The 70,852-nt window shown below is 32.7% G+C and overlaps 9 protein-coding genes and 1 non-coding gene across 15 annotated transcripts; 9 read left to right on the top strand and 1 right to left on the bottom strand.

Moving 5' to 3' along the window:
* LOC109326025 (uncharacterized mitochondrial protein AtMg00810-like) lies at nt 679–1,059 on the bottom strand. The gene has a single exon (XM_019558662.1). It carries the CDS (start codon nt 1,057–1,059, stop codon nt 679–681), a length of 381 nt encoding a protein of 126 aa, XP_019414207.1.
* LOC109333382 (leucine-rich repeat extensin-like protein 5) lies at nt 12,118–14,095 on the top strand. The gene has a single exon (XM_019568855.1). It carries the CDS (start codon nt 12,197–12,199, stop codon nt 13,613–13,615), a length of 1,419 nt encoding a protein of 472 aa, XP_019424400.1. The 5' UTR covers nt 12,118–12,196; the 3' UTR covers nt 13,616–14,095.
* Nucleotides 16,140–23,376, top strand: LOC109333366 (U-box domain-containing protein 43-like). 3 transcript variants are annotated; one of them, XR_002106006.1, is made up of 6 exons: nt 16,140–16,329; nt 17,048–18,432; nt 19,402–19,705; nt 20,252–20,739; nt 21,940–22,986; nt 23,241–23,376. XR_002106006.1 is itself a non-coding variant. In XM_019568842.1 (6 exons), the coding sequence occupies exons 3-6, from the start codon at nt 17,197–17,199 to the stop codon at nt 22,927–22,929; spliced, it is 3,018 nt and encodes a 1,005-aa protein (XP_019424387.1). In that variant the 5' UTR covers nt 16,140–16,329; nt 16,791–16,941; nt 17,048–17,196; the 3' UTR covers nt 22,930–23,222. The 3 variants fall into 3 exon arrangements, 2 of the variants coding, with proteins under 2 accessions (XP_019424387.1, XP_019424376.1); XM_019568842.1 differs by lacking the exon at nt 23,241–23,376 and adding an exon at nt 16,791–16,941 and having other exon boundaries at nt 21,940–23,222; XM_019568831.1 differs by lacking the exon at nt 23,241–23,376 and having other exon boundaries at nt 21,940–23,222.
* On the top strand, nt 24,302–27,103 carry LOC109333354 (serine/arginine-rich splicing factor RS31-like). 2 transcript variants are annotated; one of them, XM_019568820.1, is made up of 6 exons: nt 24,302–24,401; nt 24,497–24,619; nt 25,838–25,950; nt 26,081–26,304; nt 26,405–26,707; nt 26,797–27,103. In XM_019568820.1, exons 2-6 carry the CDS (start codon nt 24,514–24,516, stop codon nt 26,825–26,827), a joined length of 777 nt encoding a protein of 258 aa, XP_019424365.1. In that variant the 5' UTR covers nt 24,302–24,401; nt 24,497–24,513; the 3' UTR covers nt 26,828–27,103. The 2 variants fall into 2 exon arrangements, with proteins under 2 accessions (XP_019424365.1, XP_019424357.1); XM_019568812.1 differs by lacking the exon at nt 24,302–24,401 and adding an exon at nt 25,311–25,707 and having other exon boundaries at nt 24,510–24,619.
* Nucleotides 29,704–32,272, top strand: LOC109333349 (DNA-directed RNA polymerase III subunit RPC10). The gene is made up of 4 exons (XM_019568798.1): nt 29,704–29,856; nt 30,924–31,053; nt 31,152–31,242; nt 32,017–32,272. Exons 2-4 carry the CDS (start codon nt 30,940–30,942, stop codon nt 32,145–32,147), a joined length of 336 nt encoding a protein of 111 aa, XP_019424343.1. The 5' UTR covers nt 29,704–29,856; nt 30,924–30,939; the 3' UTR covers nt 32,148–32,272.
* TRNAV-AAC lies at nt 34,663–34,736 on the top strand. The gene has a single exon. It is a non-coding gene; the product is annotated as a tRNA-Val (tRNA).
* On the top strand, nt 34,921–42,125 carry LOC109333340 (bifunctional fucokinase/fucose pyrophosphorylase). The gene is made up of 7 exons (XM_019568787.1): nt 34,921–35,289; nt 36,137–36,401; nt 36,726–37,090; nt 37,966–38,092; nt 38,188–39,201; nt 39,832–40,565; nt 41,477–42,125. The coding sequence occupies exons 1-7, from the start codon at nt 34,960–34,962 to the stop codon at nt 41,867–41,869; spliced, it is 3,228 nt and encodes a 1,075-aa protein (XP_019424332.1). The 5' UTR covers nt 34,921–34,959; the 3' UTR covers nt 41,870–42,125.
* Nucleotides 49,436–52,806, top strand: LOC109333323. 3 transcript variants are annotated; one of them, XM_019568766.1, is made up of 3 exons: nt 49,436–49,550; nt 49,600–49,727; nt 51,655–52,806. In XM_019568766.1, exons 2-3 carry the CDS (start codon nt 49,634–49,636, stop codon nt 52,338–52,340), a joined length of 780 nt encoding a protein of 259 aa, XP_019424311.1. In that variant the 5' UTR covers nt 49,436–49,550; nt 49,600–49,633; the 3' UTR covers nt 52,341–52,806. The 3 variants fall into 3 exon arrangements, with proteins under 3 accessions (XP_019424311.1, XP_019424303.1, XP_019424319.1); XM_019568758.1 differs by having other exon boundaries at nt 49,446–49,557; XM_019568774.1 differs by having other exon boundaries at nt 49,452–49,574; nt 49,611–49,727.
* LOC109333318 (exocyst complex component EXO70A1-like) lies at nt 55,480–57,628 on the top strand. Its single transcript, XM_019568745.1, has one exon. It carries the CDS (start codon nt 55,657–55,659, stop codon nt 57,532–57,534), a length of 1,878 nt encoding a protein of 625 aa, XP_019424290.1. The 5' UTR covers nt 55,480–55,656; the 3' UTR covers nt 57,535–57,628.
* On the top strand, nt 65,048–67,759 carry LOC109333312 (myb-related protein 308-like). The gene is made up of 2 exons (XM_019568730.1): nt 65,048–65,250; nt 67,065–67,759. Exons 1-2 carry the CDS (start codon nt 65,118–65,120, stop codon nt 67,700–67,702), a joined length of 771 nt encoding a protein of 256 aa, XP_019424275.1. The 5' UTR covers nt 65,048–65,117; the 3' UTR covers nt 67,703–67,759.

Below are 70,852 nucleotides of genomic sequence, written 5' to 3'. Positions count from 1 at the left end.
ACATGGTTTTCATGGCTTGAAGATGAATGAAAATCTTGGCTTTGCTTAGCATCAAGATCAAAAAGCGAAAAAGCAAGAAACAAACTTGGTTTCTTGAATGATAGAAAACAAAAAGAGATGATTACTTTATTCAGAGAAGATGATGATTACAATGATTCAATGGCTTTATTTATATGAAAAACCAAAAGAAGAAGAATGAAAAACTAAAACCTATAAAAACGGAAACATACTATAAATGGAAACTAACCTACTACTGGTAAAAACAGAAATATGAAAAAATGCCAAAAAGGAAAGTTTTAGTTGTGAGTGATAGAAGCTTCCAAATCACTTGGGCTTTGATATGGGCTTTTAGAATCAGTTATATTTTCTACACATCCCCTCAAACTTGGCATGCGAATGTCCATGGTGCCGAGTTTGGACAAAATGCTTCGAAAAAGGGAAAGAGATAGATATTTTGTAAAATTGTCAGCAAGTTGAAGGGAAGTATGGATAGGTAGAAGATGAATGGTGTGATTTTCCGGTCTTTCACGAACTATATGACTATCTATGCCTATGTGTTTGGTTCTTTCGTGAAAGACTAGGTTTTCTGCTATGTGAATGGCCAAATTGTTGTCACAGAAAATGTTGTATGGTTTGTGATGATTAATACCCAAACCTCTGAATAAAAAAGAGGAGCCATTAAGCCTCAGAAGCAGCCATAACAAGAGCTCTGTATTCAACTTCTGAGGTTGATCTTGAAACAGTGTTTTGTTTTTTGCTTTTCCAGGAAACAATAGCAGATCCACTAAAGAAGCACCATCTAGTTATGGACTTTCTGGTGTCCAAGCAGGTGGCCCAGTCTGAGTCAGAGTATCCCTGTATGATGGTGTTGTTGCTGGGAAAGAAGATGCCTTGGCTAGGTGAGGATTTCAAGTATTTGAGGATGTGAGTGGCTGCTTTATAGTGTTTATTAGTAGGAGTGTGAGTGAGATAGAGCAATTTTCCCATGAGCCTTCTACAGGAGATGATGTCTGTTAAAGGGGAACCAGATTGATAGTGAAGTGTGGTATTGTAGGCCATTGGTGTAGGATTTGGCTTAGCTCCAAGGTATCATGTCACCTAAAGTAGTTCCAAGGTGTACTTTCTCTGGTAAAAGGTTATCCCTTTGCCGGATCTAGCAACTTCCATTCCTAAGAAAAATTTCAAGTCTCCAAGGTCTTTGATGCTAAATTTATTGTGAAGAACAGTCTTGGTGTGCTTGATTTGATCAATATTGTTTCTGGTCAAAATTAAATCATCCACATATACTAAGATAGTTGTGAAACCTGAGGCATTATTATGAATGAAAATAGAATAGTTAGAGAAGGATGTGACATAACCAAGTTGTAGAAGAGTGGTGGTGAGTTTGTCATGCCATTATCTAATGGCTTGTCTGAGCCCATAGATGGACTTTTGTAGCTTGTAGACAAGAGATGAATCAACAACAATGAGACCTAGTGAGATTTTCATGTAGACAACTTCTTTGAGATCTCCATGGGGGAAAGTTACGTTGATGTCTAGTTGTTGAAGGTGCCAGTTGTGAAGGATAACAAAACATAGAAGAATCCTGATAGTGGTCATCTTGACCACTAGACTAAATGGCTGCATATAATCAACATCCTATGTTTGAGTGAACCCTTTAGCCACTAATATTGATTTCTATCTTTCAACAAATCTATCAGCATTGTGTTTGATTTTAAAGATCCATTTGCAGCCTATGGCTCTCTTATCTAATGAAAGTTTAGTTAAAATCCAGGTGTTGTTCTTAGCTAGAGCAGACAATTATGTGTTTATGGATTGTTTCCAATGGTCATATTGGATGGCTTATAAATAGTTTGTAGGGGTTTGGTTGACAGAGATGATATGGAGAATTGTTTGTGTTTGTCCGATAGGTAATTATAGGTTAGGGTGTTGCTGATTGGATAGGGAATATGTGATTCGGGTGGGTTGGTTTTGTGAAGGAGGAACAAATGATAGTCTTTTAAGTAGGTTTGTGGATTTCTAATTCTTCAGGGATGCCTAGTTGGATTAGGGTTGGTTGAGGTTGATGGTGTAGTAATAGGTTGGTTATTGGTGGGAGGAGTGGTGATGTTAGTCTCCATGGTTCCGGTATGGTGTATGGGGTAATCAAAGATGTTCATGTGGTTGATAGGGATGATGGGTTGGATCTGATTAAGAGTGTTTATATTGATGGATGCATTGACAGAAAAGGGAAATGTATGCTAAAAGAATGTAGTATTTCTAGATACAAAAACCTCATTCGTGTTGTAGTCCAAGAGAATGAAGCCTTTAGTGCCATGAGTTGATGAGGGTAACCAAGAAATATGATTTTCCTTGATCTAGGATCAAGTTTTCTCATGTTAGAAACTAAAGCATATGCATAACAAAGACAACCAAAGACTTTTAAAGCATTAATATCAAGCAAACTATAGTATAATTCATTAAAAGGTGATTTATTGGATAGAAAAACAGTAGGTTGCCTATTAATTAAGTGAACAAAATGAGATACAACATAATTTCAAAAACAAACAGATGTATTAGACTGAAATATGAGAGCTCTAGCTACACCAATTATATGTTGGTGTTTTCTTTCAACAATGTCATTTTGTTGAGGTGTCTCAACACATGATGTTTGGTGTTTTATGCCTTTTTTCATATAGAATTCTCTCATGACAAACTCTTGTCCATTGTCACTTCTGATGGTTTTAATTTTCTTATCAAGCTGATTTTGGGTATAGATCACAAAGGCCTTTACTAGAGGACTTGCCTATGCCTTTAGTTTCATGAAGTATGTCCATGTGAATCTAGTCTTGTTATCAATAATTGTCAAGAAATATTTCTAACCAAAGGTTGATGGGTAGATATGGGTCCCTATATATCTATATGTATTAAATCAAAAGCAACATTAGATTTTGAAGTGCTAGCAGCATAAGGTAATCTTTTGTGCTTGGCCAAATGGCAAATCTCACAAGGTTATAAGGTGTTATCGAATTTAATTGAAGGAAAAACAGATTGCATAATTGTTTTTTTCTTATGAGATAGGTGGCCTAGCCTAGAGTGCCAAATGTTAGAATTATCATAACTAGTATACAAATTTAAGAGTGTTTCTATTGATGGATGCATTGACAGAAAAGGGAAGTGTATGCTAAAAAAATGTAGTATTTCTAGATACAAAAATCTTATTCGTGTTATAGTCCAAGAGAATGGTGTGGTTCACAATAATTCTTGCTGGATTGATTTAGCATATATAGTCATCCCCTTAGCTCAGTTGCACCAATCATCTTCAAGAAGTGTGGGTCCTGAATTTTACAGTGATTGATTGAGAAGGTTAAAGTGCAAGCTAAGGAGATTGTGAGTTTTGATATTGAAATGAGGTTGAAATTAAATGTAGGCACATATAGAACATTTGTGAGATATAAATCATTAGAAAATATAATAGTTCCTGAATGATGGGCAGTTGCCTAAATGCCATGAGGTAATGCAATCAATAGAGGCTTGACCCTCTTAAAGTTTTGGTAAAAGGAAATGTAGTGGCAGACATGGTTTGTGGCTTCTATGTCTAGGACCCAACTATTGGATTTAACTTTATGTGATAATGAGGTTAGAGATTTACCTAAGTTAGTTGAATCATAAGTATGCATAGATGTAGAAAAATAACTGATTTGGTTGGTTGTGTGAGAGGTCTTCTTCATGGATTCTTGTATCATAGTCTTTAGTGCATTGTGTTGAGCTGGATGAAAAGACATATTGGATCAAACTTTTCTTCTTTAGTTCCATTTTCCTCAATTTTATTGAACTCATTAGCTTGTTGTTCTATTCCTGATTAGCAGTTCACATTGGTAGAGTTTGTGAAGTATCCTGGTGGAAACACAGGTTTTTTGTAGCAGGTTTTATTTATGTGACTAGTTCTTTAACAGTAAGTGCATAGTTTCTACCTTCTCCATCTTGAAAAAGATCTTGTTTTGCTCTGGATGTTGGATCTACCTATTGAAGTTCCTATGAAGCCTATTCCTTTGCCTCTTGATTTGTCGTCATAATTGTTGCTGGAAATATTAGCTGAAAACTAGTTTCTTCAAAGAACATTTGTCTTTCCTGTTGAACTAGTATTGAGAAGACTTTGCTGATGAGAGGCATGGGGTCCATGAGCATAATTTACGATCTAACAGTAGAAAATTGATCATTCAATCCTCTAAGAAAAAAAATTATGTACTCATTTTCTGTATACTTCTTTATGGTAGGTATTAGTGCACAATGACACTTTATCTCACAATAACAGGGTGGGATTGGGTTATAGTTGTCTAGCTGTTGCTATAAGCCCTTCATTTGTGTACAAAATTTTTCTGTTGATGCATTACCTTGCCTAATAGAGTGCATCTCTCCATTTTATTATGAGATCCTGAACATGTCAGCTTGATGGTATCTCTCCTTTAAGTCATCCTAAATCTCTTGATAACTTGCCATCCACAACACAATTTGGACTATGAATGGTTCAATTGAGTGACTTATCCAAGACACAACCAGATTGTTGCATATTTTCCAGGCAGCATACGAAGGATCAAGCAGAATGGGTCTGGTCAAGGATCTATCAACGAACTCCAACTTGTTCTTCGTTTCTAGAGCCATGGTCATTGCTCTCGACCACGCGTGATAGTTTTGTCCATTCAATAAGGTTGAAACCAAAGTGGTTCCTGGGTTTTTATTGGGATACATATGGTAGTGATTAGTGGGATCAAGAATGGGATTTATAATTTGGTGTGCCATATTGCAGAGTAGAACAAAGTTGTAGAATAAGATCTCTTTAATGTAGCTGAAGTAAAAGTAAGGAAGGAAGAAAAAGATATTGCGCAACAAAGTCACCCTCACAAGGGTACTCTGATACAATGTGAAGACATGATTCTCATGGCTTGAAGATGAATGAAAATCTTGGCTTTGCTTAACATCAAGATCAAAAACGAAAAAGCAAGAAACAAACTTGGTTTCTTGAATGATAGAAAACGAAAAGAGATGATTATTTTATTCAAAGAAGATGATGATTACAATGACTCAATGGCTTTATTTATATGAAAAGCCAAGAGAAGAATAATGAAAAACTAAAAACTATAAAAACAGAAAATACTATAAATGGAAAATAACCTACCAACAATAAAAAAACAGGAATATGGAAAAAAAAAATGCCAAAAAAGGAAAGTTTTAATTGTGAGTGATAGAAGCTTCCAAATCACTTTTGACCCATAACTAAAGGACATCTTTTGGCACATGACAACCGGAAAGAAGTTGGGCTCTGACTCTAATAACATATTAAGGTTTCATCTCAAAACCAATCGACAATGAGAGGAGTAACCCATCAAGTATTTAAACCATTCCCGAGATAATGAGCTAGGTGATGTGAGACTTACTTCCCAATACTATATATATAGGGTGAGAAAGAGATTGGTGAGAGAGATGAGGATTGGTTGAGAAGAGAGGGTGATAGGTGCTATAAGATGAGTAATAAAATGGAGAAAATTAATAATTTCTAATTAAGGTGGACATCATATATTTAATACAATTATATCGACTATTTATTTTGGGTTATAAAACAAGTGATCTAATTAGTAAAAACCTATAAGACTTTTGAAACTGGTGAGAATATGAGCTTAATGAGTGGATACCCGAATGGTTGGCCTATACGGGATAATGGGAACCCTATAAGTTAACGCATAAGGAATGATTATGGTCCCCAATACACCAAATTACAAATAGTTTTTACCTCTCTTCATCAGAGAGAAAATGGAGGTCCCAAAATGAATTAATGATTTTGTTGAGGAAATCCATCATTTCAAAACTCTCTCAAAATGTATATCAAAGGAGTATATCAGAGAACATGGATTCAGGTATGACCTTGTATCCTTGTTTCATATTATATGTGAGAATCATGATATTCAAGATCTTGTGATTGGCATTTCACCAATCATCAGAAAATATCTAACAAGTATTTCACTTATCAGAGGTATGAGAATTTAGATAGTAGACAATCCAGCTCTGGATATGTGTTTATATTGGTTGGAGGTGCTATCTTTTGGAAGTTTGCAATACAGACGTTTATAGCTCTATCAACCATGGTTGCGGAGTTCATGGCTTGTTTTGAGACATCAGACCATGGCATATGGCTGCAGAATTTTGTCACTCATTTATGTGTGGTCGATGTATTGAAAGGCCATTGAGAATTTGTTGTGACAAGAAGTCCACAGTTCTTTACTCCAACAACAATAAGAGTTCTACAAAGTCAAATTTATTGACATCAAGTTTTTGGTTATTAAAGAAAGTGTTCAAATAAGCAAATTTTCATAGAACATATAAAGACAAATTTTATGTTAGTTGATCCACTGACTAAGCGTTTGGTACCTAAAGTCTTTCACGAGCATATTGCTCAAATGAGTATTGCTCCTTAGGATATCTTAGTTCAGTGGGAGTCTATATATTTTATGATTTACTTTGTACGTCATATATAATTTTATGCATAATAAAGTTGATGGTTTATTGTTCTATTTTGAACTTGTGTATTGTAGATATTGTGTTGAAATTAAGGACTTTGGATTGATCTCACTAAAGAATAAAGAGTGACTAGTTGGAAATAGACGTATTTAAGATCACATTGCATGAAATTTTCATGTCACTCATCCATATTTGATCTATGTCATTTAGTATATTGGTATGGTGATAATCGTTGTCGAGTCATGTTTGAATGTGATGAAGGTTGCGGTGGTTCCATTGTCGATATATGAAATGAACCAGATTGTATTAAGGAAAAGTCTAAATATAAATAGCATACGGATGCGAGCCTAAAAAATATGGGATATAATTGTTCGAGGAAAATATGAAGCTCAAGTGGGAAATTGTTAGAAATTGATAATTTCTAATTAAGGTAGACATCATATATTTAATACAATTATATCAGCTATTTATTTTGGGTTACAAAACAAATGATCTAATTAGTAAACGTTTGTTTTAGTGAGCGGAAATCTTTTCAAATTCAAAAACAAAACATCACACAATAATACATATCACTCAATTTATTATTTCTCTTACCTTTCTTCTTCTTCTCCTTAAGTTACATTTTTTTTCTCTTTTGTTTTTAGTTTCTCTTTTCAAGCAAGTTATTGATTTTTGGTTGTTCTCTTCTACAAATATAAGGTAAATCGTTATCTTATTTTAACTCATTTATTTTTCTCTTCACTAATAGTGTGATCTTTATTTGTTGTGAAGTTATGCAGGTATTGTGAAGTTATCGATTTTTGGTTTATCTCTTCAAGCATAAGGTAAATCGTTATCTTATTTTAGCTCATTTATTTCTTTCTTCACTAATAGTGTAATATTTATTTGTTGTGAAGTTATGTAACTATGATGTTCTAGGTTTTTTGTTATGTGAGCATTGGAGAAGAAAGAATGAAAAATTTGTGTAAGATCTCATTACGCATATGTTATTTTATAATATTGAAATCTGTTAAGCTTGAATGTAGTTGAAGTCGTTGGTGATTTAACAAATCTATTGTAATGTGGTGGAGTTGGACATGCTTGTCATGTATTTGATAGAATGTATGAGAGATATATTGTCTTATTTAGAAAGTAGACATTTAATAGCATTTGCTTCAGTGATCGATGTTAAATGTCTACTTTTTACGGCGCCACAAAAAACGATGTTCAATATAACCTTATGTACTACTGCGCTCACATACAAAACGTTACAAAAGCGTTGTTAAATAACAATTTTAAGCGTTGTTATTTTGCTATTATAGCGAAGTATTATCCTACATAATAATAATAATATATCATATCCGACTAAAATAGAATTGTCCTTGCTCAGTTAAAAACATATATGGTTTAGAGAAAAAGAAACACATATTTCTATCTTAATTGCTAATATATGCATGGTTAATGTTGGTGAATTCAGTGGGATTGGGATCCAGCATTGGATTTAAGTGATGAGGGTGATGTCAAGTCTTAGTACAAGCATTGACTGTGTAGCAATGAGCACACCATGATTTTGTGTGCATGGGCATATGATGGTGCAGCCCTAGTCAGCATTCATGTTTAAGAGAGAGAGAGAGGCATTGTCATTGTTTGGAGAAAAGACAATGGCACAGATTCAGAAGAAAAACAGCAAGTAAGATAGACATAATGATGTTTAAATAATTGAGATGGAAAAGGTATCAAAAGTTAAACTGGGCTAACAGAGTCAGTGGACTGGTTGAGTTATTGAGCTGCCCCATAATTGAAACCCTCTTTAATGATTTTACTTTATAAAAAATAAAAGATGTTCGTGATATTGGATAGTATTTTAGGTATCTCTTAGTATATGGGATAATTTATCTTATCTCGTCCATTAAAAGTATAATATGTATATTGTTTTGTTTAGTTTTATAAATATTTTTGTAAAAAATAATTAAACAGAACATATATCATGATTTGAGTGACTAGAAGATATAATAATTTATCTCGTTATATCAGGAGATATTTTAAACCATGCTTTTATACCGCAAATATCTATTCAAGATTTAGATATTAATATTTTATTACTGAATATAAATTTATAATGAGTATTATGAAGTTGACGATTCATATAGTCAATCTTAACTAATAAAATTATAGTTTGATGATTAATATAGTGTTATTATACATGCATCATTCATTAACCGGCCGCTTGAGCATGATAAGAATACCATCACAAAGTTTTTCTATGAAATATATAATTTATTAATATTCAAAACTCTTGAGACAACTAATAAAATATAATTATCCATCAATTAATTTACACACTTGTAGTTAATATTCAGTATGATTTGTTATTCTGGTATGTTTTTTTTCCTTTTAGTAGCCTCTTTTATGGTGTTGGTTTTTGGAGAGGAATTAAAAGAACAAGTGTCAAGTTAGTGATACATCTAATTGAATGGAACACTAGAACAAATGCCCAATTAATCGTCTCCCGTTTATGCCTCCAACAATGTAAGAACATCAACGAATCCTTTCTTCAAAACCACACATTGGTTGCATTGCATTGAAGCATCATGCATCTATTTGACATTAAGAAACACTAAAAATTAGATCATAAAATTCAAGACTAAGAAAGGAGATATGGAAAGGACCATTAGGAAACTAATGCTGACTAACATTTGAATAAAAATCAAAAGTTGAAAAATAATCTTAGGTCCAAATACATAAGATGAGAAAATAATAGCTTACTTTTAGCCTTGGGATAAACTTGGTCTTTCTTGGAAGGAAGGATCCTTTGACTAGACCTTATTTTCTTGGAAACCATACATTTTACAATATGCTGCTTTCTTAGGAAACTATCCTTGACCCAAAATCTACTTCATGGCCCAATCTACATGCCTCTCATCACTTATGGATACATATTTAGGTACTAATCTATCTTAGGAAAATGAATAAAATTTGTATGTCAAAATTAAATATAAATGAGAATTTAACATAAATCTTGAGGGCAAAAAATGAGTGTCGATCATATATAAAAAAATTAATGATGTAAACTATTTTACACCAATGTTTCAACATAACAATCTCATGAAAATTGTGAGGACATTACATATATTTTTTTGCTCATTTATCATTGTTACTTGTCAAAATTTAAGTAGAACGTATTTTGTTTTTATTTTTTTGGTCATAGTCTTAATTGATCTCGAGTGATTTTATGTTTGGTTCATACAAACGGATACTAATTTAATTCTACATCAACTATAATTATATAATACAATAATCATAAAATATTGAACAAATTAATAAGTGGAGTGTAATTATTAACAAATCCATAAATAAACATGTCATGTACGAATGAAACTTGGAAGTCATAATCCTTGCAAAAGCTTGTTAGACTTGGTAAGTTTTGTAATCCCAAATGCTCCAATTTAATAAAGGCAACATCACCTCTATCATTATCATCATTGTTAGCCACAATTTCCTCTACCATTTCACAATTATATATGAATAATAACTCTCTTAGTCTAGGGAAACTTGTAGCTATTGATAATGTCATAATAGAGAATTTCTCTAACTCATCATGAAGGCATTGCAAGCTAATAGCTTTTATAGCAAACATATTCGCTTAATAACAAAGATTTCTTAGCTGAAGATTTCAATATTAAATTTTGAATGTCAAAGATTTCAATTAATATCCTAAATATATTGAAGTGAAATATTACATTCTCATGTTATGGTTAACAAAAACAGAAGATGAGAAAATTGTTGTAAATTATGTGTACCTTTGATGAAGATAAAGAGGTTGATCATGTAATGGGAACTTATTGGAAAATTTGGAGATTTTGACTTGAACATTTTCATTTTCTTACAATGATACATGTCTACTTGTTTAAAACTTGGAGATAGTACAAGGTGTGTTTTCTTCCCAAAATGTCAAATTGTCAATGATGTTAGTTGTGGGAAAGTAAGCCTCGGATCTTCCTCTAACAATTCACCTTGCAACAATGCTCTCTACCCCACATTTTTATTGTTATCTAAACTTGTAATTGCCAAAGTTCTATGGCCACATGTAAACAAAACTACAAAGGATCTAAATATATTCTAGCAATTAACTAACTTTCTAACGAGGGTGAGTGTAATCATTCTTTATTTATTTTTGTTGGATATATTTAAATATAAAATCTCACACTACATATGAGAAGACAAGTAGTAGAACATTAACTTAAAATTTTAATTTAAGATATGATATTTCAAAATAGTCATTCACTTATACCATTGCCCAATAATAATGAGAACTCTCTTGTCGAGGACAAGTACAACAATTTTTACTGGTCAATGTGAACAATGATTAATTATCGTCACATTCAAGTTTGAGTAGAATAAATGAAAAACCGCGTTTTTTATCATTGAGCATGAAGATGGGACTTCACAAAAGTCTAAAATTGAAGACTTGAATTATTCTCAACGAAGGTTAATTAAAGAAAGAGAAGCCATGACCCATTCATGAATATATATCATTGAACATTCTATTGTAGTCATCAATAAGGAAAATAAAGGACCCACTTCTTGTTTATGTATAGGTTCTTTTCTTCTCTATCGTTGAAATATGATACCTTAAATGCTTTACCCCATTTGGCATTTTTAGTATTAAGTACATTAAAGGAAGGCCCATGAAGCATCTTGTAAAGAACGAAAAGGGGGTAAAGGGAAGGTAGAAGAGAGGATCGGTGCCTCACTACCTTATCAAGCAAAAGGAGGAAGCAAGACAAATAAAGACACTAAATGAAGATAAGGTGTCTATGTATCTAAGTCTGACAATGAAGTGAATCAACTTGATATTCATTAAACCTAATTTTATTATTTAGCTGAATAAATTAAATTCACTAATCAAATGAGTTGAACTTAAACTATTAAACTAAAAATTAAGTTTATTAAATAAAAATAATATAAATTAATAATAGATTAAGTATTAATCGTTTCAACAAATTTACACTCATGATATTAAATTCTATAAGATTGAGACTATTTACTAATGACCATATCCATATGTTGTCCCTTAAAAAATATGTAAATTTTCCCATTGCCCGAGCTTACATTTTGTTGACAAGAGAGCAAGTAAAAATTAATGTGACAAGTAAAACTAAGGCACCGGGCCATTAATATTGAGTTTAAGGTGAACTACCTTAGTTTGATTCACAACAAGCACAAAATTTTCAAGCAAATGCAGTAACAGGAAATCATAGACTGCTGGCTCCAAGAGTAAATTCTAAATATAGAGTCAATAATTTTATATGGCGAACTGAACTCAAACACTTATATTTATATTATATTTCTAGTAACTATGTTCCAAATTACTCCAAATAATAACAGGCAATGAAGCACATACCTGTATTTGTACTGCATTAACTATGTTCTAAACTACTCCAATAGTCCAATAGATACCAACCTTATTTTGTGAGCTTATGTTAGTTAGAGGTTCCAATTGAATCAGATTCTTTCACCATTTTTTGATCTCTCTATGTTCTTTGCTGCTGTGCATGGTCAAATCACATTTGCTTTTTGTTTCAACATGGAACTAGTTGCATTTCTCATTCTCCATTTTCCTTTGTCTATAAATAAACATTGTTTCTTTCAAATAATATTGTGCTCATTCCTTATTTTACAAACAATTCTCTTCAACAAGTTTGATCAACATTTCCTTAACACCATGGCTAACCCAACACCAATTCGTCCATGGTTTCGTTTGGGCGCTGTTCGCACCGCCCCTGCCCATGCACCTGCCCATGCTCCAGAGGCTCGTCCTATTTTTTCTATACCTACATTTAGGTCTACTTATTCAGCACCATCATCACCTCAAACTCATCCAACTAAACCACACGAACCGACTCCTCCACAACCACAACCACGCGTTGTAGCCGCGTATAGAGGCTCAGCTCCTTCATCTCCAGATAAAAAAGTAGTACCTCAAACTCAACCAACTAAACCACACGAACCGACTCCTCCTCCATCACAACCACAACTGCACATTGTACCCACGTATAGAGGCTCGGCTCCTTCGTCTCCAGATAAGAAAGTAGCATCTCAAACTCAACCAACTAAACCACATGAACCAACTCCTCCTCCACCACAACCACACATTGTAGCCGCGTATAGAGGCTCGGCTCCTTCGTCTCCAGATAAGAAAGTAGCACCTCAAACTCAACCAACTAAACCACATGAACCAACTCCTCCTCCACCACAACCACACATTGTAGCCACGTATAGAGGCTCGGCTCCTTCGTCTCCAGATAAGAAAGTAGCACCTGCACCTTCATCATCATTGCCAAATTCTCCTATTCAAAAGACATCACTCCCAAACACAAACACAAACCATTATTCAATTTCATCATCAACATCTTCTCCATCTCACAAAATACCAAATACTTCTTCTTCTGCGAAAACAATACAAGCTGAATCTGTTTATAATAGCCCAATTCACTCACCAAGGCTCAAACCTACTGCTCCACCTCCTTCTCCTCTCATTCTCCCACCTTCTCAGTTCAACTCTGAGACTAAGATACCAAAAGAGGCAGAGCAAAAGACAGTGCTAGTTCAAAAAACCGTCGAAAAACCAAAGCAATGGCTCAATGGAAATGGCACTGAATTGCATAGAGAATCATGGAATCATGGAAAAGGAAAAGATATTGAAACCAATGAAATAGGTTATCACAAAAAGGTTTCAGCTTTAGATTCAGAGGGCTCTGGAATGAAGGTTATAACAATTGCAGGGGAAAACAGGGGAGCTTATATGGAATTAGTCCATTCACATAAGCAACATGAACCAAAATATCTTCATAAGAAGGGTAATGACAGTTCAAAGATCAATGGTGATGGTGTGGAATCGGAGGGTTTGAGTAGCGGAGGCGAAGAGAGTTCGGGCCGAAAGGATAAGAATCACAAAGGAAAAACAACATCTTCATTCCCAATGGCTGCATATATGAACAGCAACGTACAATGTGTCAACAACTCCCTCTTGTACCATGCTTCTTGCTCCCACCATGATCCCGGAGTGCGCCTTACTCTCTCAAAGAAACCACATGGTGAAGGATACCATCTCAAGAAAGATGTCGATGACTACAACTCTTGATTAAGCAAAGTCGTTTGAAACATCTGTTGTACCACAAAGTGTGTTTATATTTCTCATGGACTCTCTTAGTCTAAAAATACCATATCTCGTAATTCTCTTATTTAATCTAGTATCACATACCGGTCCGGCCACGTTCGTATCCGTATCCGTTGGTATGGGGAGAAAATGATAACTTTGAGTGACCAAGTAGCCATCAAAGGTAGAAAAGAATTGTAATTCTTGTGCTTCACTTTTTGTGTGGAGCAAAGTTGAAGATTCTCAATAGCCTTTGTTGGAAAATAAATGTATTGGTAATTACACATCACAGTGTTAGTTTTCTATGAAGGAGGATCTAAACAAGTATATTAAGAGGGGGGATTATGTAACATTTATAATTCATTGTTATTTGTTCATTGAGACAGTGTTCATTCATTTGCATCAAATTTGTACCACAAACAATGTTAAATATTTGTTCTTATTCTATCTCCATATGGTTGGTGATAATGATTAAAAGTTCAGACAATTTAAATAATGATATGAATTGAAAGGAACAATTTAAAACTAAGGCCGAATCAAATATTTAAGTATCACAAGGCCTGAAAACACATTACTTTTAAGACTTTCTATAAATTTGATAGATATAAATTTGATAAATCTTTTGTATTGGTCTGATATTTGGGTCTATACGCAATACAACTTCTGGCTGCTTTAATTAACAAAATATGATAATTTTTCACAAACTTATACTAATATTATATCTATACGGAACACCCAAAATAACCACTCACAATTGTGTAATTTGTGGTTCTCCCTATTTTACCCTTACTATTTTCAAATGTTTACAAAAAATCATATATAACATAATGTTCATCTCCACCTAATATATACTCAAGTCTTTAATGTAGAACATTATACCAATCAAATAAATTCAACGATAGATTATAAATATTTAACACAAAATATTATGTTTGATATTTATGACATACAAACTATACATTATAAATGATAAAAAAACGGATTCACAGACACGATAGTGGCGCAAGCTTCCAAGAAAGTACATAGTCCATAAAAGGAAAACATGATAGAACTATTATAGTGTAATTTTACATTTCTATTTTGCTCTTAAACTTTTTAATTTCTACAAAAAAACATATAATCATATGTAACTACTATCAACGTATTAATCACCTCTCTAACATTATAATATGACAAAAAGTTATAATATAAAATATCTTTAATAAAAATACAATATAAAGTATAATTAATACAAAAAATATTCTAATTCTCAATAATAAATTTTAAGTAATTAACATTGTAAAAGTATGAATACGTGATTCACGCTAGTAATAATAATAATGAAATGGCCTAATTTATTGAAAAATATTGCAATGTGCTGGTTGGAAGAAAAAATCTATATTAATTTAAAAATATTGACATTCACAAGTTCTGTAAACATTTACTATACAAATATGTTGTGAGATTATTTTCAATATAGCAGTTATATAAGTATAAAAGTAAAAAAAAATATGAATAAACTATGAGATATTTGTAATTATATGGCTAATTTTGAAAAAATTATCACAGATAATGATTTTGAATTTTTATAACATTAAAAATTCCTATCAAGTAACAAAAGATATAGCAACATAATAATAAATAATTAGGCCAACTTTGGTAGTACAAACATAAATGTATTTATCAATTATTAAGAAATTCATGTTTGCAAATAAACATAAAATAAAATAATCGTAACTAATATATAAAATGATTACCTTGAATCAATGTACTATTTAAAAAAAAAATGTGCACTAAGATGTAGATGTCAAAATGAAGTAGATATTAGCAAATGGAAAACTCTTCTCCAAATGTCAAGGTCAAAATCACTACTTGTAAAGACAAATGTTTCTATGACATGTATAATTGTAGAGACAATCCTCTAGTAACAATTTTGGCAATGACAACAAGAATTATTGTTATGAAATATATTATATATCTAATAATATTATAACGACAATTTTAGGACAAGTCATAATGAAAAATATTATTACAAAAAATCTTCCTAATGAGTCTAATATTACTCGTGATGTTTAATACTTGTTTGAAATTAGTAATAATTGCCATAAGTGAAAGTTTACAAATTGATGTGTTTGAAGTTGAGTACATGTGAGGGTCCTTTCAATCATGCCCCTGTGCATCATATTATAAATATTTTTTATATGCAATATATTTAGAAATATTATTTATATTGTAGTATATTAATTAAACTATCCCTATCTCACAGTTTGTATCACTATGATCTTGGTCAAAGAACTAGAATTAAATTACAATAACTGGTTAAGAATTGATGAATTTTATTTAAATATTGACACAGTAAAATTTATGTATGAAAGTAACAGAATCACTAAAATTTACGTAGGAGAGTAACAGAACTCAAGAAAAAATGTTGGAACAGTAATCATTCCAACATTAAATGTTGGAAGCAAAGAGCAACAGGTCAAAGCCAAAGACTAAGATGAAAAAAATGACTTAGACTAAGATAATGAAGGAGTCTTCTTGGACAGTCACATATAATAAAATATATATTATTTAATAGTCATAACCTCATTCATTTCCATATTCTAAACTATACTTTGTTCTAAAGTGATTTTATACCACTTACTTGTTCTTTGGTCTCACTTTACTGTAGCAGGTTCTCAATTTCATTCCATGGCTCAACAGATTCACTATTTCCTATGGTATTTGTTGACCCTGTCTCTTGTTTTGTTATTTGCTCAAAATATGTCAATTGGGTCTCTCAAATTGTTACAAAGAAAGAAGCTTTTTCATTTTTTTTAGTTATTTCACATGTGGGTTGATTGACTTGAGCTTCTCATATAATACATAGTTTAGTTTTGTAGGTTGTAACTATATATTTTGTTTTCTTCTTTTATTGTGAATTATGTTGTTGCCTTATAAAAAGGGTTGGGAGAGTATACCAAATAATTTATGAAAAATGAATGAGTTTGGTTAGGAGATGAGAAAATGTTAATGGAAAACAAAGATAATAGATAAAGGTGTTGCATTATTTGGAATTTGAGAAGTTCTTGGAAAGAAAGGGGGTCACATAGTCAAGTCAACTAAAAAAGTTGGGTTGGAATTTTCAAAGTTCATACTAAGTACTAACCTAAGCATTTTTTTTCCTGGTCTATGTTGATAGTGTTGATTGGAGAAGATTACAATTTATGTAATCAAAGCAAATATCTTAATCTGATGCTCTATTTGTGCAAATCTATGTTGTTGATTCATATTTGCAAATGATACTTAATTAACTGTTTTCCTTCCTTTCAACAATGATTCTGGGAAAGATGGTAGACATAAAGCTCATTTTTGAACAAACATTTATGATCTGAATTTATCATTAGTAACCTCTAGAAAAACCATTTTGATAAGTTCTTTTATCGATATCTGATGTAGGCGTTTGAAGTTGAATTGAAAAGGGTATGGAAACATTCCTTAGTCAGAAGTGGTGGGAAATTTCTGCAACCTTTATGCCGTCATTAGTTGGTGTTATTGTTTCATGGGAAAAGAAGTGATTTTATTTCTTAGCCTAACTGTATCACAAGATGATGGTTATAGATTCATTGACTTCATTGACTTCTGGTCCTACTTCAGAAGCCATTTCTCAAATTATAGATACCATTGGTGAGTTTGTATATTATGCTGCTGATGTACTTGTGAAGAAGGATATTTTTAAGGAACTTGCAACTTACTTGGACCGAATTACACCGATCTTAAAAGAATTGAGGAAAGGAAGAGTCAGTGATTCTGAGACATTCAATCATGTGGTTGAGGTTCTGAATCGGGAAACTAATGAAGCAAAGAAACTTGCTCAAGAATGCAGCAAGAAGAGCAAGGTATATCTCCTAATGAATACCAGATCCATTGTTGATCGTATAAAAAGATACACAAGTGAAATCAGCAGAGCTATTAGTCTTCTTCCTTTGGCTGCATCGGATCTTTCTTTCGGAATAGTTGAAGAAATTCAAAAGCTATGTGACAATATGAAGACAGCTGAGTTTAAAGCAGCTGTAACAGAAGAAGAAATTTTAGATAAAATTGAGTCAGGGATATTGGAAAAGAATGTTGATCGCTCCTATGCAAATAATTTGATGGTTCTCATTGCGGAGGCTGTTGGAATTGCAAATGAGGGGTCAACAATGAAGAAGGAACTTGAAGAGTTCAAGAGTGAAATCGAAAATGCGCGGCTAAGGAAGGACCTCGCTGAAGCCATACAAATGGATCAGATCATTGCTTTGTTGGAAAGGGCTGATGCAGCCTCGTCTCCTAAGGAAAAGGAAGTCAAGTACTTTGCTAAGCGCAAATCTTTGGGAAGTCAGCCCTTGGAGCCTTTAAAGTCTTTTGTTTGCCCCATTACGCGGGATGTTATGGTCGATCCTGTAGAAACTTCATCGGGGCAAACATTTGAGAGAAGTGCAATAGAGAAGTGGTTCGCAGATGGAAACAATAAGTGTCCTCTGACCTTGATTCCTTTAGACACGTCGATTTTGAGACCTAACAAAACCTTAAAACAATCAATAGAAGAATGGAAGAACAGAAATACAATGATCAGAATTGGTTCGATGAGAGAAAAAATACAGCCTGGAGATGATGATGAAGTACTGCTATGTCTGAGAATTATTCAAGAATTGTGTGAACAGAGTGACCAGCACGTAGAATGGGTAATACTGGAGAATTACATACCAGCTCTTATCAAAATTCTTGCTTCAAAAAACCGTGATGTAAGGAACACTGCCCTTGCCATCCTATGCATGCTGGCGAAGGATAGTGAAGATGCTAAGGTACTCACTTAATATCATCTTTTATTTTTTTATATTTCATAATCCTTAATCCTATTGTAGTAAGGTGTATAGGAGCAATGGCTACATTCAAAAATTGGATTTCTAAAGACATACTAGTCAATACCTCAATATCAGTTATAGTTTCGGATAAAATAAATATATTCTAGACAATTAGGTTAAAAGTACTTCAAACTTGAATAAAAGACATAACTAGTTTTACATCAAGACTAGGAACCAATAGTTTTACATCCAAGGACATGCCTAATGCAGAAATTTACTACTTAAGACAGTGTTTCCTCATTCAATCAACCCTGAATCAAATCCTATAGACAATTACAGACTAGGCCTAGAGCTACTGATGCAAGGAGGATGAGATCGAAAATATTGAGAGTGCTCGTACTAATGGGCTGCATTATAGCCGAATGCCAATGTGGCAGAGAGAAATAGGACAGCTACATGGAGGAAATGTAGCAAATAGTATTTAGGGTAGGAGTGCAGAGAAGAGAGGGGTATCTCTGAATTTGGAATTGGTTGTGGATCACCTTGGCTTCACATTGCTCTTTACTTCCTTTTTTTGTTGTGGTTTCTGGTTTTCCCGAGGAAGTACCTGTGTTGTAAGAAGATGTGCTCCAATCTTCTAGCTTAATATATTCCTATCAAATTTGGATAAGAAATACCTCACTAGAAAAATTGTTTTCTACCTTGATGTGGTGTGCTGCAGTCCGATGCGGCCTGATGTGTCTTAAATGCAATTCGATACCACATTGTTGTGATTCGATATCACCCCATAATTATGAGAAGATGTGGTTGCACTGACCGACACAATTGCAATATTGCGACCACATCAAATGATATCAATGTCTCATAATGATACTCTCAATGTCTCAAATACATGTCATTTTTTTACCTTTCCACCCAGAGCCATGTGCCATGTTATAGGTATTTCCCCTAACCCTGAAGATTTTTCAGGAAAGAATCGCAAATGTGGATAAAGCAATTGAGTCTGTAGTTCATTCACTTGGACGTCGATCAGAGGAAAGGAAGTTGGGAGTGGCATTACTTCTCGAGTTATCCAAAAATGATGGGTTAAGGGAACACATCGGAAAAGTTCAAGGTTGCATACTACTATTGGTGCCTATGTCTAGCAGTGATGACAATCAAGCTGCCAGAGATGCAACAGAGCTACTCGAGAAACTTTCCTACTCTGATCAGAATGTTATACAGATGGCAAAGACAAATTATTTCAAGCACTTATTGCAGCGTCTCTCCACAGGTTTATTCTTGATAGAAATGCTATATCCTCATACGAATCTTATAAAAAGACTTATGGAATATATTGCTTTTCTTTATTCTCGAACCTAAAATTTTGAGTCAGTGTATGTACTCAGTGGGAACTTTTTTATTCTACAGTGATTGATGCACTATCATACATTGAATTTGAACATGGAATCAAATTTGTTATAAAATTCATCATCTTATATAAAAGGTACCGAAGTTAAGTAGCCTTCAAAATATCAAATTCACTTAGCAATGTTCAAGGGAAACCTGCTTCATCATGTAGAGTTTGTGTAATTCTTCAAAAAATAAATCTTCAAGTTGAATTTTCAAATTAGGAAACCTAAAATAAATCTTCAAGTTGAATTTTAAAATTAGGAAACCTACTGTTTGAATCTAAGTTATCTTTTAAAGCTTCATTTAACTGTTTAAATAATGTATTTGAGGAATTTCATAAATTTCATTTACATAGGGACGCTATAATTAATCCCTATGCTGGCAACCAAAAAGGCCTTTAGCATAATATGCTTCTGTGTTTATACAGGACCGGACGATGTGAAGATGACTATGGCGACAACGTTAGCAGAAATGGAGTTATCTGACCAAAATAAGGAGTCCTTGTTTGAGTGTGGTATACTGCCTCCTCTTCTTCACTTGGTCTCACATAATGATGTTCAGATGAAAACAATGGCCCTTAAAGCTCTTCAGAATGTATCCAGTTTAAAGAAGAATGGGCTTGAAATGATTCGACAAGGTGCAGCACGCCCATTGCTTGACATTCTTTTCAGGCAAAGCTTATCTTCAAGTTTGCGGGAACACGTAGCACCCGTTATTATGCAACTTGCTTCATCAACCATCTCTCAAAATGTTGAGACACCAGTATTACTATTAGAATCTGATGATGATGTTTTTAACCTTTTCTCTCTTATTAACTACACTGGTTCTGACGATGTGCGACAATACACTATCCAGACATTTTATGCCTTGTGTCAGTCACCGTCAGCTTCATATATCAGGACCAAGCTAAGAGAGGTATGCATCTAACTCATGCTAAAATGTAGTTACCAGTTACCACAGCTTGAAATATTTTTCAAGTGAAAAACTAGTTCTTAAAAAAGAAAGGTTAAGTCTTTAATGTAGCCAATATTACTAAAATTTTTAGGCAACACCACTAAACTATGCCAGCTTCTGCTTTCTGTATAGCATGCTAAAGACAAAAAGAAATTGCGATAATCTTGCATTTGGCGTTTGATTTATATACTCGCCGTATATCATCTTATGGTTCACATTTCCTTAGTTCCCTGATCCCCATTCTTTAGTATTAATATGCTATTGACTGGTTTCTTATAATGGAAGGTGTCATAATTTGCACCTCTTCAGAAACTTGCCTCCTGTTTTATGTGTCAGTCTAATTGATGGTATTACTTTTGACTAAAGATCACTAGTTAACCACATGAAACCAATTAGCTGCAAAATCAAGTATCAGTCATATTGTTTTTCCGCCGAGCTGAAAAGAAGTTTTCAGCATTGTTCTTTTGTTTAGTATATATAGATCTTTTTTGTGTGAGTTGTATACACAATTTCTTATAAAAGGTGTCTTGAGTTATGAGAAACAGTTTTCTAGTATTTGCTATCTGAGTTTGAGAAGTTTAATTTATTAGTAATTGGGATTTACTAATATATTATATTTATGCACGTTATTAGATTTATATACCATATAAGATCTAATAACTTCGAGTGCAAATGCTATCGATCTCCTACCACTATCTGGTTAGCTTGCAGCCCCTCAGATTCCTTATCCGTAGCCCTTGTAAAGTTACGTAAGGATAACCTTTATGAAGTCAGTAACACATGGTGAACTGGGGGCTAAGATCACCATAGTTGCCAGATTCTCTCAAACACCATGCAAACCACGTACGAGTATTAGTTCTTGTGTATCGTAATCCCGTGCTAATTAATGGCATCTCACAGCGTAAAGAAACTTTAACAACTATATGGTAATAAATGACAAACCATATATGCATACCACTGAGTACCTCGAACCAAGTAATTGTGATCTCCACGGTAGACTTTAAGTTGACTCACTTATTTCTTTTCTGTGATTCCATCACTTGTCCAGTTATGATACAACTGTTGCTAACGTCGTTTTCTCATAATATTGAAAATATTTTTATCAAATTTTGTTACATGGCAATATAATACAGCTGAATTGGTCTACTTATGTATGTACAGTACCCAGATGTCCGAGCATTGGTTAAGTTGTTTGAGAATGAAAACCTAAATCTACGAGCAAGTGCCGTAAAGCTGTTTTCTTGCCTAGCAGAGAGTTGTGATGAAGCCATCATAGTGGAGAATGTCAACGAGAAGTGCATCAAGACTTTACTCCAGATCCTGAAATCTTCATCTGATGAAGAGGAAATTGTTTCTGCTATGGGAATAATATGCTATCTGCCAGAAATTCAACAGATCACACAATGGCTCTTGGATGCTGGTGCACTATCGATCATTTACAATTGTATCCATGACGGGGACAGAGATCAGAAGAGTAAATTGGTAGAGAATTCTGCTGGTGCGCTACGTCGTTTTACAGTTACAGAAAACTTGGAATGGCAAAGGAGGACTGCTGAAACTGGGATTATAACTGTTTTAGTACAGCTTCTCGAAAGTGGAACAGCGATAACAAAACAACAAGCAGCATTGTCTCTTACTCAATTTTCTCGAAGTTCAAATCTTCTGAGCAGGCCACTGCCCAAGCGCAAGGGACTTTGGTGCTTCGCGCCTCCAGCAAATCTCGGATGTGTAGTTCATGGAGGAATTTGTGCTGTCAAATCATCATTTTGCCTTTTGGAGGCCGATGCGTTGGAACCACTAACAAGGACTCTTGGAGAGACTAATCCCGGAGTTTGTGAGGCTTCTTTAGATGCCCTTCTAACATTAATTGAAGGTGAAAGACTGCAGAATGGCAGTAAAGTGCTTGCTAATGCAAACGCGATACCGTCAATAATAAGACTTCTCGGTTCGCCTTCTCTTGGATTGCAGGAAAAGTCTCTACATGCTTTGGAAAGGATTTTTCGGTTACCCGAGTTCACACAAAGATATGGAACCTCAGCTCAAATACCTTTAGTTGACTTAACTCAGAGGGGTATTGGAAGCACAAGATCCATGGCTGCAAGAATATTGGCACATCTGAATGTGCTTCATGATCAATCTTCATATTTTTAAGCCAAAAAATGTTGATTCAAATTCATGCACTGAAGAGCTAAGTTAGCTAACCATGAGGTATAAACCTTCCCTTGATCCTTTAGAGCTTCTTTGATTTAAGCAATCATTTTTTTGTTTTCATTTTGTATTTTCATTAATATTTACAAGTATGTCATATTGTTTTCATTTCGTTTCTTGTTTTTAAAGATGCGTACAGCAAACAGTGAAATAAAATGAAAACATTTGACGTACTTATAATTATTATTATATCATCAAATGAAAACAGAAACCTTTCTGTTAAACCAAACAGTTCCTTACCTGTGCATGGATAGCATGGTATGGTTCTCTGCTTCTGCATAAAGGAGGCGACAACATTGGACATGTAGCATTTATTTGAGGCTTATATTGAAGGCCCCGAAATAGCTTGTACATTTAAATATTGATTGTATTCATGTATTGTATTGTATTGTATTATTATTCATGTAAAAGAAGAAAATTACTTAATTAAACAGTTGTATTCTTTGTTATAGAAGTCCTTTTTATTCATCCTCATTTTTATTGTTTCCTTAATTCATTACTTATTATTATTATTGATTATTGCAAAAAAGTACTACATGAAAATATTAAGAAAAATGTGAACAAGACCTTGTTCAAACTATAAATATTCACATCATAGGAGATTAGCTCATTAGGTTGGAGTTTCTCCACATACAAGATTCGAACTAAAATCTTATGTAAAGGGAAAATGTACATCTCGAACTAATTACCAAAAACTTCACTAGGTGAATAAAACTCATTTACATAATCTATGCCTTCAAAAAATAATTAGTCTCTACCAATGGCACCTTTTATCATAGTCCAATCACAATAGAACCTCTGGTCTCATCAAAACAAAAAGAATTATTAATGAATTATTTTGAAAATAATTAAATAATTTATCTTTTTATTAGTTTTCTCAAATATTTTTAAATACTTTTACTCCATGGTTGTACTATACAATGTATAAAGACTTGTTTTATAGTTCACTCACCAACCTTCTTGAGATTTTTATACTCATTTCTTGCTTAGTCTTGAGATTAAAATCATGACATATGTCCTATTTAATTATTTTTATAAAGATATTTCTAAAACAAAATAAAATACTACATACTAACTGAAGAAGACAAGTTATTTTTTGATACGAGGAGATATTTTATTTTAAGTTGAACCCATTTATCACATTTATACGTAAATTTAGAGTAGAATCCTTAGGTGGGGTTAATCATTTTTTATCCATCAAATCACTTATTAAAATTTTATAAAAAAGTAGAAAACAAAATTAAAGTTAAAGTGAGTCTTAGATATTGGGCTGGGCTAGAAAGAACAAACCCATAAATCCATAACACTAATTGAATCAGAGCTACAAATATAAGAAGAAAAATCAGGAAAAGGAAATCGCTGCTTTAATCTTCTTACGAAGCAAAAACAACAGAGAAAATATCGAAGCTGTTCAGGTACGCCGATTATTTCGTTGTTGTTTCAGATTTTCAAATTTTACGATTTTGTTACAGTTATGCCATTTATGATGTTTCGTTGTTTTCATTTTCAGTGAAAAATTGGAACAAGATGAGGCCAGTTTTCGTAGGGAACTTTGAATTTGATACCCGTCAATCTGAGCTTGAACGTTTGTTCTCAAAGTATGGAAGGGTTGAACGTGTTGATATCAAATCTGGTAACCCTAGCTTTTAATTTAATTTATTTTTTGTTTTGTAATTAGGGTTTGTGAATGAATTATTTGGATGACATTTTATTTTATTTTGGGGCTTTTTATATACTGATTAATCTCTTTTTAATTTGTAAATTTACTGTGTAATTGAATAAAAACCTATATAAGTTTCAATTGCAAGATTTCGGAATAAAATTGAAAGATAGTTAACTCTTATAGTAACCACCTTATAAGGTTCTATTTGGCGCAACTAGCTTATAAGATATGAGAAAGTTGTAATTTGATAAGCTAGCTGATTGAGTCGAAACTATTTTATTAACGAGGTCATAGATGTAAAATGCCATAAGCCTCTAGATTATAAGCCCATGAACTACCTCAAGGATCTTTTCAAATACAGAATTGTAAGTTCGTAGCTTATTGAAATAAGCCCCTTTACGAAAGACCAACTGTGTGCTTATGTTTGGTCAAATATGCTAGTCTTGGCTAGTTTATAACCTACTTTACGGTGTTACGAAACACACTATGTTACGTACACGTATGGTGATGTATAAATAGGTTGATATTGTGACAAACTTTACAGTGGCGATATATCGAAACTGAAGCTGTTCCTGTATCCTGGTCAAAAACAAATGGTTTCCAAAAAAATGCAATGTCTTTGGAGCAATCCTTCAGTTTTTGAGTGTTTGTTTTGACGCAGGAACTTGTATTATGCTTTGCCGAGCTTGTATCTTTGCTCTGCTTTCACTCACAATCACAGATTGCATCATCTCCATTTTCTCTCTCACTCACTCATCTCATTGCTCCTGAATGTTCATAATGGGATCATCAATCAAATTAATAAGTCATGCCATTCCATCCCATGCCTTGCTACACTGAAGCAAAATATGGGATCTATGAATTTTACCATGCAATGCTTATGCCTTCTATTACTGAAATCACTCCTGCTGTCTGAATGAGGAGAAGCATGCTTTGCAATTCACAATCTCAGATCTCAATTTTGGATTTAAATCCCTTTAATTTCAATCATCATTTTAGTTCCTCATTCAATCAATGCCTCTGCAGCTTCATCTGCATCACTCCTCCCATATATGCAGGTGTTGTATTCTGTTGTTCTTGTTGACAGGGGAAATGATTTTCTGATTTGGATGCTGTACTGCCAGTCAGGGATAAGATGTTGACTTCTGATCGCTATCTATGCTTCTAATACCAGCTCTGGTGTTGCAGGTTATGCTTTTGTCTATTATGAGGATGAGCGAGATGCTGAAGATGCAATTCGTGTGCTTGACAATTTTCCATTTGGTTATGAGAAGCGAAGGCTGTCTGTGGAGTGGGCTAGGGTATGATTGTGATAGTATTTTCATGACCATGTTCTAGTTGTATTTACATTTTATGATTGAGATCACATGTGTAAACAGGCATTACCTAAGATTAGTAATACAATGATCCTTATTTGTTTTATTTTAACAGGGTGAACGTGGCCGCCATCCTAATGGCGCAAGGGAAAACCAGAGACCCACAAGAACCCTATTTGTTATCAATTTTGACCCAATTCGTACTAGAGATCGTGATATAGAAAGACACTTTGAACCTTATGGGAAGATTCATCATGTTCGAATTCGTCGGAATTTTGCTTTTGTGCAGTTCGAAACACAAGAAGATGCTACTAAAGCTCTTGAATGTACACATATGAGGTCAGTGGTGATATTCTTCTATCTTCATAGAAATTTCTCAAGATTATTATTTTACTTACTGTGTACTAAAGATGAATTTATGATCCCATTGTGGTTTCAGTAAGATATTGGACAGGGTGGTGTCTGTGGAGTATGCTCTAAGGGATGACAGTGAGAGGGGTGACAGATATCATGACAGTCCTAGAAGAGGTGGTTATGGTAGATCACCCAGTCCAGTTTATCGGAGGCGATCAAGTCCTGACTACGGTCGTCCACGCAGCCCTGTGTATGACAGGCGTAGGAGCCCTGATTATGGTAGACCTAGGAGCCCTGATTATGGCAGGCCTAGGAGCCCTGATCATGTCAGGCCTAGGAGCCCTGATCATGTCAGGCCTAGGAGCCCTGAACATGGTAGATACCGCAGGTATTGAACTAGTCTGCAATATAAATAATTTTCTATGTGCCCTTTTATTGTTTTTTGGGGCTTATATATATTATGTTACTTATCTACAGTCGTTCACCGATCCGAAGGTCAAGAACATAAAAGCAATGTTTGGTTTTTGAGTATGAAGCAGGCTGCAGTTTGATGTTGGAATAGCAAGTGGTTCATTATGTAGGAGAGGGTACCGTTTAATGTTTAGGGCTTGCTTTCTTAGTTGTACTAAAGGACCCCTGGTTATATAACCTGTTTATAAGTCAGAGATTGTGAACTCAAAAATGTCTCAAACGTTGATACATGTAGGGACATCATATGTTGCTGTGATGGAAATTTATTTCTAGACACTTAGATATTATGAAGGTGATGTGGTTGATTCTACTATTGCTAATGAATTATAACCAAACTGCTATCAACAATCAAGTGTATCTATTTCTAATAGCAGTAAATGGAGTTGCTAATAACAATATTAAAAAATGTTCATGTTCATAGTGTTTGCTGGTAAGAACAAAAACTATCCATCATTGAATCTGTTGTCATTTGCTCAATTGAAGGAACAAAATTTAGGGCTGAAAGTTAACATAACCACTTTTGCTATCATTGTCTGCCTATGAATCATCAACCCCTCTCTATATGGGTGTTTTCATGTATGTCACGTGTTTGATAAATGGTTCAAAACTAAAGGTCAGATTGACTTGATTTCCGGCAGCACCCTGAATTTACTTGAGCTCTCTTGGAAATTAATTCTAAAATGTATGATATAACATGAGATATAAAATTTAAAGTTGCTAACTTCTAGAGGTGATAATGACTTGGTCCTACCCGCTAATTTGGTTTGGACCGATTATGATTGGCGATTTTATTAGATCTAGGGCTGAGTTTATTATTAAAAACTAGTTTTAATAATATTTAGGGTTGGATATGGGGCAATCATTATCATCCATTCGTCATGTTTTTATGTGTGTCTATTCAATTGCGTACAAAATAATGCAATTTTTTTCGTCGAAAGTATTATTGATTCTACAAGTTTTTCATCACATATATATATATATATATAATTTCATATGTCAAATTACATATCTATAAAATAAGTAATACTAAGAGGATTTTGTCTAAAATGGGTATACTTATATTTAATGGGTCTACGTTCGGATTTAAATGTTTGCCCATCAACATGTGAGGTTGAGTTAATTTCGAGTTTATGATCGAATTTGGGTTCAAAAGATAACTCAATCAATATTTAAAGCTAGATAAGAGTTAAATCTTACGTGTTCCAATCCAAGTCATGCTCTCCTCAACAAAATGGTAAGTTGTAAAGTATTGCCCTTTATGATTTTTTTTGGAGGATCATCATATGGAAATACTCTGAATTTCATTTTTTTATCATGTTCGTATAAAATTTTATTTTTGATAATTTATATAGTGTAGTGTCCATGTGTCCTATATTTTGACATTGTATGTGTCTTAGTGTTAATATTTCTATCGTGCGGGGAATGTCAACATTTGTGTCTAATGGATGATTTACTTTATAAAATTATAATTTGAGCAATTATAAAATAATTGATTTTAAATTGATATAAATAGTTTAAATTGGGTGATATATAACTATATATCTATTCCAGTCCTTACTATAAATGTTTCATTAGTTATTTAGAAAAGGCAACCAAAGGGAAACCGAACAATTCACATATTTAGAGCACACTTCCATACAAGCTTGGCACCAAAGTTTTTACAACCCTAGACTGAAAGCACATGCTTTCTAGTTTCTACTTTCTACAAATGGTAAAAGAATATGGTTATCACATGACATGGTGCAATAAGAAACCTTGGATGAAACTAAGGATACAATTTTTAGGGAGCATTTTGACCACACAAATTTAGTGAGGTTAGGCCATTCAAATTGATTAAAAAATATTTAAATATTGATATCTTTTTAATGAGTATAATTTATGATGATATCATTCAATGAAGGTAACTGACTTTACATAATAAAATAAAGAGTAAATTATACTGATATCTTCTAAGTTTTAGTAAAATTATACAAATCACTCCATTTTTTACACCTATAAAACTCACATAATTTATATACATATATTATGCTAACTACTCCTATATGAGAAATAAGTGTGATACTTTAAATAAAAAATTATGATAAATGTAATTAAGTTAAACAAAGTATGATATATCATGGAGACAAATTCAAATGATATACGATGTAATTCATTTTTATGAGAGTAAATACCCATTTTAGTTCTTCATATTTTTCGACCTTATCAGTTTAGTCTTTCAAAAAAGAAAAGATCTAAAGTGGTCCCAAAAATTTCAAATGTGGATCAAATTATTCTTTTTAACATGTTTTGCATCACTTAGTAGGAATTAATTTGACCCCAAAAATGACTAATTTGTCCTACATTTGAAATTTTTGGGACCATTTTTGACTTTTTCTTTTTTAAAGGACTAAACTGGTAAGGTCGAAAAATACGAGGGTCTAAAATGAGTATTTACTCTTTTCATTATTTTGTTGATTACAAAATGCATCAATAATTTTAATGAGATATTGTTTAAATAATTCTTAAACTATATTGTAATGAACAAAAAATATTAAAAATGTATTGACTCATATACTATTTAAACTTATTTCGACAATATATCATATTTTTTTAACTTAATTATACTTATTACATTTTTTTTATTTAAAAAGATCACACTTATTTTACAAAAATAAATGTTATGTATGTAAATAAATTAAGAACTTTTTATAAGTATAATATATAAAGAATGAAGGAATAATTTGTAAAATTTCATTAAAACAACACAGGGATATCAAATATAATTTATTCTAAAACAAACAATTTGTTATATAGGTAAGCATTCCTTCAAATCAATCTTTGACATTTAAATCTAAATATCAAACTTTAAATAATATTGGCTAAAGGAGTCCCACATGAAAAAAGCCCATAGTAAATTGAGGCCCAAAACAGTCCTAAATACTTGAAAACATCCGCATACTCTGTATCACCATCTCCAGCTACCTACGTCGTTTTGCCGTTGAGAGCACCACCCAACACCGGTGCGCCGCCACCACTATTGGCCTCTGAGTCTACTACGTGCACCATCACCGCCTTTATTTGATTCAAGTATGCTTCTGTAAATCCAATTTTAGTTGTTGTAGTTGGATTCTGTGTTTTGACTGCAACCTGTTTGATAAAATTCTTCTACGCATATAATTTGATGGTCATGGTGCAACTTGTGTAGTGTTTTATTGTGGTTATTTATTTTGTCAAAAAAAGTTGTTAGATTCTCACATCACTATTTATCCATGCATTTTTTGTACTTGATTTATAATCATTTATGTTTTCAAGGCAAAAGTCTTTTAATCGGTGGATGTAGAATATAAATCAGATTTAAAATGTAATCATATTAAAATTTAACAGTGGAGGATCATATTCTTTTGTCAAAGTGAGTTACTGGCGAAACTTTTGATAAAGGAGTATGTTAAACATGACAGGCTAGGAATAATTTTACATGTTAATGCATACTTTTTCTTAATTAGAAGTATCTATTTTAAGAAAGCAGTGGTCAATGTTTCAGGTTTACAACTTTTTCATGACCAATTCATCCTTTTATGTAATCGAGTTGATGTTTATTGCATATTCCAAGAGGTTGATTAGTTCATGCCCCCACATGTATTTATGGGTTTTCATGCACAATATCATCTTTTTATTTAATTGAGTTGAAGAGTGGAGCATGATTCAAGAGGTTGATTAGTTCATGTGTTTACATTACATGAATCTGTGGTTTTTCTTCCACAATTCTTGTTATCATAGTCGTCAATCTCTGTTTTATGTTCTGAACTGTTTTATCAGTGACCATGTAGGAGTTTAAGAACAAGATTATGTGTCATAGTAGGCTTCTTTCCTATCAAGTCACAGTGCTGAGAAAAAATATATTGTTTCTTTTGTCTATACCAAAGTGGTATTGTTATCTGTTCACTACAAAATGCATACTAATCAATAACAGGAACTTGTTCGTTTATTTTTAGTAGTATGATCGTAATCTCATCACGAATGCATTCCTTTAGAGCTGGCTTGGGTGGCTAGTTTTTCCTTTTTATTTTCCTTTTGAGCTCATAGCTGATCATAGTACAAGAATAGACACTTATCCATGTTAATTTCAAAACTAATGTAGTCATGGTATTGTGCAGCTACTTTGTATTTAAGATGGAATTCTGTCCTACATGTGGGAACATGCTGCAGTATGAATTACCCAATATGGGTCGACCGTCAAGATTTTTTTGTCCCACTTGCCCATATGTTTGCTACATAGAGAACAGGGTACGACCCTAAACAATTTTGGTTTTCTACTAGATCGTCCATATATATTTTCTTTCTTTTGATTTGCTTGTGTATGACTTTATATTTTCACTTTACAGATTAAGATAAAGAGAAGGCAGCGGTTGGTGAGGAAAGAGATAGAGGCTGTCATTTCCCATGATGACATGAATAATGCACCCACTGCCGAGAGTACATTTCTTTTCTCTTCGTTTTTATTCTTTTTTCTTTTATGAAAAGTGGAGAACTACAATTAAGGATATCCTGCTAAGCTGTTATGAACCCACAAAACAGAACTGAAAATTTGATAGAAATTTAGAAAGGGATGACTTTTATAGTTTTATTTAATTACTGAGAATGGGAGAACCAATTCTCCTCCAAGGGTTTCCCCTTTGACAAGGACCCAATTGCTCAATTCTCACAATTCTGATTTTCTGAATGAATGTCTCTACTATTTTCTCATCTTATTTATTCTCTCCTAACTCTAACTGTTCTTGTTACTCTTATATTCTAATTTAAGCATACTTAGAATTCTGGATAGATAAGCACTAGAATGGCTAATCAAGTCAATATATTATCTGTCTTTAAATTGTTAGAAGATATCATGTTAAAGTTAATAGTCTTATTAGTTGTGGGCTTGGGCATTTACTTAAAATACTAGTTCCTGACCTAATTAGTAATATAAATAGCAATAGGTGCACTATGTTGTTGTATTAGTGTGTGCACATTTCATGTCAATCATATCCTACACCCGCTTTCAGCCGTTGATCTTATTTTCATTCAATGCCTCAATGGTGATTGTAATTTCAGTTGTTTAGGTCATTGGATGAAATTAAAATCAACGGCTGATTTTAGATGCAAGCGATAAATCACTTACGAAAATAGATCACACCTCGTAATGATTAGCAATCCTTGTTTCTTCTTCCTTCTACATTGTCTTTTCTCACTTGGTCCTGCTTCTTGCAGCACCATGCCCAAGATGTGGTCATGATAAAGCTGCTTTCACAGAATTTCAGACTCGATCAGCCGATGAGCCAGCAACTATTTTTTATATGTGCTTGAATGATAAGTGTAAGCACACTTGGCGGCAAGATTAACTCATACTTTATGCAATATTGTTGGTTAAAGATAGAGAATCTTTTAAAGTTGTCTGTAATGAAGAATTACATGACAGTATGTGAGTGTGTTAGGACATGGGAATCTATGAGTTGGTATCCAAATTCTAGTTCATTCTTTTAATTAGTCTTCTGGCTGAAATACTCATGTTAATAATTTTGTTAAGTGAATGTTTATTTTAGTGTTTGCAATGTTCAAACATGAACATTTAGTGAGAAGCTCCCCCTGACAAGCTTTTGGACAAATAGCGATTTTGCCTCACTCCACCATGGAAACAAACACATGCTAAATTCTCTATTGAATGTTGACAATTAGTAACATGTTTGATTTAAGTACTTGAAACTATCTTTCATAGCTTGATCAAGATAATTCACATAGGCAAGTATAAAATAGCAAAAATACGAAACATATTTAGTCATTAGAATCTTTTTTTACAAAAATTATGGTTGAAATCGAAAGGATCCCTTGTTCTGAATCCATTGTTCATTGTAATTTCCAGTATTCTTTTTGTATAGTTTTTACACTTAAATAATGTGGTGTTTGCAATGTTCCAATTGAGATGAATGAAGCACCCATGAAGAAAGCTTGTGTGAATCAATAGTGAAAAGTTAGAATGCTCATCATTGCATGTTGGGCATGGAACCTAAATCTAAAACCCACCTTCCAAATCATAGCACAAATTCATCTTCATAGAATACCAAAACAACCTTCCTATCAAAACTCAAAATTTCCCACCTGCCTAAATACCAAAACCTTAAAAAGAATTGAAATTAATCATATATATGGGTATCCATTAACAAGATCAACTACTTAGAAATTTTTTAAGTGCAACTTTATTTCCTTTGATAAAACCATTTTGTGAAAATATTTGCTTAAAATAAAGCTAACATAATTCAGCACAGGAAAAGCTTAATATATCAAAGAAAGTTAGATATTATATTTCATGCTTATGGTCCTTGAAAATTTAGTGGGTTTTGTTTTTAGTATTTGTAATATTTTTCTATCGATTTTCATCCTTACATATTTTAACAAAGTAGTTTTAATCATTGTGGAGAATATGTAATATCCCAAATGGCCACATCAACAATTAGTATGACAAATGTCATATATAATATTAAATTAGCTGTCATTATCAAGGAGTAAGATAATTTTTTTTGGAACATACAAGTTCTAAAACTTCAGAAATTTAAAAGAACCAAAACCAAATCCGTGTTCCAAAAACATCTTTTCATAAACTAAAATATTAAGTACTCATACTTGTTGGAATACTAAACAGTATGTGAGTGTGTTAGGACATGGGAATCTATGAGTTGGTATCCAAATTCTAGTTCATTCTTTTAATTAGTCTTCTGGCTGAAATACTCATGTTAATAATTTTGTTAAGTGAATGTTTATTTTAGTGTTTGCAATGTTCAAACATGAACATTTAGTGAGAAGCTCCCCCTGACAAGCTTTTGGACAAATAGCGATTTTGCCTCACTCCACCATGGAAACAAACACATGCTAAATTCTCTATTGAATGTTGACAATTAGTAACATGTTTGATTTAAGTACTTGAAACTATCTTTCATAGCTTGATCAAGATAATTCACATAGGCAAGTATAAAATAGCAAAAATACGAAACATATTTAGTCATTAGAATCTTTTTTTACAAAAATTATGGTTGAAATCGAAAGGATCCCTTGTTCTGAATCCATTGTTCATTGTAATTTCCAGTATTCTTTTTGTATAGTTTTTACACTTAAATAATGTGGTGTTTGCAATGTTCCAATTGAGATGAATGAAGCACCCATGAAGAAAGCTTGTGTGAATCAATAGTGAAAAGTTAGAATGCTCATCATTGCATGTTGGGCATGGAACCTAAATCTAAAACCCACCTTCCAAATCATAGCACAAATTCATCTTCATAGAATACCAAAACAACCTTCCTATCAAAACTCAAAATTTCCCACCTGCCTAAATACCAAAACCTTAAAAAGAATTGAAATTAATCATATATATGGGTATCCATTAACAAGATCAACTACTTAGAAATTTTTTAAGTGCAACTTTATTTCCTTTGATAAAACCATTTTGTGAAAATATTTGCTTAAAATAAAGCTAACATAATTCAGCACAGGAAAAGCTTAATATATCAAAGAAAGTTAGATATTATATTTCATGCTTATGGTCCTTGAAAATTTAGTGGGTTTTGTTTTTAGTATTTGTAATATTTTTCTATCGATTTTCATCCTTACATATTTTAACAAAGTAGTTTTAATCATTGTGGAGAATATGTAATATCCCAAATGGCCACATCAACAATTAGTATGACAAATGTCATATATAATATTAAATTAGCTGTCATTATCAAGGAGTAAGATAATTTTTTTTGGAACATACAAGTTCTAAAACTTCAGAAATTTAAAAGAACCAAAACCAAATCCGTGTTCCAAAAACATCTTTTCATAAACTAAAATATTAAGTACTCATACTTGTTGGAATACTAACAAAATGGTTTCGTGGTGTAGTTGGTTATCACGTCAGTCTAACACACTGAAGGTCTCCGGTTCGAACCCGGGCGAAGCCATTTCCTTTTTTATTTATTTTCCATTCCCCTCAGTTTATTACACGTGAATCCAAACAAAGAAAAACAATAAATAAAAATAAAAAGTAATTATTGTCCTAACCAATTTCTCTCTTTGTCTTCATCCTTCTTCTCTCTAAATAAAACACTTCACACACTCACACAAACACACTCTCTATTCAATAACATTGTAATAATTATAATAATCAAATTGGGAAGAAAGAAAATGAACGGAAAGAGAAGTTCAAGGATAAAAGAAAAAGAAGAGTTATCATCAATTCTAAGGAAATCATGGTATAATCTGAGACTCTCTGTTCGTGATTCATCTAGGGTTCATACTTGGGATGCTATTCTATTAACTGCTTCTAGTCCTCAACAAGCTCTTTTATATAATTCTCATCTTCTCCGTGCTAAGCGTCTCGGCCGTATTGCTCCCTCCACCGTCACCCTCGCCGTCCCTGATCCCGGTGGCCATAGGATCGGATCTGGTGCTGCCACTCTCAATGCTATCTTCGCCCTCGCCACACATTATAATCAACAACTTGGACTAGATCAGGTATTCTTTCCTTAACGACTTAATGTAATGTATGACTATAGTATAGAATAATTCGAGGTCTCTGGATTCGAGTCGCGGGATAATATAAAACGTATTTATGGTTAAAAGATGACAGGTATAATAAATTCATGTGCCGAGAGTGGAGTATGAAGTCACACTAAAAAGATGAACTAAATTTGAAAGAGAAAGGAAAAAAAATGTATGCTACACTGTCACTATACCATTCAACATTTTAATTATATTGACTTTTCAAATAAAAATAATACAAATGATGATGGATAAATTTATACACTGTGCATAGATATTACGCTCAAATATATAACTAAAAACTTGTACATACCTACTTTGTGATTATGATTTATGCCATCTATGCTCCTGTGACAGAGGTGTGGATGATAGATTATGAGTAATGAGAATTATCATAATTTTATGTATTGAAAGTTCTGTACATTACTGTTTTTGGTTATTCATTTACATACACATTGACTTGCACTTGCGTAGTTTTCACTATATGATAGAGTTGGTCTTGCTTGATTTCTGGCACATGTATACTATGATGATGCCATGAAACTCTCGTCTCAATTAGTAGACGTGTTAGAATGGATAGAACGGAACATATGCCTTTTGTTTTATGTTTGGTTCATAACATTTAAAAAAAAGAAAAGAACATGAGTTGTGGTTCAAATTTGGGGCATTTTTGTTCCAATAATGGTGATGGAATGGAACCAAAGACAACGAGATAGAACATTCTTCCAGCCTGCTACATCTGCACGCGAAAGACTAGCTTAGTGTTGTACACCAGCATTATTCGTTATCTTAAAGTAATTGATTCCTCTAATGTTTTTAGGTGGAAATTACAAATGGCATTGATACTGAGACTGGATCACATGATATTTCTCATCCGGCGGTGATTAACTTTATGGCCAAGAAGCATATACTATTGCTCCACGCTGGAGGTGATTCCAAGAGGGTGCCATGGGCAAATCCTATGGGAAAAGTATTCCTGCCCCTTCCCTATTTGGCATCAGATGATCCAGATGGGCCAGTTCCGCTGCTCTTTGACCATATACTAGCTATTGCTTCTTGTGCACGACAAGCTTTTGGAAATGAAGGTTATTTATCTGCCATTCATATATATACTGGTTCTGCTCAAATTTATCTTTACTCCAAAACTGTTTTTTTCCCCTCCTTTCCTTTGTATATGACAAGACATCACTGAAAGTGTTTTGCATGGCTAAAACTTTACTTTTCATCAGTCACCTTTGCTATTCTCTGTCTGCATCGTAATATGCATTTCTGAGGGCATTATTGTTATTATTATTTTTTCAATATGAAATTGGTCTGTAGAATTTAATTTAGAAATAGATTTGGTAAAGGTGCCATCATTCTTTGTCAAAGCGATTTACTTGCTAACAGAATTTGCTCAATCTGTGCAGGTGGAATGTTAACCATGACTGGTGATGTTCTTCCATGTTTTGATGCATCCGTCATGACTCTTCCTCAGGATAGCGCATCCATTATCACTGTTCCAATCACCCTCGACATTGCATCAAACCATGGAGTAATTGTTGCAGCCAAACCTGAACATTCAACTCAAAATTATGTAGTCAGTTTGGTAGATGATCTCCTTCAGAAACCTACTGTAGAAGAGCTAATTAAAAGTAAAGCAGTTCTAGTTGATGGTAGAACACTTCTTGATTCTGGAATAATAGCTGTTAGAGGTAAGGCATGGTTGCAGCTTGTTACGCTTGCATGTTCCTGTCAGAAAATGATTTCAGAGCTCCTAAAAAGCAAAAAGGAGGTATATTACACTATTAAGTATTACCATATTTTTTGAGTTACATAGATGTAAAAGAAAAGGAAGTAGTGGATAAATAAATTCTTTGTTGTGCTTTTGTGTAATGGGAAAGAAAACAGCCAAAGTAATATAAACTAAGTTTATTTGACATTAAAAAATAATTATGGGGTTTATGTTCTACAATATATCTTTGTCTAGCTTGTTTTGAGTGCTCTCAGAAGTTATGTTGACGGAAAGATCCTAGTAAAAGAACTGTTCACAAAGTATGAGGTTGGTTTTTTGGTTATTCAGGAGACAAAGATGGAAGTGGTAGATGAAAAGCTATGTAAAATGATCTGGGGTTTCATTTATCAGGAGGGAATTGTAGTGGGATTCTGAGTATACCAACAACAACAATGAAGCCTTAATCCTATAAGATGGATTTGGCTACATGGATCGAAAGACACCATAATGCTCTATTATTAATCATGTTCATTGACAAAAAAACATTGATATCTAAATTTTCCTAATCATTTCGCATATGTTTTTTCTTGGCCTTCATCTTCCTCTAGAAATTAGACTAAACTACATTTGATCTACTCCCTTCATTGGGGCTTCTTATAGTCTCCTCTATATATGTCCAAATCATTTAAGGCGCGATTCTATCCTCTTTCTAGAATAGGAGCTACCCCAACAACCCGATTTTCTCCCTAATACATTCATTTGTAATCCTATCATAAATACATCACGTTTATTGACTAAGCATTCTAAGTATACTAATATAGTATTATTTATATTATTGAGGTCTTTGCATTTTTTCCTATTGAAGCATTAATTCCCCGTATTCATTCGTGGAACAGTGAAAATATTTTATCTAAGAAATGCTTTGTGTTGTGAAGATGAGCTTATATGAGGATCTGGTTGCTGCCTGGGTACCTGCAAAGCATGAGTGGTTGAGAAAGCGCCCTTTGGGTGAAGAGCTAGTGAATAAGTTGGGAGAACAGAAGATGTTCAGCTACTGTGCCTGTATGTCAAACCTAATTGCAATCTTATCTTTATCTCCATCATCCATCTTATCAATTGTACAAAAATTTATTCTTGCATGCATTATTCCATTTCAGATGATTTGATGTTCTTGCATTTTGGGACCTCAAATGAAGTTTTAGAACACCTTAGTGGGGTTGGTTCAGAACTGGTAGGTAGAAGACACCTGTGTTCAATTCCAGCAACTACTGCATCTGACATTACAGCATCTGCTATTATTCTTTCTAGCAAAATTGCACCTGGCATCTCAATTGGAGAAGATTCTCTCATATACGATTCATCCACTTCTGGCCGAATACAAATTGGCTCATTGTGCATAGTGGTTGGCGTCAACATCAATCTTGATGACTCTATAACCGATGGAGATTCAATCAAGTTCATTCTTCCAGATCGCCATTGTCTTTGGGAGGTTCCCTTAGTTGGAAGTGGTGAGCGAGTCCTAGTATATTGTGGCCTTCATGATAACCCCAAAAGTTCACTCTCTAGAAATGGTACATTTTGTGGGAAACCCTGGAAGAAATTTTTGCATGACTTAGGTATTCAAGAAAGTGACTTATGGGGGTCCTCAGGCACTGATGAAAAGTGCTTATGGAACTCAAAAATATTCCCCATACTTCCCTATTCTCATATGCTTAAAGTTGCAATGTGGTTGATGGGCTCAGCCAAACAAAATAATGAATACATGATTTCACTGTGGAAATCTTCTCATCGCATCAGTCTAGAGGAGTTGCATAGATCAATTGATTTCTCAACAATGTGTGTAGGCTCTAGTAATCACCAAGCTGATCTTGCAGCAGGAATCGCAAAAGCTTGCATTAGCTATGGAATGCTGGGGCGCAATCTGTCTCAATTATGCGAAGAAATTCTTCAAAAGGAGGGTTCTGGAATTGAAATATGTAAGGATTTCCTAGCTATGTGTCCAAAAGTTCAGGAGCAGAACTCTAATATACTTCCCAACAGCCGGGCATACCAGGTGCAAGTTGATCTTCTTCGAGCTTGCAATGATGAGAGTACAGCAACCAAGTTGGAGCACAAAGTTTGGGCTGCCGTAGCTGATGAAACTGCATCAGCAGTAAGATATGGATTTAAAGGTACAGACTTCATTCCTGCCTCAACATGTCATATCCATGATACAATTTGCAAACAGTTCTGTGGAATCACATCTTTTATTTTTTAAGAGAGAAGTGATTTAGTACATAAAGCAAAAACATGAAGAATTTGAGGATTTTTGTTGGAACTTAAGCTGGCTGGAGAAACTCTAATGAGGAAGCAATATTAAATATATTCAAAGGATAACTTGCGTTCAACAGGCTAATTTTAAAACATAATTAATTTCTCATTTTCTCCTTCATGATATTGTGCTTATAAGCATAATTAGAATAAACGATATATATCTGTTGGCTTCAAATTATGGAATAAAAATCAAAAGTGTGGTGATTATTTTAAAGAATTTATTGTTAAGGATTTAAACTATTTAAAACTCAATTTTTATTTGAAGTTAAAGTGGTGAGATGTTGGGGTAGCATTTATGTGGTATAAGTTTGTCAAAAAATTTCTCTCTGTATATTCTAGGTTATTTGCAATATTATATTAAAAAATTGGAAAGAATATCATATTCTCTATTCCTTTATGTGACTAACTAGACAGTCACTTCATAATTTATGCAAAAAAGAAGAAGTAAAACTTAGTTTTCTAAAGCTGAATGTAGTTTCTTTTTGTAGAACATTTATCAGAGTCTCCTGGCAGCCTCTCCTGTAAGGAGTACCGGACTAACCATCATGATGGCTGCACAGTTCCGCCTTTCTATCCTAGAACGGTAAAAGTCGAATTACCAGTTCGTGTAGATTTTGTTGGGGGTTGGAGTGATACCCCTCCATGGAGCATCGAGCGTGCTGGATGTGTTCTAAATATGGCAATAAGCTTGGAAGGTTCTCCTCCTATTGGCACCACCATCAAGACAACCAAAACAACAGGAGTATTAATTACTGATAATGAGGACAACCATTTATATATTGACGATTATACATGTATTTCTGCACCATTTGATGGAGATGATCCATTTCGATTGGTAAAATCTGCATTACTTGTGACTGGCATTATCCATGATAACATTCTTGAAGATATGGGCATGCACATCAAGACATGGGCTAATGTCCCCCGTGGTAGCGGATTAGGTACGTCCAGTATCCTAGCTGCTGCTGTAGTGAAAGGGCTTCTCCAGATAATTGGTGGTGATGACAGCACTGAGAATGTTGCAAGACTTGTTTTGGTGTTGGAACAACTCATGGGTACAGGAGGTGGGTGGCAGGACCAAATCGGCGGTTTGTACCCAGGGATTAAGTGTACTTCAAGCTTTCCTGGAATTCCGTTGCGTCTTCAAGTCACCCCCCTGTTGGCTTCACCTCAGTTGGTTTCTGAGTTGCAGCAACGGCTGCTTGTGGTATTTACTGGTCAAGTACGTTTTAGTTTATACAATCAACTTGCATTTTATGTTGGCTTAAATATGTTTTTGGTCCCTGAAAGTTTGCTTGACTTCAGTTTTAGACTCTAAACTTTTTTGTCTGATCTTGATACTTAAATGTTTCAGAAGTTTGGTTTCTGTCTCTGTTGTCAGTTAACTGATGACATGGTTAACACTACCACTGTCAGTCTGTCACATTTCCAACTAATTGCTGATGTGGTCATTTGTTGTATTGACATGTCATCAGTTATGTTGCAGCAGAGACTACAACAAAATATGTCTAGAGAACTCTGCATGAAAGATATGCTTTTTAATTTTATGTCTTCTCAAAGTGCCTAAAGGTGTGTAGTATGTTGAAAATTTGCAAATAATAAATGACCCTTGGGTAAGTTTTCCCATGTTCTGTTCAAATGTTTTGGTTTAAACTTACAATTATTAGTATGCAAAAATAACATTATTTGTATTTGGGCATATCTTAGTATGTTTCCCTCCCCAAATCTTAGAATAAAGAGACCATCGTACAGTAGGCTTCCCATTTTGTCATGTTTACTTCATAAGCACACCAGTATCAAAAGCCAAATCAACATGCACATATGCTTCTTTTTTCTTAATGAGGAAACCAGAAAAATAGGTGGATTTTACTGTTGTGCTCTTTCTGTGTGGTGCATCATCCATCGGAGATCACGCTGTTTTTCTTTGCTGTTATTTCCTATAAAAATTAATGGACAAGTCACGAAGAAGTTTTCCAGACCAAAATATCTGGAGTTGTGTTAGTTCTGTTTTTTAAATGTATTTATAAATTTATTTTGTTGTCATTTGGAAGCCAATGTTTTACACTTATACTTTTTGGAATTTAACATCCTTTTCTAATCGACTTTGATATTGATTTTTATATTGTTTTGTAGGTTCGGCTTGCAAATAAGGTGCTTCAAAAGGTGGTGATCAGATATCTTCGCCGGGATAACCTTCTTGTGTCGAGTATCAAGCGCCTTGTTGAACTGGCAAAGATTGGGAGAGAAGCCTTGATGAACTGTAACATCGATGAACTCGGTGAGATAATGCTAGAAGCTTGGAGATTGCATCAGGAACTTGACCCTTACTGCAGCAATGAGGCTGTTGATAAGCTGTTTTCTTTTGCTAGTCCTTACTGCTGTGGTTACAAGCTAGTTGGAGCTGGTGGTGGAGGCTTTGGTCTGTTACTTGCAAAAGATGCAGAGTGTGCCAAGGAACTAAGACAGAAGCTAGAAGCTGAGAAACATCTTGAAGTGAAAATCTATGATTGGCAGATATTCTTATAAATATGATATGAATACCAGCTTCTTCTAGAATCTAAGTTGTATTATTGTTTTATGTTTATTTTACCATTCTTCATAGGAATTCTTTGAATACCATTCTCATAAGTTTCAGTGCTGTGAAAACACATAGAAGTACATGTATGTATGAAGTCATAGCACATAAACAGAAGGAGAAGTGAAAAGCAGAGGAATGAGAGACAAAGAATAAGCTATTTCATGACTCAACTCTTTCCTACTTCTTCAGAACAGGCTAGGAGAAGAAGGAAAGTGAGTGATTAATAATTTCTCAGAGTGAGAAATGTTAAACACACTCTTTTTATCTTTTACCTATTTAGTGGAACTCATTTGAGATCCACTAAATTACTTAAGAGTCTCACATGAATTCTTCTCATTAATAGTTTGTAGAACAAAGTATGTGGTTAGCATTGTTTTATTTATTGTAATATCTATATGATATCATTGTAAAGATTTATATGCAGTATATTATTCATCATTTATTTGTACTACTTTTTTAAAGAGTTAATAATTATTAAATATGAATAGGGATGATATACTGATGATAAATGTATAAAATTCTTATACTACATCTTTTTCTCTTGTTTTTACTATACCATGCAAATGTTTAGTCTCATGCTCTTTGGAAGACATATATTCTAACCCCTTAGTCTTGAGATGATATTACCTATACACTTTATGCCACTGTCTTGTGATTGTTCAAGTAAATGAGATTTTAAATTTATTAATTTAAATAAGTAATAACTTAATAATTTGTTGACCAATCAATGATACGCCAAATGATACACCCCTCAGTTTTTTAATTACTCTATTAGATAACAAAAGTATGTTTATTCTTGTCATACCCCATGAGGTGGGAGTTGTGTATTGTTTGTTAAGATAGCAAAGCAAATTTCTAATATTGATGGTAAGCTAAATCATATATAAAGTTAATCAAATAATTTTGTTAAAGCATATTTTTGAATGATACAAACCTATGCTCAATGAATGTGGGCTATGCTATTGCTACGTAATTGAATATTAAAAGTAAAAGTTATTATTGTTGGAGTTTCCTTGCTTCTGTTCTTGTTCTTGTTGCAGAACAGAGAAGAGAAAATAAGAAAAGAATAGAGAAGATAGTTGTGTATAGAGATGAGATGGAGTTGAATGAATTTGTGTGAGAGTTATTGGAAGAATGAAAATTAGAAGAGTGAATGAGTGAATCTTGCATCAATAGAATGAAAAATCTGAACTATTCTATTTTGGTATATGCATTAACAACTATTTGAATTACAACCTACTATTTATAGAAGGATTACAACTGACTTTCAATTAGCAATGAATTACATTTTAACACACCCCCTTAATTCATGCTATCTATACTAATAAAACCTAATTGATTCCCCTGCCTTTCAAAATCACCCCTATTCAAAGGCTTTGCAAGTATATCAGCTAGTTGCTCATTTGATTTGCAAAAAACTAAACTCAAGTTGTTCTTCTCTACTTGATCTCTTATGAAATGGTACTTGGTCTCTATATGTTTGCTCCTTCCATGAGCCACTGGATTCTTTGCCAAGTTTATTACTGATTTATTGTCAACAAATATCACCATTGGCTCATCATTCTGCATTCCCAATTCCATGAGTAGTCCCTTCAACCACAAAGCTTGTTATCCACCAAAACATGTTGATATATATTCGGCTTCACAGGAAGAAAGAGCAACCACTTTCTGTTTCTTTGAGCACCAACTTATTGGTGCTTCACCAAGCTTGAATAAGTAGTCACTTGTGTTTTTCCTATCATCCTTATCACCACACCAATCAGAATCAGTGTATCCATGAATGATGTTCATCTTTCTGTTCTGCTTTGTGTTTCTGAATGCTGGAAACAGTATGCCAAAATTCATGCTACCTTTGAGATACCTTAGTATCCTCTTCATTACTACTAGATGAGAATGCTTAGGATTTTCCAAATACCTGCTTACTAACCCCACTGCATAGGCTAGATCAGGTCTTGTGTTGCAAACATATCTTAGAGACCCTATCATTTGTCTGTCCACTGCACCATTTTCTGAATTCTCAGTGTTCAAATTGCATAGTGAATAACCAGTTTCAATTGTAGTTGAGACTGAATTACACCCTACCATGTTGAATCTTTCAAGTATATCAGAAATATACTTCTTTTGGTGCATCAAGATCCCTGCTTCTGTTCTGAGAAATTCCATTCCTAGGAAGTATGAGAGGCTTCCTAGATCAGTCATCTCAAAGTCATGTTTCAGCTTTCTTTTAAACCATTCAATCTGATCATTGTTGTTGCATGTGATGAGCAAGTCATCCACATATAAGCATATCACTATAGAGGCTTTTGATGCATCTCAGAAATCCAAGTTTTAGCAAGAATCCATCTATCCTCTTGTTCCAAGCCCTGTGTGTTTGTTTCAACCCATACAAAGCCTTGTGCAATCTATAGACTTTGTGTTCTTGATCTGGAACTATGAAACCAGGAGGTTGTACCACATATACTTCCTTGTCTATTAGACCATTTAAGAAGGCAGATTTCACATCCATTTGGCAAATTAACCACCCTCTTGAACTTGCAATAGCTATGACAAGCCTTATGGTTTCTATTCTGGCCACTGGTGCAAAGACTTCTTCAAAATCCAAGCATTGTTTCTGCAAGAACCCTTTAGCAACAAGTCTTGCCTTGTGCTTAGAAACAGTTCCATCAGGCTTCAGTTTCACTTTGTACACCCATTTTACTAGGATAGGCTTCTTGTTCTTTGGCAATGATGTAAGCTCCCATGTGTCATTCTTTTCTATGGAATGAATTTCTTCCTTCATTGCTTCAATCCAGCATTGTTCTTTCCTTGCTTGATCAAATGAGACAGGTCCAATCCAGCATTGTTCTTTCATTGCTTGATCAAATGAGACAGGTTCCATCTCAACTAACAGTGCCATGTTCACAAAATCTCCTTCATGATTGATTTCAGAATCATCAAAGACTTCATAGTCTCTGAACCTTGTTGGCAGATTTCTTGATCTCTGAGGTCTATCAACTACATTAGGCTGCTCCTCATTGTTTGTTTGAGTTTCTATCTCTGGTTCTGAGTTATCAATCATCAATTTAGTTGGTTTGATTGAGACTGCATTTGTTTTATCCCAATTCCAAGCTTCACTCTCCATAAACCTCAGATCTCTGCTATATGAGACTGTGTTGGTCTTAGGACTATACACTTTGTAAGCCCCTGTTGAGTGATAACCCAGAAAAATCAATTTCTCACCTTTATCATCCAACTTCTTCCTCCTACTATCTTGTATATGTTTAAAGCACATAGATCCAAACACTTTGAAGTGACTAACATTTGGTTTGAATCCTGTCCAAGCTTCTTCTGGAGTCTTGTTCTCCAACCTCTTAGTAGGGCATCTGTTCAATATGAAGGCTGCTGTTGCTACTGCTTCTGCCCAAAACTTCTTTGGTAGTTGCTTTATTTTGAGCATACTTCTTGCCATATTCAACACAGTTCTATTCACCCTCTCTGCTACTCCATTATGTTGAGGAGTGTACGGAGCAGTTATCTCATGAGTTATGCCTTCAGCTTCATAATGTTTTTGAAACTCATGAGAGATATACTCTCCTCCACCATCACTCCTTATCAGTTTTAGTCTCTTTCCATACTGCTTTTCTGCTACTGCTTTGAAGCTTTTGAACTTGACAAACACATCACTTTTCTTTTCTATTGCATAGATCCAAAGCTTTTTTGTGAAATCATCCTTGAAAGTCACAAAATATATGCTTCCTCCAAGTGAATTTGTTTCCATAGGACCACATACATCAATATAAACCACCTCGAGTGGTTGAGTGGTTTTAGTTGGAATTTGTGAGCAGAATTTATTTCTGGTTTGTTTGCTTGCAAGACAGTCATCACATACATCACCTGAGGCTCTGAAAGTAGGTAATCCTTGGACCATTTCACCTTGGCTTAGTAATTCAAGACTCTTGAAGTTAAGGTGTCCAAATCTTTGGTGCCAAATCCACTTCTCATCTGTTATGGATCCTAGACACTTTTGATTTCCAAGCTAAATGCCAATCTTGAAAGTCCTGTTTTGTGCTAGAGAGGCTTTCAAGACTAACACTCCCTTTTTGTTGAACACTTTGAACATCTTCTCTTCCAATCTCATCTTGTACCCTTTCTCAAGCAATTGTCCAAGACTTAGAAGATTGCTCTTCATTCTTGGCACATATAGCACACTTGAGATGTATGAGATTGATCCATCCTTCTTCTTGATTATTACTTTACCAATTCCTTCTGCCTTGATGATGCTATCATCAGCAAACTTGATTCTGGTTTCAACTGAATTGTCCAATGTTACAAACCAATCCTTGTTTCCTGTCATGTGATTAGAACAACCTGAATCAAGATACCAACTACTTGAATTCTGTTCTTGTTGATTTGTCACCATGAGTAGAGCACCATCTGATTCACTGATTTCTTGACCAGAAACAATGCTTCTGGACATCAATAACACCTCTTCCTCTGATTCCTCATCTTTAGCTAGCCTTGCTTCTGCTTCTTTAGTATGGATGACTCTTCTTTCCTTACATTCTGAGGCAAAGTGTCCCCAATTTCTGCAGTTGAAGCACTGAATTTTGCTCTTGTCTTTCTTGTGCATTCCAACCAACTGATTATTCCCTTTCTTGGCACTACTGACTTCACCACCATTACTCTGATTGCTAGAGTTAGTTCTTTGTTGTGAGTTTAGTCCAAGCTTGGAGTTGTCAGTTTCAAATCTCCTACCACCTTGCCACTTTGCCTTGTCTCTTCTGAATCTATCATTCTGTCCAGGACCACCCTTCTTCTTGAACTGTGCACTCAAAGCATGATCTGATTGTCTATAAATCTGCTTCTCCATGAATCTTTGCTCATGCACTTCCAAGGACCCTTGCAATTCATCAATTGTAAGATTGTCAAGATCCTTTGCTTCCTCTATAGCTGCTACAATATGATCAAACTTGGGATGGAGAGTTCTGAGAATTTTCTCCACTGCATGTTGTTCCCTTAGTGTCTCTCCACACCCCTTCATTTGATTGATCAATCCCCTTATCCTATTGAGATACTCAGCTATGGATTCTTGCTCATCCATTTGCATCAACTCAAACTGTCTTTTGAGTGTCAGCAATCTCACCTTCTTAACTCTCTTTCCACCAGTGTAATTCTTCTCCAATATCTCCCAAGCTTCCTTTGAACAAGATGCTGCAGAAATCTTTTCAAAATTGGCTCTATCCACACATTGGTGGATCAAGAAGATTGCCTTGCAATCTCTCTTGCTTGCTTCCCTATACTCCACTGAATTTTCATCAGCCATTGACATACCAGCTTTCACCACATCAAGGCATTCTTTAAACCCAAAAATCGCCTTCATTTGAATGCTCCAATGGTCATAGTTCTTCCTATCAAGAATCGGAAGATTCATTGCAAACCCATTTGAAGTTGCCATTCTTCTAACTAAACCTCAGAATTCCCTTCTGTCTTGTAGCTTCGTTTTCAATCTGTGAGCCTCACTTCTTGAAGCTTCTTGTACCCAATCTTGGCACCACCACAGACCCTGACCGTATAGCTCTTGATACCACTATTGGAGTTTCCTTGCTTCTGTTCTTGTTGCAGAATAGAGAAGAGAAAATAAGAAAAGAATAGAGAAGATAGTTGTGTATAGAGATGAGATGGAGTTGAATGAATTTGTGTGAGAGTTATTGGAAGAATGAAAATTAGAAGAGTGAATGAGTGAATCTTGCATCAATAGAATGAAAAATCTGAACCATTCTATTTTGATATATGCATTAACAACTATTTGAATTACAACCTACTATTTATAGAAGAATTACAACTAACTTTCAATTAGCAATGAATTACATTCTAACAATTATTGTAAATTATAACATTAAAAAAGTCACACTTGAGATTGTTGAATCACACCTTAGCCCTTTATTAATCTTGTAATATCATTATTTCTTTACAAAAGTGATGATTGAAAAAGAAAGGTACTATAAAAGGGTGAAAAGGTAGAGAAAACTGAATTATTGAAAGGGAATGACTTGTAAATATGGCAGAATCCAATGCCACATGTTGCTTTATTACCAATGAAACTTCTTCCCATGTGCCTAATTATCTTTACGATCCAATATTCTTTTTTGTATAGTTATTCATTCATTTCAAAAATATATGATTGTTCTTTCTTCCTTTATGCTTTTATTCACTATACCAACAACTATGAAGTTCATTTGTTATAGTTATACTCTCTTCGTTATTGCACTTACAAACCATCCCCATAAGAGTTTAATTCAGTATTAAATTCATGATCTTCTACGCTAGAAACTCCGCTTCCACTTTCATGATATCCTTGCGTTTTCGAATCTAGATGTAAAATGGTGGAAGAAGATAAATGTTTTGTTTTGAGTTATGGGAGAAAGAACATAACTGTGCGAGACAACAATGAAAGTCCAAGGGGAGAGGTGGATATAAGTCAAAGTTAAACAAAGGATATAATGCAATCCAAGTTAAGAGATCTCTTAACCAACATGGCGTTTGCTTTCTAATATTGTTTTGATAAAGAAACCACATACAAAATAAATAATACATGTGTATTACTTAAACCTAACTAAAGTTAGTTCAGAAAAACTTTTACTGATCTCTCATTCCTAAACCATTTACACATACAAAATAGGTGGGACGATCATTTTTTAATAAACATATCACAAACACATTATTTTTAGAGAGAAAAAAAAGTAGGGGTGAGCAAGATCCAACCCCACTCAGTCGGCTTAGCCTGATCGGATTCAAATAGGGTCAGGTCTCATCATATATATGGTCAGATTTGAATTTAAAATTTAGACTCAGTCAATATTTAGGGTTAGGTAGGGAACAAATATGACTCAGTCTGGACCTGACCCATGTTACTTGTTCATTATGTTTGTATATATCTCTATCCAATTATGTATAGAGTATGACATCTCTTTGGTTGAAAGTATCATTTATTATATAATATTTTCATCATATATACATTTATTAACAAATATATATACACATATTATTTCATATGTCAAATTACACACATATATATAATACTAAATAATATTGAGAAGATTTTATCTAAAACGAAGTTATGTATTATATTTAATCGGTCTAGGGTCAGATTCAGGTTCATAGGCTGACCGATCAATATTTAGGTTCGGGGTAGCTTTGGGTCTAGGTTCAAAAAATGATATGATCAACGTTTAAGGTCAAATAAGAAACAAACCTTACATGATTCAACTTGAGTCATGTTTACTCCTAAAAAAGATATGCAACAACAACGTATAAGTTTTATATAGTCATTATATAATTTATCATTTATATTTAATTATCATTAATTCTTCAAAAAATTAATCCAAATGAATATTAAACAATAGAATGATGGTGTATAAATCTTTGTAATTGCATTATATGATATTCCACTCTTTCTTATTTATGTTGTTGTCATTTTCATAAATAAATAAAAAAAACACATACTGTTTTATGATTTTATCATAGCGACAAGAACAAAAAAACCAATGATAATGGATTAATGGCCTGTGGGGCCAAGTCCAACGTGAGGCAAAGTCGCACTCTTTCAATTTAGAAGGAAATAATCGGTGTTACGGTGTTGAGTGAGTGTGAGTGTGAATGTGAATGTGAGTGTGAGTGTGAGTGTGAGTGTGAGTGTGAGTGTGAGTGTAGCAGAATCAGAACAAGTAACAGAAATGGGTTTGCTGAGCAACAAAGTGGAGAGAAATGAGATCAAACCTGGTGACCACATTTACACCTACAGAGCCGTTTTCACTTACTCTCATCATGGTTCTTTTCTCCCCTTTTTCCCTTTCTTTTTTATTCACACAGTTATGGATTCATCATCATCTTATTAATCAATGACGAGAAAAGCATGTTTTTTGTCAATTTCATTTGGGTTTTTGTAAATTTTTAGAAAAAAATGTTCTTTTTTGACTTTGGATCGATGGGTGTGTTGGAGATGAAATTATTTGCTTATTTCAATGTATTTGTTTTCAATTTTCATTTTTGACTTTGGTTTTCTAATCTTCCTTTGCCTGCAAGTATCTGGATTAAGATTCTTTAATCATGCATATCTATCTGTTATTGGCACAAGCACAATGAAGATCTTGAACTAAGCTTTATGTTTAGGAGGCATTACATTAATTATGTTGTAAAAATGATGTCTATGATTTAATTTGTTAGGTTGTAAATTGTAATGTTCTGCTTAGATATAGAAGGTAGGGAAATATAACTATTTTTTGTTGTGTTGAAGTGAGGAAGTAAGGCACTCCGGTGAACTAAGCTTTGTTGCTGTTCTTTGATGTGGAAGGGGTTGGTCGGAAACTGGATCTCCTTGTTGAATCCGGCAAGAGCCGGCCATGGACCCCCTTGGATAGGTACCTGAGAAGGGACCCCTTTAGAGATAGAAAATAGAGTGAGATTAAGTATATAGTCTTTATGGGTGATTTCATATTGAGGTGGAACGGTCTGCACTTCAAGATATGGACTACCTTTGTCGTGAAGAAAGGTTTTCCTGCGTTGCATGTGCTGAGTCAGCTATGTTCTATTGCTGCTGTCCTTTCCCTAGCTAGGTCGGTCTTTTGGGCAAGATCCACAGTTGCGTGGGCTGAATCTTGCTTGTCTGATTGCAGACCTGGTTCATAGTGGTCGGCCGGTGATGATCGGTCCTGGCATTGTGATGGAATGGATGCTATGCAACTTATATCAAAATTGATGGTTTCAAAGTCAACATAAATGACCTGTGAGATTTTATTAAGCAGGAAATGATCATTCCCAGATATTCATGTGGGTTGCCTGATTAATTTCTGAAGTCATCATTCAGATTCCATTTTACATCAACAACGTCAAACTTTATTTATTTATCCGAGCTCGGTTATACGGTACCACCCATGTTCTACAAAAAACCAAATCCTTTGATAGGTTAGGTTATGTAGATCTAAATCCTTTTTAACACTAGAGTTTATCTTCATTTTCCTCTCCCTGTAATCTAGTCATGAGACAAAGCTTATGTAGATTCACAGTTAGATCGAACTTGACACTTGTCAATGAGATTAAGTAGAAAAAGTTGTACCATCAAGCTTCAGTATCAGTTATTACTTTTGGCCTAGTAGGAAGCGCTTAATCCAACAAGTGGTATTAGAGCCAAGGTTATGACTTCAATTCTGGAAAGACATGAACTCTTGGCATGTGACAATTGAAGTTGTGAGTGAGTTATTCCAATCCATAATTGTAGGCCTGCTGTTCTTTTAACATCGAAAACTTTTTGTCGATGTCAATAGATGTTTTTAGTAGCATATAGAAGTAATAATGGTTATCATTGTGTTAGCCGGGTTTAAGTATAATCTTCTTTCTGTGATTGATGCATAAAATTTCCAAGTACGTTTTTGTTTCAATGTGGATCCTTTTGTCTACGATGGTAATTGTTTTAGGCAAATTCCTTCATTTACATGTTTTATGTTCTTTAGTTTGAAGTCAAATTCTTTCAACAACTCTATTTGGCTGTTCATTGTGCTTCTATTTGCTCTCCAATTTGTCACAACCTGATGTATGATGACATTGATTTTATAGTATCAGCGTTTTCTGCAAAATTTGCCACTCACTCATGTTGATACGGTCACGACCTTAACTGTCTAACTTGATTCGAAATGCCTTTAGAAAATCTTGTGTTGAGTCAAGCTTAAATCCAAGTGACATTGAATATAATACCATGCAGGGATATTTGTTGGGGGAAGCAAAGTTGTACACTTCAGACCGGAGCGAAACTTAAAGTCAATGGCTGAGACATCTTCGAACTTGGATGATCCAACATTAAACCCCTGTCCGACCTTTCCTGATTGTGGATTCAGGCAGCCGAATAGCGGTGTAGTTCTTTCATGCCTAGACTGCTTCCTTCGAAACGGATCTCTTTATTGTTTTGACTATGGGGTTTCACCATCAGTTTTTCTTACCAGAATCAGGGGTGGCACATGCACTACTGCACTATCAGACCCACCGGAGACTGTTATCCACCGAGCAATGTATCTTCTTCAAAATGGCTTTGGTAACTATGATGTGTTTCAGAACAATTGTGAGGATTTTGCATTGTACTGCAGAACTGGTCTCCTAATTGTAGACACGAAGCAAGGGGTTGGAAGAAGTGGTCAAGCTTCTTCTGTTATTGGTGCTCCATTGGCTGCAATGCTTTCTTCTCCTCTCAAGTTGTTAATGCCGAGTCCTGTTGGGGTTGCAACGGTAACTGCAGGAATGTACTGCATGAGTAGGTATGCTACTGACATTGGTGTTAGAAGTGATGTGATCAAGGTTGGGGTGGAAGATTTGGCCGTGAACCTGGGATGGGCTTGTCCCGATGAGGAAGTAGCTGAAGATGATGAAACTTCATACAATCAAACTACCAGATAATTTAGCATTGAGTAAACCATCAATTCAATTATCCGAAGATGTGAGTGCCATCTATTTGGTCCTTGAAATATTTTTGTCATCAAGTAAGTCACCGAAAGTCTTAAAGTGTCACCACCTTATGTAAAATCAAGTCCCAGAATGATTTAAAATGTCACCAATCAAGTCCAGAAGGACCAGCGTGGTGACATTTTAAAACTTTCAAGGACTTATTTGGTGACACGAATCTTTCGGGACCAAACTGACGGCACCCACATTTGTAGGGAGAACTAAATTGAGGGTTTACTCAGCTAGCATCCATCCATCCTTGTGCACATGGAACTGTTTTATGTGTCATTCAATTGTGTGCCTAGTTAATTTTTTGTTGTTGTCATAATTGGTGTCTAGTTATTCAAGTTGTGCTTGGGATGAAATACCAATAATATTTGTAGTGGTAAAATAACGTGTAATCAGATATTTCCCTTTCAGATAGTTTTCCTTCTGATTGGTCAGAATTCAATATTCTGCCTTAAATAGTAAGTGAACCATTTTGTTGTACAGCATAAAAAATGACACATTATTGAAGTGTTTCTATGCAATATAAGTTTAGTTTTCAAATGATTATTTAACATCTAATTGCTGTTACCTTATTGCACTCTGCAATAAGTTAATAAGTATTAGATGTTAAATTGTACGATCATGTTTTATCTGTAATCATGCAAGTGTTTGATAGGTACCAATGTGTGGATTGGTTATTTCCTTACAAGTTAAAATGAGTTGTTACCTTCTATGATTTGTTTTTACACATGGATGAAAATAAGGGATCATAAGGTATCATTAAAACCTCTTGCCAGTTTATGTCTATTTATTGATGCATATTCAAATTGAAAGAAATATAACACATCAACATAAAATTGATGACTTCTTAACTAAATTTTGTAAATGTTCAAGTATTTGTCACCAAAGAATGGTTAGAGACTTGGAGTCACTAAATATATAAAAAAATGTATAAAAAATAAATGTCTCAGTTGGAAACTCCCATGTGTACAAAAAAAACTATTGAGTGCACTAGTTTTTCATTTAGTGGGCATTTAGTGGGGTATGGGAGGGTAGATTTACATGTGACCTCTTCAACCTCCAATGCTCATAATGAATGTTTAATTTGTTTTTAATTTTCAATATTAATTGAAATTTGACTTTTCTTTTCTCCATGGATGCATTTATTTTTAGTAAATTACACTATCACTTTCTAAGTTTTAATAAAATTATACAAATTACCCCTCATTTTTTTACACCTACACAAACCCTCTAAGTTTTATATTTACATTACATTGATGTAATCTTTTAAACAAAATTTTTGATAAATGCAACTAGTTAAATAAAAAATGATATAATGTGGAGACAACAACTTCAAATAATATATGAGTCAAATACATCTTTATTATTTTTGGTTTGTTACAATATAGTATAAGAGCGATTTAAACAATATTTTTTTAGATTTGTTGATGCATTTTGTAACAAAAAATAATAAAGATACGTTAATTTGTATATTATTTGGACTTGTCTCCACAATATACCATATTTTGTTTAACTTAATTGCAATTTTCATTTTTTGCTTAAAAGATTACACTTATTTCTCATGCAGTGTGATAATGTAATGAAAGTATATAGATTAGGGGTTTGTGTAGGTGTGAAAAAGTAATAGATAATTTGTGTAATTTTATTAAAACTCAGGGGTGTCGGTATAATTTACACTTTATTTTTATATAATCCAACAATTATAGAAGCTTTTTGTCATGTGGAACTTGGAAAGGGACTTGTTAGTAGTTAGTGCCTAAAAAAGTTTAATTCTTAAAATGTTTATATAATAGTCTTTGTTTCCTTTTGCTCAAGGTATTATAAGGAGTTGTGCAATGATGAAGAAAACCAAATAATAGAAGAAAAAAACCAAGAAAATGGTGATGAGGAATGAATTGAATGAACTTCATTGCATTCTGTGTAAAATTTGCACATGGAATGAGCCTTATAAACAAGGTATGATGAATCAGTAACTAACAATAACTTAATACATAATTAGACTGACATTTAAAGTTAACTAACTTTAATAAACTAACTAATTCCCCAGTTGTTGAATTCGGTAACAAAACACATTCTCACAAGTTAGAATGTATATATTAAGCACTCATTTCAAAATGTTTGGTATCCACATGGAACATAGGATTGACTGCAATATCATTAGTTTGAGCAACATGGAAGATCCTGCTACTACTAAAGTACTAACATTATATAAAATCCTTATATTCATATATCATTCATATATGTAATACAAATAAATATTAATATATTGACTGTGTTTAAATCTTTCTACTGACATTATATAAATATTACATTAAATTTAAAACATTCATCAAAAGATAGTTACATTTAAAACGAAGAGCACTTTTTCTACATAAAGAATAACAATATATTGAGAAAACATGGTAGAAGTAACAAATACTCTACTCAAGAAAAGAAAATTAATTATTAGTTTCTACTTTTTTTTCTCACCAAAGATTTTAATAATAATTTCAGAAACTTCAAAAATATTGACATTTGGAACAACAATGACATTTACAGTTAATACGGCTACAATTTTGATATCAATTATAACTTCCAAAACCTTAGACATATTGGCATATGTCATCATGGCTGGTCCAAATTTAAAGCTTTGGTGTGAAGGGAATGTTTGAGGGTCCCAAAGTAAAAACTCTTATAGAATAAACATTAAACCATATATAGATATACATAGGGTCATGCAATAATGTCTTATGTATAGTAGGTGAAAATTAGGCGTCTAAGTTTTTGGAATATCAATCTTCTACTCCGTTCTTTAATCTGAATCTTCCTTTCATTATGACACTGAAAAACAAGCAAAAGGTTCATTTCAATGCAGAATATACTGTTGAAACTTGAAAGAAGTACATAACTAATTGTACAAAAAATATCATTAATTTCAATTGAATGTCAAATATAATTAATATTGCACAAAAAATTCAGGTGGAGTTGAAGTTTTTGCTTTGGCACTCAGATTCATTAAACAAAATGATAATAATAACAATGAACGGGTTGATAAATTAGTTGTGGAAGTTCTACCACCTAGTTGGTGGTTGAAGAAATCTCTGTGATGTTTGTTTTGCAAGTGAAGTTTGGTTTATCTTCTTTTTACTTTGTTTGTTGAGTTTGGTAAAAGGAAAGTAATGTTAGAATTAGAAGTTAGAACAAATACCAACAAAGTTTATATTTTTTCTTTGACCCAACTTCAGATTAATCTCTGAATGCTGCAATCTAAAGTTTACTAATAATGGCTGATATTGAAATGGAATGCATGCAGAATGTTGAATCCTTCAGGAACTGCTTGAAAACTAGCTTACAAAAAGCAAGTGCTATTGCTTGTGCATTACATGAATCTGAGTTGGAAACTGCATTTGGAAACATAATCTCTATGCAAAAATGTTCATTTGTTAACGTTGGAGATCATATAGATAGTGCTCTATGTTGTGCTTCAGCTGTCCTAAGAGTATTTGAAGCCGTTCGACAGCTCGAGAACTCTCTCCTCCATGACATTGACCCTTCTTCTGATCTATTCACCTATGTCTCGGACACGAAGAAGCTCGAAGAAGCGCTCAAGTTTCTCACTAACAATTGCAGGTTAGCAGTTGAGTGGTTTAAGGATATTTTGTTGTTGTTGCAAGACAAAGCAATCACCAATGTTAATGAGAATTACCTATTGAATGTGAAGAAATGTTTGAGAATTTTACATGAATTGGAGGTCATGGAAGAAGGTTCTCGCCTTAACGGAGGCCTTCTATGTCGCGCCTTTGACAAATTAGAGATTGAGTTCCACGGGCTTCTTGCAGCAAACACGATGCCTTGTCTTTCATTAGCATCATCCGTAGGCCACCAACCTTTTCCAGATTCTGTAGTAGTGAAATTGCAGACCATAGTTGAGAGATTAAATGCTAATGACAGGTTAGACAAGTGTAAATCTATGTATGTTGAAGTTCGAGGTACGAATGCTCAAACAAGTATCAAGACTTTAGATTTCAGTTACCTCGAGATTCTGATCGCTGAACTTGATAATATACCAAGTTACATAGACCAATGGGGCCTGCATTTGGAGCTTGTTGTGAAGAATGTAGTCAAGTTTGAGTACAAGCTCTGCAGCAAAGTCTTTGAGAAAATTGGTAAAGAAGAATGTATAGAATGTTTTGCTAAGATTGCCATTGAATCAGGAATTCTTTCTTTACTTCAATTTGGAAGGAATGTATGTAATAGTAAAAACAACCCAAACAAGTTGTTGAAGCTGCTACACATATTCAAAGTCTTAAATGCTCTGAGACTAAACTTCAACCAGCTTTTCAGCGCGAAAGCTTGTGAAGAAATTAGAACTGTGACAAAGGATCTTATCAAAGAAGTTGTCAATGGTGCAAGTGAACTATTCTGGCAACTTGCAGCACAAGTAAAGTCATTAAGGCCAAATTCTCCTCCTACAGATGGCAGTGTTCCTTCGGTGGTAAGCTTCGTAACCGAATACTGCAATCAGCTACTAGGGGATGCCTATAGGCCACACTTGACACAGGTTCTTGAAATCCATCATAGCTGGAGAAATCAAGTATATGAAGAGGGTATTGTTTTTACCCAAGTTTATAACATAATGAAGGAAATTGCTATTAATTTGGATGCATGGTCAAAGTCATATGCAGATATCAATTTGTCCTACATTTTTATGATGAATAACCACTGCCATTTCAGCAATTTACGGGGTACCGTGCTTGGTGATGTGATGGGAGATTCTTGGTTAGGAGCACATGAACAATACAAGGACTATTATGCAGCACTTTATTTGAAGAATAGTTGGGAGAATCTTCTACCTATTCTTATAGTTAAGAAAGTGACTAACAAAGATTTGGTCCATAGATTAAAGGCTTTCAATCTAGCTTTTGATGAAAGGTATAAAAAGGAATCCAATTGGGTAATAACTGATGAGATTTTGAGGCAAAATATATGCAAGCACTTGGTAGAAGGTATTGTACAAACCTATAAGGCCTACATGAAGAACTATAGTTTATCAATTGAAAATGATGCTAGAGCTACCAAGCATATCAAATATTCAGTGCAGAGTTTAGAGGGTGTCATTAGTTCTTTGTTTCAACCCAAATTGAATAAATGTGTAAAATAAAAGAAGCAAGCAATCAATATAGTTTCACTCTTACTTGTATTTTCTTTTTTACTTAGCTAAATGAAAGTGATTGCATTGATTATTAGCACATTTCAAAAATGTAGGAAGATAGGCCTGAGTTTCATGTAAATGTGTGACAACGTGCCATGTTAAAATGCATACATCAAGACTATCAGATCCAGATGAGATGCAAAATGGATAGTTTTTTTTTGTATAACCAAGAGTATCCCTCACCTTATAGCTAAGAAACTACTCCCTTTTGGGTGCATAGTTACCCCTCATAACTAGGGGTGGCAAATGGATGGATTTGGATTTGTATGCTAACGAATAGATGGGAACACATTCATTAGTTCATATAAATCAATTTCAACTAAATTTTAAGTTATCAAATCCATCAATATCAAATGGATTCCAACCCATCGAATTTATCCACGACTCCCTTTTCATGGATTTGGACGGATGGATATCCAATCTATTTGATTTTTTTATTGGAACTAAAAAAATCTATTAAAAATTTATTATTTTAAAACTACTAATTCAACTAAACATTTTTTAAAATCACCTTTTAAAAAAACACTTCTAAAATCATTTAGAAATCAATTTTTTAAAAAGTGATTTTTTGAACTTATAGAAAAATATTTTTTTCCAAAATTCTATAAGCACGTGTCATTTAAATTCTACGTGTAAATTATTTAACAAATACTTTTCTAGTGTAATACTTATGAAATGTCAGTATAAAGATTTCATACATAATCATTATATCATTCACTATTCGTTTGAATTACGTTTTTTAATAATCAATGATAATTAAATACAAATGATAGTGTATAAAACTCATACATTGGTCGCTCATATAAATTAAACCATTAACTTTCTTTCTAGGATTCCAATGAGACCTTATATCATTGGATCATTCAACAATAAGTTTATAGATCTTACATATAATATATGAATAGAAGAAGCTTTTCTATTAAAAGTAAGTTTATAATTAACTCTTTTTACTTTGCTGTCTATGAATTAGCATCTAATAATTGCTTGGTGACATAAGTCACTATAAGCACTTTAACCTTTTAAAATATATTTTTTGGTATTTGGATTAATTTATTGTATTGAGCTAGTAATTAGTTTAAATTTATTTATCTTTTCCATAATAAATAATCATTATGAAAATTTTCATGATTAAAACATGTATAGAATAAATTAGAAAAGTTAGGTAAAATTAAATCTCTTATATTTTCTATATGATAGATTGATTAATTTCTTTTTAATTGAATTCATTCAATATCATTTTATTCATTCAATTTATTTAATCAATGATATACACAACCAATTCTTGTGCTTTAATTTCTAATATGATATCAAAAGTAATGTAATTGTATCTTTTGTGGTGTGTTGTTTCCCTCAAGATTTCAATATTCTACTTGATAGCTTTCAATAATCTTGGATTAGCCATATGGACATGCTTTCTTTCCTCCTTATAAGATTTGAAGGGTTTTAGTTCTAAAAAGATGTCTATATTTTGTGGGGGATTGCAAATTTGATCATCCTTTAGGATTATTGAGTTATAGTCCATCCTAACTTCTATTTTTCTCAATTCTTTTTTATATTCTTGAGGCAAATATTGTACATATTTCATCATATTCTTCCTTAATTTGTAATTCTTGAGTAAAATAGCTCATAGTTTACGATATTCTTCTCTTGTTATTGCAAAAATTATTCATATTTCATCATATTATTATCTTGCTATTCTTGAATAAAATTGTTTATATTTCATCATATTATTCTCTTGTTATACTTAAGCAAAAAATTATTTATATTCTCAACTTGAGTGACAATAATTTTGGTCCTGAATTCCCTTCAATGGTTAAGAATATGATGTAGAATTTGAAGTTGTAGATCCTTTAACAAAGGCTTTGGAGTCTTCTCCATTCAAAAATCTTTTGTCCAAGCTAGCAATTGTCAACTTCCACTCGCTAGCCTGAGGGGATGTTGAAATAAATTTTGATATTTTGGTTTAATATTGTATTGAACTAGTAATTAGTTTAAATTACTTACCTTTTGCATAACAAACCATCATTATAAATTCAATTTCATGATTAAAATATATGTAAAATAGACTAGTTAATTAAGAGTTAAATTTCTTGTATTTTCTATATAATAATAGGTTATTTTCTTTGTAATCAAATTCATTTCGTATTATTTTATTTATTCAATCAATGATAGATACAATCATTTTTTGTTCTTTCATTTCTAATATCATTTTAATGAATTAGATATCCAAATAACTGAACCAAAAACTAATATTTTGCTTTGTTCACACAACTCTATTTTAATGGTGTTTTAATCAATTTATATTATTTTGTTTAAAAAACAATTATTATATTTTCTCTCTTCTCTTATATAACCTCATTCCTTAGTTACTTACATTATCTCTCAAATAATCTTCTTTTTCTTCCCAAACTATTTGCAGGTAATTGTGGGTACTTAATGAGTTTTTAATTTTAATTATATATTTATATAATTTATAATAATTAGTATATAAAAATAACTTTATTTGAATAATATGATATGTATATAATAATTTTATGATTCTAACTCAATCATTAAACAAAATATAATCTTAAAATAATAATAAAAAATATAATTTATATAATATTTATTTAAAAAATAAATTTATAAATATGTGAGTACCTTAGGAGTAAGCATGTGGTGGGCAAAATTTGTCTTGTATTTGACCTAAATGTTGGTAGGATTATCTTTTTGAATCAGGTTCTAGGTCCGAAACTAACCCGACCCTAAATATCGATTGTGACAATCTTCGATCTCGATCCTAGACCCAATTAAATATAATGCATGTCTCTTTTAGATAAAGTCTCAATAGTTTACTTATTACCATATATATGTAATTTGATATATGAAATTATATATGTATATATATATATTCTTAACCATATATATATGATAAAAAATTAGATAATTAATGGTATTTTTTATAAAAGAGATATCATTATTCTATACACAATTGAATTGAAACATATACAAATATATAAGTGATGATCATGGGATGGGTCTAGACATGTTATGTTTGTCCCCTACCCGGTCCTAAATATTGTCTGTGTCTAATTTTTGAACTCAACCCTATCTCGATATAACCTGATCTTAAAGTATGATCATGATCGGACCAAACCAGTGAGCGGATAGGGCAGGGTCCTACTCATCCTTAGTATCCATGTGGAGGGTATCATAATACTCATTCACACCCATATACTATTGTTACGAGTACCCATTATAAGTATTCTTACGTGTACTCACGGGTCGTGCATTTTGCCATCCCTACTAAGGTGATACCCATCCTTAAATCCATAAATTATTATTAGGATAATCGGTTGCAAGTATTTTTGTGGTTACTTATAGATGTATATTTTTTGTCATATTTAATAAATATAACGTAACTTAAATAAAACCACAATTTAATAACATATAAACTATCTTTTGAATGAATAAAATTTCATTTTCCATGTAAAAAAATTAATACAACACGCCAACACAATCAGAATATTGCATCCCAATTTTGTTGGCTTAAATTCATCCTATTTTATATAATTGCAATGATGTTGTGATCCTTTCGTACCTACCAACGGATGAGTTGAAATTGAAATTGAAATTGAAATTGATTATTTGCTGTATTGTACGTGTTTGCAACCTCCTTACGTGCTCTTTCAGTTTCAATACATTGCAGTTATGTACAGATAATTTTCAAACTGTGTTAGAGTGGAATCTTTATTGGTATTTGTTTAATTAAATAAGTATAACCAACCAGAAATTAAATATGAGTATCCATTAGAATATTAATTTAAAAATTAGCAAAACCCTTAATATTATAATCTTAAAATTTTATTTGATTGTGCTTACATAAACATGTATATTATTTTAGTTTAATTTCATTTTGTAATCAATCAACTTCATTGCCAAATGATTAAAGCTGTTTGATTTTTTATTGTATCTTTTGAAAAGTCTACTGGTAATGAATAATGATTAGCTAAACATCAACAAACGCTATAACATCCTAAAATATTTAATTATCCACCTAAAAATTCACTAGATATGGAATAAAAAGAAGGCATTCTACTACACGAAGTTCTCACTTAGTAAGATTTGAGGAAAGTAAATATATACAATTTTAATTCGTAAGCAGAAAGATTGTTTCTATAATTTGAATTATTGACCTCATAGTCATTAAACAACAACCTTATCTTTGAGTCAAACTAACATTTTTATCAAAAACAATCTTTCCACTTGTAGAGGTAAAACTACGTACCAGTGTTATTAATACCGTACCGATCATCAAATCGGTTAGGGTACTGGTATAATAGTATAACAGTTTAACCGACGAAATTAAATATATACATATATAACATATTAATATTAATGTTGAAAATCAATAAAAAACTAATAATTTTTTTTTTATTTTTATTAAAAAAATAATTTTAAATAAAATCGGTTGGTATGACTGGTACGGTTCAACCCAAAACCGGCCGATAGGACAGGTTTTGACCAATATGATTAAATAACCAATATAATTATTAAATTATACCGGTATTATGATTGATTCATGGTTTACTAGTTGAACCAACCAACACAAATTGATTTTTACAATACTGCTACATACATATTTACCTCCTAAACCTTAATAAACAAGAGTCTCCTGCACTAAATCATAAAAGTAAATATAGCATTGTCTTGAAAATATAATTAAATTTTCTTTAAAACTTGATCAATATATCTGATAATTAGGATAATCTGTAAGAAAATAAATTTAGGTGCTAAAATGAGAGGGTTAATTTCACAAGGTAATCTATGGTGATTTTCAAATAATACAACTTTATTTTAGTCTAAACAACCAATAAAATGTTGGTTTATTGGTATAAAGTCTGCTAGATCCTCATGATAACCAAAAAATCAAATGTTCGATTCCTGAGACTGACACTTATTAAGAAATACAACCACGCACTCCGAAAATGACTAATTCTTTATCTAAAAGGTAAAAATACATTTGGTAGTACAAAAAAACTTCAGTACAAACAATACTATTTCGCTGTCTCCTTTATTGTCCATTAACTAATTGTGTTGAAAATCAATTAAATGGGGAAGACATTGTTTTGGTACTACCAAGAGTATCTTCTCACTCTTTGAGTAAGAAATTAATTTCTTTTGGGATGATTACCTCTTCCAACAAATATTGTTCTTAAGAAGCAAACTCTTAACATTTTTGTCATCTTAAAGATTTAACGGACCTGCACTACTAGATCAACACTTTATCGGTGGTAGAGACATTTATGATTTAACACCTTCAAATCCAATGAATTATGAAAACATGTGAGACATTTTAAAGACTAAAATGTAATATGAATTTGAATTAAGTTGTAATATAAATTTATTAAATTGTCTGTAATAATATTATCCATTTTTTATATATTTAATAGTCTAGATTGATGTATTTTAACCTCTAAAATATAGAATTTATAATATGTTTTAGAGGATCCAGACACAAAATTAAGTAATTATATCTTATTTTTCTCACATATGAAATGTTTATTTACGTTTATATTAGATGGCATCGATATTTACAGACTATTCAGAAATCATAAGTTCTAACAAGTACTTATGAAAACCTATTCGAACCGAATCCGAATTTAACTGGGAAAACCTAATGTGATTGAGTTTGGGTTTTACCCGAGTTTAAATTTCGGGTTCGGTTTGATATATCAAGACCCAAACCCGCCCAAAAGTAATGTAATTCAATTTAAAATTGAAATTTATATCATGTACCCATTGTTTTCAATTTCTAATTTTACTTTACGTACTATTAGATCTTCAAACATAAAAGAAATGAAATAATACAAGAGAAAATAGAAATCTTAGAGAAAAATTACATGAAAATAATATCATATTTCTCTTAATTACATTATAATTTTTGGGTTTTTTTCCGGGTTCGAGGATAGTATTTTTATTTTCAACCCTATTGAACTTAGGTTTGGATTTTGAATTTTGGATTCGGGTTTAAGTATATGCAAACCCGACCCCAACCCATCTCCGTTGTCATTCCTGTGCAGAACACGTAGACTATTTGGAGAACAACTTACTTAAATGTGAACTTTGATCTCTAATTTGTACAAGTACTTATAACAAACATTTCATATTATTATATGAGAATAATGTATCTTGAGATAACTTATCTCCTTCAGCTAGTAAAAATATGATATATGTACTATTTTGTTTAATTTTAAAAATATTTTTATAGGAAATGATAAAACAGGACACATGTCATAATTTCATTGGCAGGAGAAGATAACTTATCTCCTTATAACATACGATACTTTATTCTCTTATTATACAAAGCTCTCTTTCATACAAGTTAACAATATTCATAAATTGTTGGACAATTCTATTAACAACTAAAAAAATAATTGTTCACATTAGAAGAATGGATCATATATTAATATAAATTAAATATTGTGTTTATCCAGCTGGAAAAAATGAACAATCATTTATGAGAATATATAAAATTGTTCTGAATAGTATCCACAAAGATGCATGTATAAGCAACCAGGGATGGATTTAGTGGGGGCGTTGTGCCCCACCCATATATATAATTATTAATATATACATATTTATTTTTGTCTTCTAAAAAATATTTATTATGCATATACATACATTTTTACAATTAAATCTATACTGTATTATATTTCAATAAAAAGACATTTAAAAAAATATTTGTTGTACTCATGAACGTGATTTTATCAATGCACCCTACCTATGATGATTTCTGAATCAATTTGGATATCAATAAAACCAACCATGCAGAAACACAAAATGGAAGAAAGGATATTAAGTTTCGTGCACGCATATCTATTAGAGAGTTTAATTTTTTGGGGTGATTATCGAATAATACAACTTTTATTATACTCTTGATGAATAATGCATCCCAGCTAAAGGTTTTTCTCAGTTTATGGTGCAAAAAAATATAAAATAAGTGAGGGACAAAGATAATGATACAAGTAAAAATATATCAATTATATTAAATTAAATACATATAAAGAACTATACTTATTTTATAACCATCTTATAAGTTTTAACCTAAATATTAAATACATATTATATTATTTGCATTAAGGATATGCTAGCTGTTGGTACTTGGTAGGAGACTAATCTTTCTTCCTAAATATATAAATTACAAAAATGAGTTTTGCTTTTCAAATATATTTTCTATTCACAAAAATTAAATAAGCCACTTGAGAAAGTAGCACTCTATTTGCTGGCTCATTTACTTTTTAATAGAAAATAGCTAAGGCTAGTTTTCCATTAATGAATTCAATAATTAACAATGGTTTTGTCCTTATCCGAGGCATAAAATATATATAGTTTATTTTAAGAAGAGATTGTTAGCTCTTTGTGCTTGAGTATTATTTAAAAGGTGAACACTGTATTTGAATCTTGAGGTATTCTACTTCATTATAAGGTTAGGTCCTTCTCTCATTTTTATCTCAAACCACCAACACTTGTTTTAATAATTATACTTTAAGATGGGAAGAGCCCCTTGTTGTTCTAAAGTTGGATTGCATAAAGGTCCATGGACTCCAAGAGAAGATGCATTGCTCACTAAGTATATTCAAACTCATGGTGAAGGCCAATGGAAATCACTTCCACAAAGAGCTGGTTAGAGTTTTATCACAATTTATTTCTTACACTTCCCTTTCTCTTATTTCCTCATCTTCACCTTCATCATATGGGTTCATTATTTTCTCTTATTCATCTCTATTCCTTCTATTGAATGAGTGCATGTTGAGATATATTTCCAACTAGAATATAAAAAATATTTAACTATGAGTTGTCTCAACTATTACTCACATATATTATGGAAATAATGTATCTATAACCATTATAACTAGACCTTCATTATATATGATATGTCTGTCTATAGTCCTATTTGGAAACTTAACTAGTTGCTTAAACTTCTAAGGTGTATTTGCGAGTTGATTTTTGGAAGATAATAGAGCGAATGAATGACTTGAACGTCTTACACTTGTGAGATAATTCTGATTTTTTTTTTTTTATCTTCAGAACTTAACTGACATTCAGACTATTTATTAATGGCAATTTCTTTGACCAAACTAGGACAGGTATTTTGGGCTCCTCTAGTTATATTATGGAACCATTTTTTCAGTGACATCTCAAGAAGATCCTATAGATATATATTTGTCTTTGAGCTCCAAACTTAGGGGGGAAATGAAAAATTGTTCTTTTTTTATATTTAAATAACTTATTCCGATTTTCAAATACTAACCGTATCATAATATCCTTAAAATTTTACTATCAACTCTTATATGATTATCACCAACCCTCTTTATTATTTATTTTATATAAGATGCTTAAATTTTAAAAGTTTTATATAAATTAATTGATTTTGTTATCAAAATACTACTACTTTAATTATTGGAAGAAGAAAATCATATTAATTAATTGAGTAGAAAAACAAAAAATGAAAGTCATTAATAAAGGACAATTTTACAAAAAAAAATACAAGTGATTTGTTGACATTTTAACCGGGACCGGTGTCCAAATTTCTACATTCAACAATTTCTCCTATCTTTTCCGTCAAAAAACTTTCCACATGAAAAAAATTAAAATTGTGTTGTACTATAAAGGATATTTCTCATTCAACATTTAAACGATTATTGTTATACATTGTTGCTTTACATTTTTCTTTAAAGCAAAATTTATATTGAGTTCGTCAAAAATCATTTTTGCAAATAACTTATCAAACAAATTAGTAGTTGGATATTCTCAAATATAATATTAACTTCAACATAACGTAAGATGAGTTAGTGCATCATATACTAAGTCAACCTCTTTTTTGAGGACATACAAACATGTTTATGAGTATTTAACAATTTAAATCTAGTCAATTCCTTAATTGAAGTTGTCTCCTATTTTTAATCATATGAGCCAAGTCTTGAGTCTATTTAAAGTAAAGTGGTTTTATCTTAACAATATATATCCGAATCACAACCCTGTTCCCATTTCTTATTCCATTTCATTAAAAAGTGTTACTTAAATAAAAATAAAAAAAACTAATATTTTTATACTATTTGATAAAATCTGATTAACTAGAGATATAAAAATATAGTCTTTTTGAAATAGAGAATCTTAATTCCTTTTATATAGTACCTTGGCTTGTTTAGTTGAGATTTTTCATTTTCTATTTCTATTATCATTGATGGCAAAAACGGTGGTCTCTTATTTTCATTTAATTGTTATTTTAATCTCATGGTTTCATTTTATTTCCTCATTTAAAAAAGCAAAACGAAAACACATGTCACATTTTTTATTCAAAAAATATATAACCATAATACACAAATATTATTATTACCAATATAGTAGAAAATAAAAACAAAATCCTTTCTCAATCCCTCGTTACTTCATTGTTATTCCTTTGTTTTTTAATGATAAAAAATATATGCTTGATGTAGGGCTTCTAAGATGTGGAAAAAGTTGTAGACTAAGATGGATGAACTATTTGAGGCCAAATATAAAGAGAGGTAACATAACTCCCGAAGAAGATGACCTTATAATTAGAATGCATTCACTTCTAGGAAATAGATGGTCTCTTATTGCAGGAAGATTACCAGGTCGAACAGATAATGAAATAAAAAATTATTGGAATACCCATCTAAGCAAAAAACAAAGAGATCAAGGAACAAATCCAAACACACATAAGAAGTTAATTGATCCAACAAAGAAGAAAAGTGGTGGCAAGATGAAAAATAAGTTGAAGAATGACAAGAACCAAAGCACAAAAGTACAAGAGCAAGAGAAGACTATAGTTTATCTACCAAAACCTATAAGGCTTAGTTCTTTATCATCTATATCTAGAAATGATAGTATCCTTTCCTTGGATTCCAATGCAGCTAGTGTATCAATAAGCCAAGGAGAAAAAGAGATAAATGTGAGAGAAAATGAAGGGTTTGGATTTTTTGATGGATATCATGATGGAGTCAATGGTTCTGATGACAAGTTGGTGGATCTCTTTGAAGAGTACTTGGAGTTGTTTAATATGGAAAAGAACCAAGATGAGTTGTATTCTTTTGCTGAATCTTTGTTGGTGTAGCTGTAAAATGGTGCTAGCAATGAAATGTTTGAGCAAATAAAATAAAATTGAGTTGAACTTGTGGAGAGACGTCTCTTAATATTTTTGCCTTTGAGTTGAAGTGTAAAATGATTTATTTTTTATTTTTATTAAAGGTGCTATGATTTTACTTTTAATGTCACTTTCAAATTTTGAATTCATGAAAGTTTTATCTAATACCAATTTCATTGTTATATCTCTAGTTGAAAAAGTGGATTAGCCCATTTATGCAGCTTGAATAGAGGTGATCTACGAATTATTTTTTTGAAAAGGAAGGAAGAGAAGGTGAGGATGAAGGTTTGAGAGTCTTTTATAATTGTATTTCATGGTTGTCAAGTCTTCTTTTCTCTCATCTCTAATAAGCAACCCATAAACGAATTTTTAAACATCAAAACTATTTATATAGTTGGATAGATCTCGAACAAGCCCTATATTTATTTGGCCCATACAATTAAAAGTCAAGTCCAAAATAGGCCCATCAAACAACTCATTTTGATAGCTCTATTGTGACTTATGAGATAGTAAACCAAATACTAGAGGTTCTGTCCATGAAAGAGAAATGTTTGAACTTAACTATCATACTCATTTAGGGCTCCTATAGTGGAAATGATAAGATGGTCGATATAAGATAGTATATTATTGAATATCGACTAAAAGAAAAAGATAATAGAAAGACTTTCTTGAACCGAACAAAAATGAAGTGGCTAAAGATATCTTGAAGAAATGGAGAATTTCTAGTCAAGTAAAAAGAAGTGACTATGGTGAAACACTTGTAATTCTTTTTATCATAGTGAAATATTATTGTTGCTCTTCAGCCGTAGATATAGGCAAATTGTCGAACTATATTAAGTTATTAGTATCATTTTCTCTATTATATTTTATCCATTGATCTTCTGCTATAACACATATTTTATCCTATCGCATTCTAGATTTTTTGATAAGCAAAGTCTATTCTATTTTCTTTAACTAATATTTTTTTTCTCATGGGTGAAGTTGAATTAGAAATGAACATGATAAAATATTACAGGTTTTCCTTTATACTCTCACATCATTATCACCACAACACTCCCATTATCTGTACCACCATATCCATGCCATCATTATCTAGTATGCTCCAAACATTAAATATAATTATAAAAGTTTATCTTACTTATATTATATTGTATCATAAATCTTATGATGTATTAATCTTACCCTATCACCAGAGGAGCTCTTAGTTTAGTTAACATACATATCTCAATATTTTAAAAATGATAAATATATCATCTCAAGGATGGTGAGTAATCAATTAGATATGATTTGCTTTTCTAAAGCAATGGCAAATTGTAAACATAACTGACAAAAGATCACGAAGTTCAAATTCTAATACACGATCACTATACTATATTTAAGAGCAAACTTTCTATGATATTTTTCCATCTTAGTGAAGTAACTTGGACTGAGATAACTTTTAGCAAGAAGTGATAGTTTAATAACGCCGTGCCAGATAATCTTATATCTCAAGAAAAGAGGAGAGCATTAATTCGCTTTTAGTCAGTTTCAATTATTCTATTTTTAGAAGGGCATCTATGATATTTAATGAGAATAAATTTTTTATCAACCTCTATCCATAAATATTAAAATGATACAAGGTGGCATAATCAATAATATATCGTATCTACATTAAATTTCCTTATATTTAAGGATTTAGTTTCGGATCAAACACATGTTGGGAACAATTTGCCAATAAACTTTTGATTTAATTAGAGCAAGTTCTTGGAATCACTTGTTACAACATGCAGGCTTCATTAATTGGAATATAAAGATACAATAAAAGGAATGGAGGCATGGTACACTATTTGATTCTAAGTGGTGTGTGTAAATTATATCATGAAAACTATGTGTAAATGGATCTTAAGAAATTATAATTTTCACATCATAAGAATAGTTATAGATTACTAACATTTACTTACAGTGATACGATCATCCATTTAGCTGTTGTTTGGTGTTCTTAGTTTATAGAGAAACTCTTCCATCTCATTCACATTCTTACTATGCTCTTGCTTAAGTGATGACTGATAGAATAATCTTTATGGACAGAGATAGGAACAATATTTCTGGTCTTTTTTCTTGTTAGTATAGTGCTTCCATCAAGCACTATATATAGGCTCTTTTCCAAGAATTTTAACATTTCATTGATCACTTTTAATCCAAGAATTATGTCATTCAAACAATAAAATAATATATTCATTCATGTCACAAGATTAATATGGGGTGATCATGGGTTATATGCAGAATAAACTACTATTTAAAGAGGCTATTTGGATCATGAATCTTTGATGGATAAAATTAAATTTAGAGTTTGTTTTTTTTTATAGTTTATGACCAGAAAGTTCGTCCATTAATTTATATCAAGCAATGTGATAACTAAATATGTTTGAGTTGGGGTATCCCTTGTACTCCATTTTTTTAATAAGTATTTTTTCTTGGCCGTGAAAAGAGCTACTTCTTTCGATTCAAGCCACTGGGAGTTGATCTTGTACAAATTAAATTTTCAGGTTGGTGACAAATATATAATAAAAATTGATAATTAATGTTATGAGGAGATATATCCACATTTTATGCTAAAAAAAGATCAATTATATTGAAATAAAATGCAAAAAAAAAATGTATTGAGTGTTCCATGACATTCTTGAAGGGCGTATAAGTCAATCAGCAGATATATTTATTCCCAAAAAGTCAGTAGCCTTATTTGGTTATGAAGGTTTAAGGTTTTTAATCATTAAATTAAAAGACCCATGAGTAGTTAATATCTTTTTTTATAAGTTAATTTGAGTGAAATTAAATATATTTGACATGATTAAATGAAAGCTGCTAGTCAATCTAAGGCTTACAAGTTACGTGAAAGATTATAAGTTAGGGATCAAAAATTGAAAGCTAATAATCCATATGATTACTTTAGTTAATAAGGTAACTAATATATAAAAAATCATACAAACCCTAACTTATAAGCTGATAAGCTGGTATAACTTAACGAGCTTATAAACTTAAAGTTTATTGAATTAACTCAATTTATCAAATATCAATATATAAATTATTTTTTGTCATGTAAGTTAGTCTATTCTTTATGATGTTAAACATATCGTGACTTTT

This window comes from Lupinus angustifolius, chromosome LG02 (genome assembly GCF_001865875.1).
Source record: "Lupinus angustifolius cultivar Tanjil chromosome LG02, LupAngTanjil_v1.0, whole genome shotgun sequence".
NCBI classification, from domain to species: Eukaryota; Viridiplantae; Streptophyta; class Magnoliopsida; order Fabales; family Fabaceae; genus Lupinus; species Lupinus angustifolius.
This window is presented reverse-complemented; position numbering and strand designations above follow the sequence as displayed.

What these genes read in the sequence shown, in the direction of transcription:
- LOC109333323 (XM_019568766.1), top strand. Translation starts at nt 49,634, where the DNA reads ATGGGTTTGCTGAGCAACAAAGTGGAGAGAAATGAGATCAAACCTGGT. An exon ending in TTTCACTTACTCTCATCATG is followed by an intron (nt 49,728 to 51,654) that starts GTTCTTTTCTCC and finishes AATACCATGCAG; the next exon opens with GGATATTTGTTGGGGGAAGC.
- LOC109333382 (XM_019568855.1), top strand. Translation starts at nt 12,197, where the DNA reads ATGGCTAACCCAACACCAATTCGTCCATGGTTTCGTTTGGGCGCTGTT.
- LOC109333318 (XM_019568745.1), top strand. Translation starts at nt 55,657, where the DNA reads ATGGCTGATATTGAAATGGAATGCATGCAGAATGTTGAATCCTTCAGG.
- LOC109333366 (XM_019568831.1), top strand. Translation starts at nt 17,197, where the DNA reads ATGATGGTTATAGATTCATTGACTTCATTGACTTCTGGTCCTACTTCA. An exon ending in AGGATAGTGAAGATGCTAAG is followed by an intron (nt 18,433 to 19,401) that starts GTACTCACTTAA and finishes AAGATTTTTCAG; the next exon opens with GAAAGAATCGCAAATGTGGA. An exon ending in TCAGGACCAAGCTAAGAGAG is followed by an intron (nt 20,740 to 21,939) that starts GTATGCATCTAA and finishes ATGTATGTACAG; the next exon opens with TACCCAGATGTCCGAGCATT.
- LOC109333312 (XM_019568730.1), top strand. Translation starts at nt 65,118, where the DNA reads ATGGGAAGAGCCCCTTGTTGTTCTAAAGTTGGATTGCATAAAGGTCCA. An exon ending in ATCACTTCCACAAAGAGCTG is followed by an intron (nt 65,251 to 67,064) that starts GTTAGAGTTTTA and finishes TGCTTGATGTAG; the next exon opens with GGCTTCTAAGATGTGGAAAA.
- LOC109333354 (XM_019568812.1), top strand. Translation starts at nt 25,566, where the DNA reads ATGAGGAGAAGCATGCTTTGCAATTCACAATCTCAGATCTCAATTTTG. An exon ending in CACTCCTCCCATATATGCAG is followed by an intron (nt 25,708 to 25,837) that starts GTGTTGTATTCT and finishes CTGGTGTTGCAG; the next exon opens with GTTATGCTTTTGTCTATTAT. An exon ending in GAACATGGTAGATACCGCAG is followed by an intron (nt 26,708 to 26,796) that starts GTATTGAACTAG and finishes ACTTATCTACAG; the next exon opens with TCGTTCACCGATCCGAAGGT.
- LOC109333340 (XM_019568787.1), top strand. Translation starts at nt 34,960, where the DNA reads ATGAACGGAAAGAGAAGTTCAAGGATAAAAGAAAAAGAAGAGTTATCA. An exon ending in TCCTAAAAAGCAAAAAGGAG is followed by an intron (nt 37,091 to 37,965) that starts GTATATTACACT and finishes TGTGTTGTGAAG; the next exon opens with ATGAGCTTATATGAGGATCT. An exon ending in GATGTTCAGCTACTGTGCCT is followed by an intron (nt 38,093 to 38,187) that starts GTATGTCAAACC and finishes ATTCCATTTCAG; the next exon opens with ATGATTTGATGTTCTTGCAT.
- LOC109326025 (XM_019558662.1), bottom strand. Translation starts at nt 1,059, where the DNA reads ATGGCCTACAATACCACACTTCACTATCAATCTGGTTCCCCTTTAACA.
- LOC109333349 (XM_019568798.1), top strand. Translation starts at nt 30,940, where the DNA reads ATGGAATTCTGTCCTACATGTGGGAACATGCTGCAGTATGAATTACCC. An exon ending in TTTGCTACATAGAGAACAGG is followed by an intron (nt 31,054 to 31,151) that starts GTACGACCCTAA and finishes TTCACTTTACAG; the next exon opens with ATTAAGATAAAGAGAAGGCA. An exon ending in TAATGCACCCACTGCCGAGA is followed by an intron (nt 31,243 to 32,016) that starts GTACATTTCTTT and finishes TGCTTCTTGCAG; the next exon opens with CACCATGCCCAAGATGTGGT.